This window comes from Macrotis lagotis, chromosome 5 (assembly GCF_037893015.1).
Source record: "Macrotis lagotis isolate mMagLag1 chromosome 5, bilby.v1.9.chrom.fasta, whole genome shotgun sequence".
Lineage (NCBI taxonomy): Eukaryota > Metazoa > Chordata > Mammalia > Peramelemorphia > Peramelidae > Macrotis > Macrotis lagotis.
The window spans coordinates 196,300,100-196,372,188 of record NC_133662.1 but is presented as its reverse complement, the minus strand read 5'-3'; the positions used below and the strand labels follow the sequence as shown (position 1 = coordinate 196,372,188).

The 72,089-nt window shown below is 35.3% G+C and overlaps 1 pseudogene; it reads right to left on the bottom strand.

The window, feature by feature from the left end:
- Positions 1-31,998: 31,998 nt before the first annotated feature.
- LOC141489441 (UPF0598 protein C8orf82 homolog) lies at positions 31,999-64,604 on the bottom strand (annotated as a pseudogene).
- Positions 64,605-72,089: the final 7,485 nt, after the last annotated feature.

Sequence of the window (72,089 nt, the reverse complement as noted above, 5' to 3'; positions counted from 1 at the left end):
AACAAATTCCAACCATTCCTTTCCAGGGCTCTAAGTACAACACACTTCACATCACTGTCAGCAGATCAGTATAACAGAAAAATACAGGTAGAAGTAGCTATTTATTTTATTCTGAAAAAATATCCCTCAATTGTGAAGTAAAAAATAAGTTACATAGTTACCATAAAATCATGTCAGATAACTCATCATCTATTCCATACATCATAGCATGCTAAACTGAAATTGTCAGTTTTTTTATATCAAGTCTGCCTGTCTAGTGTTGAGGCTAACACATTTCCACAAATGGATTTTACCAGTTCAGTTCCTTGAATTCTTTCATTTTAGCACAATTTGATGAGATTTTGGTCCTGTAAATAGATCTGATTTATCAGTAATTCAAATTCAAAACAGCAAGCATTCATTAAGGGTCTACTTGTGCCTGACACAGTCTTGGGTGCTGTGCATAAAAATCAACCACTCAACAAACAAACATTAATTAAGCACCTCCTATGTTTCTGGGAGGGCTGCTTGATGGCTCAGTGGATAGAATACCTGGAGGGAATAATCGGACTTGGAATGAGGAAATTGGAGTCAGGTCTGAACTCTTTATGAGTTCAAATCTGTTCTCTGACACTTAATATTTGTGTGACCCAGAGCAAGTTACTTAACCCCATTTGACTCAGTTCCCTCATCTGTAAAATGAATTGGAGAAGACAGTGGTAAACTACTCCAGTATCTTTGCCAAGAAAACCCCGAAAATGGAGTCACAAAGAGTGACTGAAAAACAATTGTGATGATTTAATGTCTAGGGACTATTTTAGGTACTAAGAATACAAAGACAAAATGAAAGAATTATTGGTCTAAAAGAATTTACATTCTAATAGTGAAGATATATTCAAAAAATAAAACATTGCATTGAAGCATTAGCAATAACCAAATGATTACTACTATCAAAAGGCTTATTTTTTAAGGAATAACTTTAGTAAATATTCATTTCTGAAAAAACAATGTTACTTTAAAGAATCTAAAAGTAGCTATTAAAACATTAATAATAATGTTTTAAGATGAATATTTGGATAAGATATAGCCTCTACACTGTCTTCCTGCATTAGGTTTTTTTTCTTCATCAACACATCCTTTATACTTCATGTAATCTTTCTAATTTACCATTATGGAAAGTAATTTGTAATTATGCCCCCAAAACTCTTAAACTGCATATTCCCTTTGAGTCAGCAATACTACTCCTCGGGTTCTACCCCAAAGATATCAAAGGAAAAGAAAAAGGAGCTATTTGAAGAAAAATATTTATTAGCAGCTCTTTTTGTGGTAGCAAAGAATTTGAAACTGAGTGAATTTGCCTATCAGTTAGGGAATGACTGAACAAATTTTGGTGTTTGAATATGATGAAAGGCCAATGTGACACAAAAAATAATGAAGGGGAAGACTCATAGGAAATGATGAAAAGTGAAATGAGCAGAACCAGAAGAAAAACTTATATAGAAACAACAGTATTGCAAAGATAATCAACTTTGAAAGATTCTGAACACCACAATAACCAGTCACAATTTGAAAGGGGTCATAATGAAACCTGTTACCTATCCAAATAGAGAACTGATGGGCTCAGAATGCAGATTAAAACCTGTTTTCTTCTATTTCTTTGACTTTTTAAAAATATGGTTAATGTGGAAATTTGTTTTGTATAACTATACATGTCTGTTTTTATTTTTCTTGCTTTCTCAAGGAGTGGGAGAGGAGGAGGATACAAGAAAGAATCTGGAACTGTAAATAAAATAAAATTGAAAAATATATTTCCTAATGTACAGAACTGACACTTTTGTACACTAGCTTAAAAAACCATTGGTTGAGCCCTATTTCCTATAGGGTAAAAGATAAGCTGTAATCTGAATTTTTATTATTATTGTTGTTATTTGCAAGTCAATTGGGGTGTGACTTCCCCAGAGTTACACAGTTAGGAGTTAAGTGCCAGAGGCTGCATTTGAGCTCAGGTCCCAAGATTGCAGGATCAGTGCTTTATCTACTGTGCCATCTAGCTGCCCCATTCAATATTTCTCCAACCAACCAACCTTTAATGGTCTTTTTTTAATACTATATCCCTTCAAAACTACATATTACAGTAAAAATAAACAGATCAGCTGGTTTCTGACCTCATTCTAAACTCATGTTTTAATACTTTCAAATGATCTCTTCATCATATTTGAAATGCACTCCCTACATATTTCTGTTCATTAGAAACCTCTTCTTCCTTCAATATCCAACCCAAGTCCATGACTTTTCCAAAGTTTCACTTGATTCTCTAACCCAAAAGGATCTATTCCTTCAGAAATACCTTTATAGCATGTCATCTATATCTCTTCCTTGCCCTCACTACATTACATTTTATTATGACTTCAGTCTATCTATCATTGAACTCATTGATATGGCTACTTCTTCCAGTGATGCAGATCAAAACTCATCCATTATCCTTCAGTTTTAACCTCATCTAAAATCACCTTGTATCTATTTGTGTAGTGTATATACCTAAGTACATGTGGTATATGCTGCTTATATACATATGGTTTCTCTGAACTTCATCACTATATCTCAATAATCTTCTCCCTTGGCCCCTAAGACCCCCTTTCCTATTGGAATTTCCCAGAATTTCCATTTTGAGAAAAGACCTAGATCCTTCATTCTTCAACACTTTTCAATAAACCACTGTGCAGATACTCTCTATATTGCGTATAGAACATTAAAGATAATATTGCAGGCCAAATCATCCAGAATGTGTCCCTCTATTGACCTTTTGTCACCTTTCCCCTTTTTTTTTCCCTTTGGAGATTGTGTGATTCTCTAATAATTCAAGCATCAAATACAAACTCCTTTGCTTGGTTTTTAAATCAGCCCCTTGTTGGTCTCTATTAACCTATACTTAACCTTGTTCCTATTTCTAATACACAACACGCCTTTCCACTGTCTCAAGTGATTCGAACACTTCTTCTCCTTCCCCCTGTCTCTTGGAGTTCTCAGCTCGTGTTACATTCTGCTGGCCTTTTCTGATCCTCCTAGATGGTAGTGCTTTCAAATCTACATCTATTTTGTTTGTATCTAGTATATATTTAAATATATTCATTTTGTTTTAGCCAGGCATTGAGGCAGCTAGATTGCCTAGTGGGAAGAGACTTGGATTTGGAGTCAGTAAGACATGCATGCAGGTCCAGCCTTAGGCACTTATTAGCTAAGTGAACCTGAACAAGTAGTAATCTCAATTTCCTCATCTGTAAAATGGGAGAAATAATAGCATCTTCTTCCCTGGGTTGTTGTGAGTATGTAATGAAAAAAATACTTTGCATGCCTTAAAGAATGATATAAACACTAGCTACCATTGTTATTATTCATATTGTTTCTTCTATTAGAATAAAACGTTTGTCCTTCATTCTAGAAGAAGACCATGACAGGGAAGTGATGCCATGACAAGCATATGAATTGGATTTGAGTGAGGGGGTGCTGTGCTAAATCACCAGTCTCACTTTTTCCTCCAGCGCCATCTGGATTCAGTGACCAGATATGAATTGAACGACTGGAGATGGCTCTGGATGTGAGGCAATCAGAGTTAAATGATTTACCCAAGGTCACACATCTAGTAAGTGGTAAGTATCTGAGGCCAGATTCAAACTTCCATCCTCCTGATTCCAAGACCAGTGCTCTATCCACAGTACCACCTAGCTGCCGTACTTGAATATAAGGTCCTCAGATGAAGGAACTTTTTCCACTTTTGTCTTGATAACAGGGATGTTTAGACTATCCAGTTCAACTTGTACTTGAAAAGATTTCTTCTATAACCTATCAGACCAGTGATCATGCATCCTCCACTTAAAAACCTCAGTGAAGTCAATATACTACCTCCTGAGGTCATCCATTTCATGTTTTTCATAGCTAACATAATTGTTTGGATGACTTCCCTCACATCAAACTTGAACTTCTTTTTGAAACTTTTCTCAGTTTTCTTCCTTCTTTCCTAAGCAGCCAAATAGAATAAGCCTAATTCCTCTTCCACATAACATAGCTTCAAATACAATCATGTCCACTCCAAGTCTTTTTTTTCTTTAGTCTAAATATCCCCTATTCCTTTAACTGTTGATGCTCATATGAGATTAACTCAAGATCTTTCATCACTCTGGTTGCTCTCTTCTGGATACATACTGCTCATTAATGTTTTTCTTAAAATATGGTGTCTTAGAATCGAGCATAATAATTCAGATCTTCATCCATGTTTTCTCTGCTATACCTAGGTGTCTCATAGAACCATCCTGTACCCTTTTCTTTTTAATTTCTATACTATTCCATATGATGATCTTATCACTATGGACTCAATTTTCATCTCTAGGCTGATGATTCTGCAGTTTACTTTTACAGACTCAACTTTTTTCTACTGATCTCCAGTCTTACATCTCCAAATGCTTTTTGAACATCTTTAAGTGGGCATCCTGGAGACATTTTAAATTCAATATATCCAAAACTATTCTTATTGTCTTTCTCCCCAAAACCCCTAATTTCTATTATTATTATTGATAGAAATACCATCTACACAGCCACGCAGACTTATTATCCAGGTGTCATTCTTACCTCTTCACTCTCTTTTATCCCCCATAAATAATATATTGCCAAGGCCTATTGATTTCATCTTTGTTACATATCTCATCTTTCTCTCCTTTGACATTGCTACCACCTTGATGCAGGTTTAAATGACTACATATCTGAGCTTCTTGCTTTTCTTGATCAAGACTATCAATTCTAGGCATTTAAAAAAAAGTTATACTCTTATTTTGCTAAATATTTTCCAAATATAGATTTGTGGTTTATGTGCTTAATTTCTTTTATCAAAAATAAATTCATTTTTAATAACAAAACTCATCAGGAAAGCAACATAAAATATGACTGCATGTGACAATATATACACTTTTATGAGGATCCAGACTCGTGATTTCATCTCTGAATGGAGTTCTTGATAAGAAAATTACCTCTCCTGAAAAGATTGCTATCTAATAATCTTTTTTAAAAAACTCTTATTATTTTTTGAATATTACAATTCTTCCCCCATCTTGCTTCCCTCCCCCACCCCCCAGAGAAGGCAGCCTGATAGTCTTTGCATTGTTTACATGCTATATATTGATCAATATTGAATGTGTTGAGAGAGAAATCATATTCTTAAGGAAAAAATAAAGTGTAAGAGATAGCAAACTTATATAATAGGATAACTTTTTTTTTAAATTAAATTCTTTCTTTGGATACAGATGGCATTCTCCATCACCGATACCCTAAAATTGTACCTGATTATTGCACTGATGAAATGAGCAAGTCCATTAAGACTGATCAGCAACCCCATGTTGCTGTTAAGATGTACAATGTTCTTCTGGTTTTGCTCATCTCACTAAGCATCAATTCATGCAAATCCTTCCAGGCTTCTCTGAATTTCCATTCCTCCTGTTTTCTAATAGAACAATAGTGTTTTATAACATATATATATGTATATAAACACCACAATTTGTTCAGTCATTCCCTAGTTGATGGACATTCACTCAATTTCTAATTCTTTGCTACCACAAACAGAGCTGTTATGAATATTTTTGTACAAATGATATTTTTACCTTTTTTAATGATCTCTTCAGGGTACAGACCCAGTAGTGTTATTGCTGGATCAAAGGGTATGCAAATTTTTATTGCCCTTTGGGCATAATTTCAGATTGCTCTCCAGAAAGGATGGATGAGTTCACAGTTTCACCAACAATGTATTAATGTCCTAGATATCCCACATCCCTTCCAACACTGATCATTGTTTTTTCTGGTCATATTGGCCAGTCTGAGAGGTGTGAGGTGGTATCTCAGAGATGCTTTAATTTGCATTTCTCTAATCAGTAATGATTTAGAGCAATTTTTCATATGACTATGATCACTTTGATTTTCTCATCTGTAAATTGCATCTGCATATCCTTTGACCATATGCCAATTGGGGAATGGCTTTTTTATTTATAAATTTGACTTAGTTCTCTATATATTTTAGAAATGAGTCCTTTGTCAGAAATACTAGTTGCAAAAATTGTTTCACAATTTGCTACATTTTTAAAATTTTGGTTACAGTGGTTTTGTTTGTGCAAAAGCTTTTTAATTTAATGTAATCAAAATTCTCTAGTTTATTTTTAATGATGCTCTCCATCTCTTCCTTGGTCATAAACTGATTCTCTTTCCATAGATCTGACAGGTAAACTATTCCTTGATCTCTTATAATATTATCTTTTATGTCTAAATCCTGTATCAATTTTGATCTTATCTTGGTATAGGGTGTGAGATGTTTGTCTAATCCAAGTTTCTGCCATACTAACTTCCAATTTTCCCAGCAGTTTTTTATGAAAGAGAGTTTTTAATTGCAGAAGCGGTACTCTTTGGATTTATCAAACAGCAGATTACTATAATCATTTCCTGCTATTGAACCTAGTCTATTCCACTGATCCACCCCCTTTTAATTCTTAGCCAATACCAGACAGTTTTGATGAGTGATGCTTTCTAATATAATTTTAGATCTGGTAGGGCTACACCACCTTCTTTTGCCCTTTTTTTCATTACATCCCTGGAAATTCTTGACTTTTTATTTCTCCATATGAACTTACTTAAAGTTATTTTCTAACTTATTAATTTTTTGGAATTTTGATTGGTAGGGCACTAAATAAGCAGCTTAATTTAGGTAGAATTGTCATTTTTATTATATTAGCTCAGCCTATCCATGAACAGTTGATATTTGCCCAGTTATTTAAATCTGATTTTATTTATGTGAGAAGTGTTTTGTAGTTGTTTTCATAAAGTTTTTGAGTCTGCCTTGGCAGGTAGATGCCCAAGTATTTTTATATTGTCTGAAGTTGCTTTGAATGGGATTTATCTTTATAGCTATTGCTGCTGTATCTTGCTAGTAATATATAGAAATGCTGAGGATTTATGAGGATTTATTTTCTATCTTGTGACTTTGCCCAATTACATTTAAAAAATATTTAACAGTTTTAAAAATTTTGATTTTTAAACACTCTCCTTCCCTCCTGGTCTTTTCCTACCCATTGAGAAGGCAAGCAAAAATCAATTATCCATGTCAAGTCATATAAAACATAATTCCATATTAGTTATGGTGAAAAAAGATATATAAAAAAGCCAGAAAAATAAAGAAAATGAAAAAAGTATGCTTCACTATGCACTCAGAGTTAATCTCCAACATCAACTCCAGTTCTCTATTCCATTTTGATTATTTACAAATTATCTTATGTATACCTTGTTTAATACAGTTTTTTGCAGGTTGTCTTCTCATTAAAATGTGAGTTCCTCAAGGGCAGAGACTCCGTTGTCTTTCTTTCTATCTCTAGTGTTTAGCACAGTGATTAATATATAATAGATACTGGATAAATGTTTGTTGATGACCCGCAGAATATAGCAAGACCAACAGCTACTTATTCTTATTTATTTTGATTCTCTTAGTATAGCCTAAAATTGTTTCATTTTACTTATTTATTTATTCTATTCCATTCTATTTATTTATTTATCCACTCATTTGTCCATTTATTTATTTATTTATTTATTTTTCAAGTGAGCTACTGTTCGGCTACATCTCTTCCTGTTTAATTCTGGAAAAATCTCTTTGTATATCTGTAGTGTTTGTCTAAGATATAAGTATCTACAGATTAATTCAAGAGGCCATCTAAATCCAATTAGCAAACATATCTTATCAATTCTCTCCTAACAACATGTCTGACATTTGTCCCTTTCTTGCCTATGACTAATTCTTTAGTTCAGGACTTTATCACATTTTACCTAGATGAGGTGTTCTCAAACTTTATGTTCTCAACGCTTCAAAAAATGGAAAGCCTTTGTTTATGTGTTATATTTATCAATATTTTCTATGTTAAAAATCCAATCTGATTATTTTAAAAAAATATTTATTTATTAGTGAATTTAAATGTCAATAATAAACCCATCCTATGACAACATAAATAAATTTTTTACAGAAAATAACAATTTTTTCCAAATAAAAATTAGTAAAAATCACATTGTTTTATGGATTTCTGTAAATCTCTTTAATATCTAGTTTAATATGTTGTTTTTATTTAAATATATGGAAGAAACACTCCATCTTCACAAGGTTATGTAGTTGGAAAAGATAGGAATATTTTAATAGGCAAGTGATATGTTATTATTATAAAACTAGTTCTGACTTTGCAGTTCTCCTTAAAGGACCTTTGAAAATTGTTGCTCTAAACATTAGAGTGGCCTCTGAATTCATTTCCCTGCTTTCAGTCTTTCTTTTCTCCAATCCATCCTCCACACAATTACTAAAATGATATTTCTAAAGCACAGGTTTGATTTTGATATAGGAAAAATGTGGAGTGAGGGAGAGTGATGAGTCAAGGATGATTCTCAGATTGTGAACATGGGTGACTGAAATCATACTGGTTGCTGATCTTGAAGAGAAATCAGTCCACATAGAAGAATTCAGAGTTCCTCTGTTCTGACTTCTTTATTTTACAGATGATGGTCTAAAGTCTGAGGTCTAAATAAGTAATGATACTTTCCTTAGGTCACACATGGAGTGCAGAAGGTAGGAAGAGGGGACAGGTTTTGGCAGGAAGATGAATTCCTTTTTAGGTAGGGTGAATTTGAATTGCCTCTATAACATTCAAGTGGAAATTTCTAGGGAGCAGTTAGTAATATTGGACTGAAATTCAGAAAAGAGATAAGATAATTTAAATTTGGGAGTCCTTTTCATTTTGGATAGGACATTTGGACCCATGATTTCACTAGTGTAGATTGCTTTGTAGTGAGGAAAAATCTCTCTGCTAATGCAGATTGACAACTGAGCAGATTATAGCACTAAAAGGATGTCAGTTGTTGAGGATAACAAAGCTATATTATTTCAGAGGAAGACTTTGAACTTGTCTTTCTGATTCTGAGGTCAGCTCTCTATCCATTATGTTACACTGATTCTCAAGATATTTCCAAAAGAGAGATTATAGAATAAGAAGCTAGAGGTTTAAGACAGAATCTTGGGGTAAATTCACATACAAGTTTTAGGATGTGGACTTTGATTCAGTAAAGGAATCCAAGAAAAATGAATTAGATAGGTAGGAAAAGAAAAAATAGAAAGAAGACTCACGAAAATCCTGGGGAGTGAGTCAGTAACAGTGTCAAATGATGTAGACAGATGCAGCAGGATAGATACCTTACTTCCTTAGTATCCATGCAATGTCAGGATCACCAAAGTTTCCAGTAAACTTGTGAAAGGTTGCCATTATGAGAAAACATGAACAAGAGTAGCACAACAGGACCTGGATATAGCTTGAGCTGTATGTTGAAGGGAGTACCTATAGTTAGGAGTACAGATCCTGAATTAAACTGATTAGAAAATTAAACTAATTAGAAAAAAAATTTAACAAATCTCTATTTTAAAACAAATGAAATCATACACTCTTCTTTCTTTCTTTTCCTAGGAAGAAAGTTTTATCTAATGTGAAAGTTTCCTTTTATATTGACATGAAGTTAAATACCCATTTGAGTTTTTCAGGGACTAGAAAGTCCACCTTCTCATATGTGAAACTATTAGGTTGCTGGGCTTTCACATAACGCATTACATATATATAGTAATAAATTGCAATGGAAACGTATGACTCAGAAATATTTTATGATTTGGTACTTTCCCAAGGAAATTTTAACTTCAATATAAAAAAGAGAAAAAGAGAAAAATAAAACTGCTTCTATAGAAATGGTAATAAATCTTGCGTCAGAAGTGAGTTGTTGGTCTTCTTGGAGATAGAAAATGAAAAAATTGTGGATAGTTTCAAATATCCAACCATCCAACCATAAATTAACTATCTCCTTTTGTTTTACATATACATATAATATATTAAATAACCATTGACTTCTCTTCATTTATAATTTGATCATTTAATTCAAGTCATTTCTATTTGTAGGGAACAGAAGTAGAAATCATATTTTCTTTTATTGTATTGCAACTACTTCATCTTTATAATTCTTGAAAAATCTGGTATTTGTCATACCTATTTTTAATTTCTTGAAAAAAATTCAAGTCTTATTTATAAGCAGCAAAATGTATTATTAGAATAGGGGTAATGGAGTCCCTTTGGTCTTTTAAGTGGGACTATTCCATAGAGCATGTGTGCAGACTGACCTATGCCTTGGCCTCTTGCTATAATAGTTACTGTCAAAACTAAAAATATTTTTCTATTTTTTTAATTATATGCAATAATTGTTACCATTTATTTAATTTTTGTAAAATTCCAAATTCTCTCTCTCCCTACTTCTCCTCCCTCCTTGAAAAGGCAATCTGTTATAGTTTATATGTATGTGCAGTCACATAGAAGATATTTCCTTATTTTTGCTATGGTTCTTATGTGCTCAAAGACTCCTACTTATTCTCTTAGTCCTTCCTTCTTGGAGAAGAGAAGGTGGGAAAGGACATTTCACTAATTTATATGAGGAATTCAAGGTGTCAATGAAAGTGTTATTTACAAAATTAGGTCATCTATGCCCTAACAACAATGTTCCAAAAAAGAGCAAATTTATAGAAATAGTACTATTCTATTGTCAAAACTAGATTAAATGTAGAGGAGATTTTGATTGACTTTGTAGTCATCTAATAATATGACTGATGCGGTGGAACCAATGAAGAGTCAAAAAAGGTTTAGTATCATTTTGAGTCTGATATAGACTCTGAGTAAGACATATCTCTTGAGTCCCATTTTCCTCATCTGTTAATTGGGGGTGAGTGGGTAGTGGATAGTAATACCTGTAGTAATCACCTTATGGTGTTCATGTAAAGATGAGATTAGATATGTAGAATACTTTGTGTTTCTAAAGCATTAGGAAAACTGGACAATGGTTTGGTATAAATGAAATTTAGACTAGCGCCTCACAGCATTACCAAGACAAATGGATACATGACAGATATAAAAAAAAGTCACAAGAGCAAGGAAGAAATTTCCTTTCAGATCTATGGAAAGGGGAAGAGTTAATAACTAATTGATAGAGAAGATCATCCATGATAAAAATGGACCATTTTGTTTATGAACAGTGAAAAAAATTCTAACAAATGGAATGTAGAATAAATTAGAAGGAAAACAAAGTAGAACAAAGTAATATACATTTATTGAGTATACTCTGTGTAGGCACTATGTTAAAGATAGGCGGTACAAATATAAGAAAAAAGATAGTTTCTGCTTACAAGTAGGTTATTCTACTGGACAAAAGGGAAATGAAAGGAGGAAGATAGCATGGTGTTAAAGTGCAGACAGAAGGAAAACTGTGAAGAGAATGAAAACTGGCTATTTTAAATCCTTCTCCAAAATAGAAGACCCAGGGAAAACTCATTAATGGGAGAAGGAAACCAGTGTAGGGGTGAGATATTCCACAGTGAAATGGTCATAAGGACTGATGGATGTTCCATGGTGTAGAGGTAAAATAAGGCATGGTGGCTACCTAAGCCTACAATGAGAAAAAAAACTTGGAAATTCAAAAACTTTCCTCTTCTAAGGTAGGACTTAGGTTCTCTTGGGCCTGTGTTTTTCTTGTAACTTATAATATGAGAGAACAGATATGAGTTTCTCTGTGGTTCTGTAGTGTGCCAGTCGTTTTGTCTATTAATAATGCCATCTTATAATGGCTCCTTCTTTCTCTGTCCCCTTTCTCAGAAAGATTTCTCTGGAGTTTCCTGTTTCTTCTTCCTTAGGAGAAACACTTTTTTGTGCTTTTTCTGATCTCCACCTGACTGGTTCCTCCATGCTCATGGAATGAATGATTCTCTTAGATAACTAGGAATAAGAACTGGGAGAAAAATTTCTGCAACAAGTGTCTTAATAAAAGTTTCATTTCCAGGATTTATGAAAAATTGATTCAAATTTACAAGATTAAGTGTCATTCTCCATTAAGTAACTAGCTAAAGGATATGAATAGGCAGATTTCAAAAACAAAAATCCTTCCCTCTCTAAGTGACTGAAATCAGGTAAAGCTGTGGGTGGTGGGTGGGGAATGAAATGAAGTTGTGAATTTACATTTGACAATGGAACAATAGGAGTCAATTTATATCATGGGCACTGATAACATTTTCTCACTAGAAAGGTGTTTCTTCTATATTTCTCCTTCTACATTCCCCACTCAGACAGAATTTAATAATGTAAAAGATTACAAAATTGCATTGCAATTGCAATGTTCCCTAGGTCCATAATTTCCTGCATCAAGTACACTTGGAGCTGTGGGAAAGTCATTCTGGAAAGCAACTTGTAGCTACAGCCAGAAACATCACCAAACTATGAACACTCTTTATCTCAACTATACCACTATGAGGATTATATCCCAGAAAATATCAAATAAAGAGGAAAAGGAACTTAAACTAAACAAATTGTAGTATAGGAATGTGATAGAATGTTAGCACAAAATATACAATTTAAAAAGAAAGTTGGGAAGATTTTTATGAACAGATGAAGAGCAAAGTATAATGTGATATATAAATTAGAACAATTTATATAGAATGATATCATTAAACAACCTTGACACACTTTAGAATTCTGATAAATGAAATGATAAATCATGAGACTAAAAGAATGAAGATGAAACATGTCATTCATTTCCTGAGTGATGCCATGGGGCCACCTGAAGACCAATAAAGAAAGATGTGGGGATGATATTTTGACAAAAATCAAAAGGGACAGTCCCCTTTGTAAGTGAACCTTACAAAAATCCATTGAGATATTTAATGATTACAAAAACTTTGAGAAGCCATGCAGTAGCCTATATTATTTATATTGACAAATTTAACATTAACAAGTTTCAATATGCCTGCTTACTTAATTAATACAGTTTTCTCCTAATTAAATAGATTTTTTAACTCATGTCCTGGACTTATGAGAATAGGATAGGGCTGAGAAAAAGTTAAAACAAAAACTTCTACAAGCAAGAGATTATAAATTAGATATCAATAGTTTTAATTCCTTTGGGATCAAGTCAGTTGAGAATGGTCAACAAAAACCCAGGAGGGGTTTGTAATTTAGGGCCATCTTTTAGTTGTACCAGCTCTGGTAATATTAATTTTAGACCCATGCCCAATTTATTTTAGGGGTATTCCTCTAAGAAAACCTACAAAAATATTAGATTTATGAGAACTGAGAAGACCTACAGAAAAGGTGGATATTTGAATTTCTGAGAAAGCAGAGAAATATGGACCCAGTAAAACAACTAATGGTTTGAAGTTAGAGCAATTGAGAACAGACAAGCTGTGATTCCAGATAAAAATATAAGCCCATCACAACTTATCAAAAAATGGGGTCTGGTACCTTCATTCTGTTGCTGAATACAAGTCTCATGCCTCCAATTGAGAATAATACCCTAAAATGAAGAGGGAGTTTTGACTTGTTGGAATAAATATGTGTTAACCTTTACAGAATTTGTCCTAATCAGAGAAGAACATTATCAGAAGTTTTGGCCATAAGAAAGATCAGAATCGAATTAGGTCAACCAACACATTTATTGATATGTCATGAACATATTTATTGATTTAAGTCTGCTGGGCCCTCCCATGGGAGGTTACTTTCATCCTTAAATAACCTTGTCACTCGGATTTGTCCAATCAAAGAAGGGTGCAGCCCGGGGGGGGGGGGGGGGGGGGGGGGGGGGCCCAAGGTGTAGAACAGGTAGAGAACCCAGGAAAAGGGGAAGGAAAGAGGTGGGGACACATTCCAATAAAGGGTGAGTCTAAAAACCTTCAAGGTAAAGTTATACCTGGAGGACCTATTGATGGGATTAGAAGGTGAACCTTTGTTTTGTTTGAATATTAAGAGAGGATTTTTAAGCACCCTTTCCAATTGCTAAATTGACTTGAGGCCAAGGCAGCTAGGTAGGGTAGTGGGTAGAGCATGGACCTTACAGTTTGGAGGATGAGAGTTTGAATCCAGCCTCAGATATTTGACACTCCCTGTATGATGGTGAGCAAGTCACTTAACCCGATTGCCCAGTATCCAGGGCCATCTCCAATTGTTCTGATCCCTAGCTGGCCACTGGTCTCAGATGGTTCTGGAGGAGAAAGTGAGGTTGGTGATTTAGCACAGTAAACCCTTACTTAAATCCAATTCATGTGCTTGTCATGGCATCATCTCTCCTGATGTCTTGGTCTTTTTTAAAAATGAAGGACTAATATCAAAGCAAGTGACCTGAGGCCTATTTTGGTATCTTGGTTAGAAGCTGGCCCTCATCCACCCCTCTGTTCTCTGATCAAAAGGAAGCTTTCTGAAATAAGAGAATTTTATAGTCATTTGTTACAGAAATATAGGTTTAAAACATACATATAATATATTTTATATATATGATTCACTGTTCACACCTAACAAAGATGAGGAAGAATAAGTCATTTATATTTGTACATGGATAATGTGAGAATTTGTTTTGTAAAATATGTAGATATTTCCTGAGGAATTTAAAAAATACATATATTTATTGGAAGCTATTGGGAGATAAGATTAATTAAAATATATAAGATAAAAATGTAGTTAAAAAGGATTTTAAGGAGTATTATGAGATTATTATTATTATTATTATTATTAGTAGTAGTAGTAGTAGTAGTAGTAGTAGTAGTAGTAGTAGTAGTAGTAATCATAGTCCTTTATTCATTTTCACTGTCTACATTAAGTGATCAAGGAAGTAGTTAAAAAGGACCAGAGGATGACAACCACCTTGAATCATTTTTCCTTGTTAGAAGGAGTTTGAAGAAATGTAAACAGTGTTCTAGATTCTTTGGAACTGGTCATATTGAGGGCATTTCTAAGTGATCTGGAAGTAGATGGGCAGTGACCTCTCCAAATGCATTGGTGACACTAAGCTTACCTGAACAGGGAAAGGCCAAGATGATAAGCATACACTAAAGTGAGTAGAAAATAGATTCATATTTCAGTGCACATGAGTTTAAGATGATATATTTATTTAAAATATTAAAAATATTTTACGAAGTTGTATACTGGATCAAATATAAAAAAATTAATACTTTATTCTAAGTTCAAGGTTCAAGTTTTCTAGAAGCAACAATTTAATTTAAAATTGATCTAATATCCAAGTCATTTCTGATAAGAGTGAGATGTCCAAGCTGGCATTATATTCTCCCATGCCATTCAAAATAACTTTTAGTTCCAAGATAATTTTTGGTAATATTTACAGAAATTCTGAATAAGGAGAAAATCCTATATGTTAAAATACAATTTGGATTTAACATTCCAAAACAATCATCACTAGTCAGTTCCTTCCAAGACTGCTACCCTAAAGGAATCAATGGAACTCCACTCAGAGATCAATATCAGAGACTCTTCAAAGTAGTGGAGCATCTCTTCTGAATAATAGAAGAGGGTGCTTACTTTTGAATGGATAGAGAGCACTTCCCTTGGGTGGGTCTTAGGCTAATTGCTTCAGGGGATAAAGAAGGCCAAAACTCATATTTCAAATTTTAGTTTCCACTCAGCTATTTCCTTATGAAAGACCTTTTGGTCCTCAATCTATCCCCTCCAAAGTGATTATTCTGGGAAGGATTTTTTTTAAGACCAGAAAAACATTATTTCTCAACATTTTCAGTTTTAAAGAATAAGGAATTTCTTTTTGTTTTTGTTTTTAGCTATACTTCTATACAAGCATTCATTTATGATGAAGGAAAGAGGTCCATGTAGACTTCTCCTTAAAGTTATTCACCCAATACACTTATACAGACAGCTTAATGGAAGTGTGATCTCATATTTTTTTAAAAATAGAACTATGATTTCATTAGCATAGGAGGTTTATAGTGAGGAACGCCCTCTGTAATGTATAAACTTGCACTTTCTCAGCAATTTATAGTCTGAGAGTCTCCTGAGATCCTGAGAAGATTATATTGTTAATTTGAGTCAAAAGAAGACTTGAAACCAGATTTTCCTGGTTTGGAGGCCAATTCCCTATCAAATACCTCATTCTATGATTCATGATTTCATTCATAAGATTATAGAAGTAGAGCTGGGAGGAATTTCAGAGATCTTCATTTTACAGATGAAGAAACTAACACCCCAGGAAGTTAGATGATTTTTCCAATGTTACCCCAGGTTGTAATCACCAGAATCTGGATCTGAACCCAAGTCTTCTATTATTTTCCATTATATTACATCTTATTTATGTTGGTATTCAATCAAACAATGAAGATTGTAATCTATCCATGCTTGGGTTCTTACTCTAGTGATCTTGATACTCTATGGATTCAGATGGAGTACATAGGCTGACTACAAGTTATCCATTTTTGTGTTTGGTTTAGTTTTTTTTTCAGTTATATAATTCTTCCTATGTTTCACTTCAACTTAACTCTTCATTTGTAAATTGTTCAAGTCTATTCACACCTGCCATGTGCTTCTTGATTTACCCTTTGTGAGATTTCCAATTTTAATGCTTCAGAGTCTGTGGCATCCTCGATTTTGTTTAAAAAGAGAGACTTAATTGTTTCAGGGAAAAGTTTAAAGTACTGTGTTCTGTTCCTTCCTTTGACTACCTGGAGGCAATAAACTGTCCATTTATGTATTATTAACCATAAATTTCTTAGATTAAAAATGAAATAACAAAAAATTTAGTTTTATCCATGAATTTTTATTCTCTAGGATCTTACTAATCCATGGGTGGATGGTACCAACCAAGAATTTAATGAAGAAACAATATTTATAGAAATCTCACAAAAGATCACAAAATTTTGGCAGCCATTCAGGTTATACATAGTACATAAAGGTATCAGTGATTACTTTATGATTCTCTAACCCAACCATAAGGTCTGTTCTATGCAGAACTGACAAAGATCCAAATTAGTATCAGTACTACCATTTCCTCTTCTGAGTTGATATTTTATGTCATCAGCTATGATATAGATATATAAAATATTGAGATTTCTCCCTTTTTAAAATGTCATAAGTATAAGAATTTATCAGTCTCTTATAGAGTTGGCCAGACCAGTTTCTTGCCTTCTCAGGATTGCCTTTACTCTGATGATTTACATAACTGTGAAAGACCAACTTGAAGATGCAATTAGAAGGAGACTAGGCCATTTACACAGACAAAACCAGATTTATAACTGGAAAGACCTTGTGGAGGGCAGAGGTAAACATTAGGATTTACAAATCTTAATTAGAGATTGATAAAGCAATTTTTGATCAGAAATACAGAATAAGACTTAATGCTGATGGAGAAGATCCATTTGGGCAATAGGATGCTCTTCATAGGATCATTGATTCAGAACAGGACCTTAGAGGCCATTAAGTCTATTTTCCAAATGAAGAAACTGAGATTGAGAGACTTAAAATGATTTTCCCAGGCTCATACAGCTAGTCATTATCTAAGGCAGTATTTGAACTAGATTTTCCTCATTTCAGTCTTAGCATTCTGATCACTGAATCACCTGGTAGTCAGATTCTTTGATTATTATCCCTGTAATAGCAAATCAGATAAGACAGTATATATATCTCCCTGTCTTTAATTCCTTGCCTGATTTTACTAATTAGAATATTATAGACCAAAGGTATTTTGGTTGCTTTTTCATGGAATGTTGCATAACACCTTTTTGGAGAATGGCTCTTATTGCCCTTCCAGATCACATTTTTTTTTAGTAGTATCAAACCAAAATACCAATAAATACAGTAGAGTCTTTCATTCTTGGTACCTTTCAGTAAAATTGTGTAATAGTAAAGATGTGATTACCATGGAGTGGAGTTTGTGAAGGCCTCCTCTTTTCACACTTTCATCAAGAATTATTTCAATGTATTTGTAGATTATTTTCCTAAAAATTTTGTAGAATGGGAAAGTAGGCATTTATAGACTACATGAATTTTTTCACTTATATTATTTTTATCCCAGTAAAATCTGAGAATTTTTCCTGAAGGCTATGATATCTGTTGTTCTTTTATATATATATATATATATAAAATGGATATCAACCTTCACTGCCTTCAGAATCATGTCATTTCTGGCACTGACCTCTTCTTTGTGTACTTGGCTTGATCCAGTTTTTCTTCCTATCTTTGTGTGTGTGTGTGTGTGTGTGTGTGTAAGCACTCTCCAGGTTATAAAGCAAAATATTCTACATATCCTAATGTTAACATAACACATTCAAATGTGGCGGCTTCCACTGTCATTGAAGGTGACCTTGTTATAAAAATCTTTAGTGAACTCTGTTTTTAATCTTTTGCCTTCTATTTTCTTTCATTGTTAAATACCCTTGAGATGATTTTACTTTTAGAAGCTTGTTTTTCCCTACATTGCTTCTTACTCTTTTATAAGGTAATCCTGCTCACTTCCTTCATCTTAATACTCTACTACAGATAAAAAATAAAAATAACTCATTTATATATTTTCTAGTTTTCCTAGGCAGGCAACATGGCTATCAATATCCTTATTTTACAACTGAAGAAACTGAAGTTCAGAAACTTAAAAAAATTTAAATGAGTTGCCTTTCAAAGTTATTAAGTAGAAGGGGCCATGACTAAAACTTAAGGTGTCCTGATTCTAAAGTCATTTCTCATTCAATTTCCCTGAAATGCCTCATTCTTTCCATTGTATAAAAAAATCATGTTATGTGAATTCATCTGAATTAAATTCAAATTAAAAAAATTATTGATAATTATGAGATAGACTAGTAAAAAGACTAGAGAATCATCTTTGCAGAAAGAACTGCATTCAAGTCCTGAACTTCTCAGTATTTCAGACAATTATCTTAGGTTTTAATTTATGGAGCAATTGTTGATTTGTATTTGAAAAGGGACTTTCCTTACTGAGAGTTTACTATACAAAAATAATTAATTATAGGTCTGTGACCTCTCCCAAATCATTCCAAGATGACTCTTATTTATATAGCACTTTAAGATTTACAGACACTTTATATACAACACTGACTTAAGTATCTATTTTGTGCAGAAAAATCTCTGTTCTAGGTACTAGTGATACTGAAAAAGGACTCTTGCCCTCAAGGAGTTAATATTCTGCTTTTATCTATACCTGGATGCAGTGCCATGCATACATTTAGTATGCTTATCCTGGAGCTACCCTCTCCCTCCATTCATGTTGATAGCTTGGGTCCTACAGGGATGATTGTTCTCATGGTCTCCAAAGTTTACTGTGGTTCTATTTTTCTATAACTCATGAGACCTCACCATTAAATGCACCTTTAAAAATCAACCATTAGTTCAAATAATTCAAAGGAAAGGCATTTCCTAGATGATCTAGAAAGAATAGCTACTGAACATTCTTATCTACCCCCAAAACTCTTTCTATCAAATATATTGAATATAGTTCAGCAGCATGTGAGTAGGAGCAAAGCAGAAGGACAGTGGGAGTGATCCAAAGGTTGAGTTTTACTAAAGTAGGGAAGAGTGAAATAAATGAAGGAGTGATTGTCTAGGAGAATATTGAAGGATAAAGAGACTGCAGATCACTATGAGGATGAAGAAATAGGGAAAGATACAGGGATGCTATATATAGTTGTTAAGGGTATTTAAAGGGTATTTAAAAATTATAGGTCATGGAAGTGGAAAAATTTATAATGTGGGGGTGGAATAGTTATCATAAAAGCTGAGAAAGCTGTTGGACTGGGAAATTAGGGTAATTGAGGCAATAACATACAAATAGAAATCCACTAAGACCAAAGGTTGAGGTGAAGAGGAAAGTTGTCAACCAAGTTCTGAATAATTTGAGATCTAATAGATAACTGTCATATGATCACATGATAAATTTGAATAGTGAACCTCAAAGGAGGGAAGATGTGTAAATTAAGGCAAGTCCCTTACCCTCTGAGGTCCTTAGTTTCCTCAACAGTAAAATGAAGAAGCTGTATCAGATGTCTGAGATCCTTCTTGTTGTAGCTCAGTCATCCTTTGATATCCAAAGGAGAGGATGCTAACTTAGTGAATTGAAGGCAATCCCTTGAAGTTTGAAAGAAGTTAATGGAGAAAGTGAAAGGAACCAGAATAGAAAATGAAATTAATGAGTCTGAATAAATTATACAGATTTTTCTCCAAGGGATCTACTAACCAAGATTCTTATTTCTTAGGTTTGTTGATTTTTTTCAAAAAAGAAAAAATAGAAAAGGGAAAAATACATACAACTTAAAGACCTAAGAATTTGCTGTGTTAGAAAGAACTAGGATCTATACATTATTTGTGAAAACATTCAAATCAAAAAGATCACAGATCTATTTTTGTTTGTTGGTTGAATTCTCCATTTTTATGAACCTTGCTTCTTGGCTTAAAGTGCCTACTTACTAATGATTAAAAGAAGAAGGGTCCTTAAAACTATCTTTACATTTTCCTTTGCAAAAAAATGAAAAATGGACTACAGAAATGGCATTGATGTCAAATTATAACAATTTAATACTGAAGTTTAGCCACTGTAAATCTACATTTTTTTACCTTTTTTGGATTTTATTTTTTTATTTTGAATTTTACAATTCCCCCCCCCCAATCTCGCTTCTCTACCCCCACTCCCCACAGAAGGCAGTCTGTTAGTATTTACATTCTTTCTGTGGTATACACTGATCTAAATTGAATATGATGAGAGAGAAATCATATCCTTAAGGAAAAAAATAAAATATAAGAGATAGAAAAATTACATAATGAGATAATGTGTGTTTTTTTTTTTATTAAAGGTAATAGTCTTTGGTCTTTGTTCAAACTCCACAATTCTTTCTCTGGATACAGATGGTATTCTCCATTGCAGATACCCTCAAATTATGCCTGATTATTCCACTGATAGATTGAGCAAGTCCATTAAGGTTGATCATCACTGCCATGTTGCTGTTAGGGTGGACAATGATCTTCTGGTTCTGCTCATCTCACTCAGCCTCAGTTCATGCAAATCCTTCCAGGCTTCCCTGAATTCCCATCCCTCCTGGTTTCTAATAGAACAATAGTCTTCCATAACATACATATACCACAATTTGTTCAGCTATTCCTTAATTGATGGACCTCCACTCAATTTCCAATTCTTTGCCACCATAAACAAGGCTGTTATGAATATTTTTGAATAAGTGATACTCTTACCCTTTATCATGATCTCTTCAGGGTGTAGACCCAATAGTGGTATTGCTGGATCAAAGGGTATGCACATTTTTGTTGCCCTTTGGGCATAATTCCAAATTGCTCTCCTGAAAGGTTGGATGAGTTCACAGCACCACCAATAATCTATTAGTGTACCAGATTTCCCACATCCCTTTCAACATTGATCATTGTCCTTTCTGGTCATATTGACCAATCTGAGAGGTGTAAAGTGGCACTTCAGAGATGCTTTAATTTTCATTTCTCTAATAAGTAGTGATTTAGAGCAATTTTTCATATTATTACAGATCACTTTGATTTCCTCATCTGTAAATTGCCTTTGCATATCCCTTGACCATTTGTCAATTGGAGAATGGCTTGTTTTTTCTAAAAATTTGACTTAGTTCTCTGCATATTTTAGAAATGAATCCTTTGTCAGAAATAGTAGTAAAAATTGTTTCCCAATTCACTACATTTCTTTTGATCTTGGTTACAGTGGTTTTGTTTGTGCAAAAACTGCTTAATTAATTAATTAGTTAGTTTGTTTATTTGTTTATTTATTTTTTGGTTTTTGCAAGGCAATGGGGTTAAGTGGTTTGCCCAAGGCCACACAGCTAGGTAATTATTATGTGTCTGAGGCCAGATTTGAATTCAGGTACTCCTGAGTCCGGGGCCGGTGCTCTATCCACTGCGCCACCTAGCTGCCCCAAGCTTTTTAATTTAATGTAATCAAAATTCTCTAGTTTATTTTTAATGATTTTCTCCATCTCTTCCTTGGTCATAAACTGATTCCCTTTCCATAGATCTGACAGGTAAACTATTCCTTGATCTTCTAGTTTACTTATAATATTGTTTTTTATGTCTAAATCCTGTATCTATTTTGATCTTATCTTGGTATAGGGTGTGAGGTGTTGGTCTAATCCAAATTTCTGCCATTTTAACTTCCAATTATTCCAATAGTTTTTATCAAAGAGAGAGAGATTTTATCCCCAAATCTGGAGTCTCTGGATTTATCAAAGAGCAGAAATCTATAATCATTTCCTGCTATTGTACCTAGTCTATTCCACTGATCCATCCCTTTAATTCTTAGCCAATACCAGACAGTTTTGATGAGTGATACTTTCTAATATAATTTTAGATCTGGTAGGGCTAAGCCACCTTCTTTTGCCCTTTTTTTAATTACATCCCTGGAAATTCTAGACTTTTTATTTTTCCATATGAATTTACTTATCATTTTTTCTAACTCATTAAAGTAATTTTTTGGAATTTTGATTGGTAGAGCACTAAATAAGTAGTTTAATTTAGATAGAATCTTTATTTTTATTATATTAGCTCTGCCTATCCATGAGTAGTTCATATTTGCCCAGTTATTTAAATCTGATTTTATTTGTGTGAGAAGTGTTTTGTAATTGTTTTCAAAGTTTCTGAGTCTGCCTTGGCAAATAGACTCCCAGATATTTTACATTTTCTGAGGTTACTTTGAATGTGATTTCTTTTTCTAGATTTTCCTGCTGTATCTTGCTACTCATATATAGAAAAGTTGAGGATATAGATGTGTGAGGGTTTATTTTATATCCAGCAACTTTGCTAAAGTTCCTATTTGTTTCCAGTAGTTTTTAAGATGATTTTTTTGGGATTCTCTAGGTATACTGTCATGTCATCTGCAAAGAGTGAGAGTTTTGTCTCTTCCTTCCCAATTCTAATTCCTTCAATTTCTTTTCCTTCTCTATTTGCTGAAGCTAACATTTCTAATACAATATTGAATAGTAGTGGTGATAATAGGCATCCTTTTTTCACCCCTGATCTTATTGGTATTGCCTGTAGCCTATCCCAATTGAATATAATTCTTGTTGATTGTTTCAGGTAGATTCTGCTTATTATTTGTTTTTTTTTCAAGGCAATGGGTTTAAGTGGCTCGCCCAAGGCCACTCGGCTAGGTAATTATTAACTGTCTGAGGTCGTATTTGAACTCAGGTACTCTTGACTCCAGGGCTGGTGCTCTATCCATTGTGCCACCTAGCCACCCCTCTGCTTATTAGTCTAAGGAACAGTGTATTTATTCCTAAACTCTCTAGTGTTTTTAGTAGGATTGAGTGCTATATTTTCTCAAAAGCTTTTCCAGTATCTATTGATATAATCATGATTTCTGATAGGTTTGTTATTAATATAATTAATTATACTAATAGTTTTCCTAATATTGAACCAACTCTGCATTCCTGGGATAAATCCTACTTGGTCATAGTGTATTATCATAGTGATAATTATGATCACAATTGTTTTGATAAGATTTTATTTAAGATTTTTGCATCTATATTCATCAGTGTGATAGGTCTATAATTGTCTTTCTCCATTTTTAACTTTTCCTGGTTTAGGTATCAGCACCATATTGGTGTCATAGAAAGAGTTAGGCAGAATTCTGTCTTCACTTATTTTTCCAAAGAGTTTATATAGAATTGGAACCAATTGTCCCTTAAATGTTTGATAGAATTTATTTGTGAATTCATCTGGTCCTGGGGATTTTTTCTTAGGGAGTTCAATAAGGGTTTGTTGACTTTCTTTTTCTGAGATAGGTTTATTTAAGTTTTTTAATTTCCTCTTCATTTAACCTGGGCAACTTATATTTCTGTAGATATTTATCCATTTCACTTAGATTATCTAATTTATTGGTATAGAGTTGGGCAAAATAATTCTGAATTATTACTTTAATTTCCTCATCATTGGTAGTGAATTCACCTTTTTCATTTATGATACTAGCAATTTGGTTTTCTTCTTTCTTTTTAATCAAATTAATCAGAGGTTTATCAATTTTATTTTTTCATAAAACAAATTCTTTGTTTTCTTTGTTAGTTCAATAGTTTCCTTGCATTTGTTTTATTAATTTCTCCTTTAATTTTTAGAATTTCTGAATTCAAAATTTAGAATTTCTATTTAATTTGGGGTTTTTAATTTGTTCTTTCTCTATTTTTCTAGTTGCATGTTTTAGTTCATTGATTTCCTCTTTCTCTATTTTACTTATGTAAACATTTAAAGATATAATATATCCCCTGACAGCTGCCCTGTGTCCCATAAGTTTTGGTATGTTGTTTCATTATTGTCATTATCTAGAATGAAATCATTAATTCTTTCTATAATTTGTTGTTTGATCCATTCATTCTTTAAAATGAGGTTATTTAGTTTCCAATTAGTTTTAGGTCTGCTTCTCCCTGGCCCATTATTGTATGTGATTTTTATTGCATTATGATCTGAGAAAAATGTATCCGCTATTTTTGCCTTTCTGCAAATGATTGTTAGGTTTTTATGCCCTAGTACATAGTCAATTTTTGTGTAGGTGCCACGTATTGAAAAAAAAATATTTTCCTTTCTATCCCTATTCAGTTTCCTCCATAGGCCTATCAAGTCTAGGATTTCCAACAATTTATTTACATCTTTAACTTACTTCTTGTTTATTTTATGGTTAGATTTATCTAAACCTGAGAGTGGGAGCTTGAGATCTCCCACTAGTAGAGTTTTCTGTCTGTGTCTTCCTGTAACTCCTTCAACTTCTCCTTTAAGAATTTGGATGCTATACCATTTGGTGCATACATATTTAATATTGAAATTACTTTATCATTTATGGTACTTTTAGGAGGGTATAATTTCCTTCCTTATCTCTTTTAATGAAATCTATTTTTGCAGTTGATTTATCTGAGATAAGGATTGCTACCCCTGCTTTTTTCACTTCAGCTGAAGCAAAATATATTTTGCTCCAACCTTTTACCTTTACTCTATATGTATTTTTCTGCTTCAAATGAGTTTCTTGTAAGCAGCATATTGTAGGATTCTGGTTTTTAATCCCCTTTGCAATTCACTTACATTTTAAGGGAGATTTCATCCCGTTCACATTCAAAGTTATAATTACTAATTCTTTTTTTGCTCTCCATGGTATCTTCCCTCTGTTTATATTATTCCACTTTTTTCACTTTATCCATATTCCCCAGTATTTCATTTCTGAATACCACCCACCTTTAGTGTATTTGCACCCCCATATTCATCCCCTTCCCTTCTTTCCCCTTTCCCTTTGCCCCTTCTTCCTTCCCTTCCTTCTGTTAGTTACCCCTTTCCTCCTCCTTCCCCATTTCCCCTTTTAGTGCTTGAAAGGTAAGATAAGTTTCTTAACTGAGTGTTTTTATGTTAACCTTAAGCAAAATCTGATGAGAGGAAGATTCAGACAGTTCATACCTCCTCCCTTCTTCCCCTCTATTGCAATAGGTCTCTAATTGTAATGAGATTTAACCTTTTCAATCTCTTCCATCCTCCCATTTCTTTACTGTCCCCCTTTATGAAGAGGTATTGTTTTTAAATCATTCCATCTGAGTCACAGAGAAGTCATGAATGTCCATCACTTCTGGCTAAGTATATTCTCTCTAATAGAGTTCTAATAGAATTCTTAAGAGTTATGAGAGTCTTTCTCCCAGGTAGGGATATAACCAGTTTCATCTTATTCGATAGTGGGGTTTTTTTCTTCATCCTTTTTTTTAACCTTTTCATGTGTCTCTTCATGTGTCTGTTTGAAGTCCAAATTTTCTATTAAGCTCTGGTCTTTTCATCAGGAAAAGTTGGAAGTCTCCTATTTCATTAAATGTCCATCTTTTCCTCCAGAAGAGAAGGCTCAGTTTTTCTGGATAGTGAATTTTTGGCTGCATTCCAAGCTCCTCTGCTTTTCGAAATATCGTATTTCAGGCCCTTAAATACCTTAATGTTGATGTAGCCAGGTCCTGTGTAATTCTTACTGTGGCTCCTTATTTTCTAAATTGTTTCTTTCTTGTTGTTTGCAGGATTTTCTCTTTTATCTGATAGTTCTGGAGTTTGACCACAATATTCCTTGGTGTTTTCATTTTGGGATTCCTTTCTGGAGGGGATTGATGTATCCTTTCAATAACTATTTGTCCTCTGGTTTCATAATGTCAGGGCAATTTTCCATCACTAAGTCCTGTAATATTAAGTCCAGGCTTTTTTTCTCTCTTCAATATTTTCAGGGAGTTCAATAATTCTTAAGTTGTTATTCCTAGTTCTATTCTCAAGGTCAGTGGTTTTGCTGATGCGATATCTTTATTTTTATTTATTTAATTTTTTATTTTTATATTTTCTTCCATTTTTTTGATTTTTTTAACAGTTTCTTGTTGCTTCATGAAGTCATTAGTTTCCACATACTCCATTTTTTTTAAGAGAAGAATTTTCTTCATTTACCTTTTGCAACTCCTTTTCCAATTGGTCAATTCTATTTTTGAAGGAGTTTTCCATTTGACCAATTGAGGTTTTGAGAGAATTGTTTTCTTTTTGCATTTGTCCAATTATATTTTACAGGAATTTGTTTTCTTGTAGCAAGGTGTTAATTTTCTTTCTCAAAGTTTCCAATTAATTTTTAAATTCTTTCTTAATTTCTTCAAGAAAGTCTTTCTGGGCTGGAGACCAAATCATATTCTCCTCAGAGGTTCTAGACCTCTCTGAGTTAGGTCTTTATGTTCTAGATCATGTTCAATGGGCCCCCCTTCTTGTGCTGGGGGAAGGGTTAGTTCATAGAGATTTGGTGTTGAGGTTCCTAGAGGTGTTCACTGGTTTTAGTAATTCCAAGTGGGTTGGCCAGTAGGGGGTGCAAGAGGCTTTGCTCACTGAGCTTGATAACTCCTATTGGGTCAGCAAGTAAGGGGTACTGATTGCTTTCTCTGGAGTTTCTATGACTTTGATTTGAGGTCCTTTCCTTTGGCCTGGAGCGTGTGGGTGGGGCTTCTGGATACTTTTATCCTTGAACAATGTGGGCTGTGCCCTGGGGCAAAGTAATTACTCTCCCTATTTCAGTTTAGGGAGCTCTGCTGCCCTTGCCTGGGGGGCGGGGTGTCACTGTGTTTGTTCTGGGAAGAACAAACACAGTGTTTAGCTAAAATGAGAGTATAGAGTCTGAGTTCCTCCAGACCAGAGGAGCCCAGCAGATCAATGTCTGCAACTCTCCATACTGGAATTCTCCCTACAGCCCTGCTGGAGTGTCCCAGACTGTCAGTCCCATGACCAGAGCCTCAATGCCCTAGTTGGTTCTTGGACTGCAGCTCCCACAGTCAATGCCTCTGTGGCTCATCCCTGGCTAGTCCAGCTCTCACCCCATTTAGGCAGGCTCTCTTCTCTCTGCCACCACGCTCACCCATAATCCCCAAAGACAGACCTTAAGGTAGATGTTCTTCTCCTAGCTTCTTTTTCTGGGTTTTGTCAATTGAATTTCTCTTAAGAGGTTTGTTTCATATTGTATATGAGGGAAGATCAGGAAACCTTAGCACAGTGTCTGTCTTCTCTTTGCCATCTTGGCTGGAAGTCTGTAAATCTATTGATAAAAGAACCAAAAGATCCCAGAAAGTGCTTTAGCCAACAGAATTTGACTTACTTGCAAAGGGGAGAGAGAGAGAGAAGCCAAAAGCAATACTTGTTTAGAATATGAATTTATTTGCAAAAACTATTAAAGATGATTGATATTGATTTTGAGAGATTTCTCATAAAGCAGGTAGAAGTTGTGGACAGTAAAATGAATTTAAAATAAGTTTGAGGAACGATACAACTATGTAAAGCCATCCTGGGAACATATGTGGTTGAAAATAAGAGAGGTACAACTAAGAAAAACAGAAATTATTTTGGTAAAGATTACCATTAAAAACTATTTTTATCATTAAAGAATGTTAAATTAAGACCCCTGAGTCCTACTGTCCTACCGCCATAGTCCCAGATATGATTGTAGGGGAAGCAAAAATGTCATTGAGAAGAAGCACAGGAAAAATAACTAGATTTGAGCAAGTATACATAGAAGAGATATGTGCCAGAGAATAAATAAATGTGACGGCCCTGTGACATTGTTATATAAGTTATAAGAAGAAGGCAAGAATGACAAAAAGTTTAGGAAATAAATCTCAAATCTCAGACCTAATACCCAAAAAAAGAGGAAGTTTAAAAAATAGTTATTACCTGAATGTCCTTACCTGTACATATCTTAGTGTGAATTATCTACATACAAATTGAAGGAATCTTTGATGAGGATGTTAGTAGGCAATAAGTCAACTTTCACAAGCAATATCCATCATATTTGCCATTTTGTAATTGACTGACAAGTGTAGAAAACATAAATTTCATTGTGTTTATTTACTGACTCTAAAAAAGATTTGATTCAGTTGGGAAAAAAAACCTCCCAACTTAATGGCTCTTTTCCAACAAAGTATCTCCTAACTATACAACAAAACAATTCCAGAATCCTTGAATAATAAGGAAGTAATTTATTCAAAAATCTCTGACCTCATAAACTTTAAGTGAGGACATAAAACAATGATGAGTATGAGCAAGGTACAGTTCTATGATGAATTGTATCTTGAGTAAAGTTCAAGGGGGATTATCTGGGACCATGTATATGCATTATGCAATGTATGTGATATTGTGCTAGGTACATGAAACTCAGAACCTTGCACAGCTTCCCAGAAAGTATAGACATTCAAAATAGTTTGACCTGATCAGCTTAAAAAGGAAGAGAAAATGGCCTGTTCATGTGGTCAGTCAGTAAACATTTATTAAGTAATTACTTTGTATCAGACATTATTCTAAACACTGGAGATACAAAGAAAAGTAAAAGATAGTTCCTCCTCTTAAGGAGCCCACAGTCTATGGGATGATTGAGGTTAAAAAGAGGCAAGCTGAATAGATGAGATGCTACAGTTGTACCTTTGCCATATCGGGAGAAAGTGAGGAAGCCTTCCAACCTGTTGATTGAATCTCTCTGGCAAACTAATGAAAGGACATAGACAATAGTTCTATAGGACTGGCTGTCATGGATGGGTTGAGATATTTATAGTTGGAAGGAGTTTCCAAAATAAAAGAGTAATAGGTTCATTTGAGTATTTGAAAGGTGGAAAGATCAGCCAGATGAGGGGTTTACTCTTCCACTGTGGACTTAGATTCATACAACTTCCTTAGGCTGTTTTCTCATTTTACAAATAAGGGCATTAGAAAGATATTCTGTAAGGTTTCTTCCTGACTAAATTCGGTGAACTATGTTTTTAAAGGTATAAGGTATAAAATTTTGGACTTGAGTCTCCTCTGAATGACAATTTCAGGAAAAATAGCTGCCATGTTCCTTTTTATCTAGTCAGCAACTCTTACCTGTATCCTGAAGGGGAGTACTCAAAGAAAGCTTATGGAACTCAGTAAAGTACTAGAGGTTGTAGGAGTAAGGAAAACTCCTTTGGGATTATCGATTAAGTGGGTTTTCATCACCTGGAGATAAGTTGATTTCTCTTCAGTGGGTACATTGTTCATACTCAAGGATATTTTTTGCATTGATAAGAGGATCTTTTGTTTCTAGTGATTAAAAGCTCAGGAACTATTGTATTATAGGAAGTCTTACTTTTTTTTTCATGCGAGTAAGGATTTTGTTACTTTTTTAACTTGAGATAAATTATCTGAAGATATCTTGAGATAAATTAATCTGGAATTCTCCAGAGATCTCTGAAGGTCACATGTTGTTAGCCTTGAACACTAACAGCTTTGACTGAATCTATCTTTGTAGGAGGAGGTGGGATAGCAAGGGAAATCTGATCTTTAGGATCATCCTCTAGATTATGGGAGTGATCACCCTCATGTGAGGCGGAGTGTGTGTGTGTGTGTGGGGGGGGAATGAATAATTGTTCTTGTTTCCTTGGGCCATAGATTACCATAGCAAAAAAAAAAACAGATGGTCCTGCTACAAAATGCACTTACTTTTAAGAATATCAAGTACAGGGGCCATGAAATCTAGAATAGAAATAGGCAACATAATCCTTACAACAGAGAAAATGTAAATGTATGTGGAATGTTGCCTAAATAGCACCCCCCCACCCAAATCTTTGCAGCAGAAGCATAAAGAAGTTGCAGTTATAAATCATCCTTCAGTGTTCTGCCATGTGTAATTAACTACTTCAGCTGCTAGGTCCATATTATGAATGTGTGGGTAGTCAATTAAATTACTCTCTTTTATGGATATTTCAGAACCTCTTTCTTTGATTATACTTTAAAAGTTCTTTCCTTTCTGATGTGTCTTTATGAGATACTTAGTGAAATATGTAAACAGACAAAGAAACTCAAGTTTGAGGATGCAAGGTAATAGTTTTTAAATGAACTAATTGAAGATAGAACTAGAAATATAGCTTCTGTTTGGTATATGAGAATAATTGAATGTATTCTATTCAGTTTAACAGCATAATCATATATAAGTTTGGGTGAACTGGCACACTGAAAAAGTAGGTCTATTGGGCTTTCTCCTGAGGGAATACTAAATGCTTACTTCTTTCATTCCCATGAGCTCTTCCTTTATGTTGGGTTGCTCTCCCTTCCCCTCTTTGCTGGTTAATTAACTATCTCTGGCCAAAATTAACAATGACATCCTCTTTCAGACTTCACAAAAAATCCTTTAAAAATTCTCTTAAGAGATTGAATATGTTCAACAACACTGGAAAAATGTAAAAATGATGGCCCTTTGTCTCTCTAAGAAACTTGGGAACTTTTGAATTTCCTGAAGGCATTCCAATATACATTCTGATAGTCAAGCTATAGAAGTTCTTCATTCAAATATATGTAATATGAGCAACAGATAGTCTTCATTCACTTTATTATTTTGGTGTGTATTATTAGGCCAAATACATTTGAATTATTATAAATTTCTTCTAGGAGGCTTTAAAAAGTCATAGAATTCATACAATCAAAACAATACTACATAAAAACTGGAACATCTGGAGGACCTTAGTTTGGGAAAAAGTGTTAAAAAAATCTGTGTTTAGGAAAAGGATCAAAAAGGAATAGTACAGTTCTGCTGTATGCATAGAACATTGTAATCATCCATGGGATGATTCACTCAACTCTTGTTTTGTTTGCAAAAAAAAAAGATATTCACATATCTACCTATCTATATATAATTATGGAATAAAAATGACTAATAGGGAATGAAATTCTAAATTAAAAAGAGATATTAAGAGTGCATCCAGTGAGAAGATTGGGTTAACAACTATATCCCATAATAATGATTTAACTGGTGTCAATGATCTTTGAAGCTTGTAGATGATAAGATACTGATTCAGGACTGGAAGAGGTTAACATTTGTTCTGATTTTTAAAATAAACGTTTTTCATTTATTCAATAGGACAGTAAGTTTGACTTGGAAAAATCTGGATTTTACAATTAAAGTGACTGTCTAGAAAAAGATGTGGTATTTACTGAGAGGCAATATAGTGTGTAGCTTTATGAAGAATACATCATGAGAGAACAATGTTATTTTCTTCTTTGGGCTTTCAGACTGTTAAATTACATTTTTTTTTATTATAAGCTCTATGAAAGCTTTTAATGTTTGCATCTTTATTTCTTAGAACAAAGTCTAGCATGTAGTGGTCACAATTATTTCTTGTATTAAACTGAATTCAGGTGTCCAAAGTGTGGAGCCTGAAACAACCACTGCCTCCACCCTAATGAAGTAGTGGAGAGGTCCAAGTTGGTTATAAGCAGACAGGCAGGGATGAAGACACTTTTCCTTTAAGTCTTGTCAATCAATCCTTCTCTTGGCCACTTGGTAGAGTGCAGCAGAAGGATTCTTCATCCTGATATCCCACAATTCCCTAAAGCCATTTCAGAATCTCAACTGCTGACAATTAACTTTTTCTAACTCTTCTTCCCTTCCCTGCCCCCTTTCCCTTGTTTATTAGTGAACTTTACCAACCTCAGTCACAAAAAGGCACTAAGCACATCACAGGAAGGACTCTCTTAATCCTTGTTAAGGAACCTTTAGCTCCAGGACCTATCTTTGCTAAGTGCTCCTTTCACGTCCTTTCCAACACTAGCAACTTCCACACCTTTAGCTGGTTCGTATCCCTGAGGGTTATAATCTACTCTACTGTGGATTACATCTTCCTGATGTCCACATCCCTGAGGCAGAGGAAGCAAAGTCAGACAGCTGAGGAAAAAGGGTAAAATGCTTCAGGGCCCCACAGGATTCAGGAAATAGAGATGCAAGGTCCATGGTTAGGGGGTATTTCTGGCCTTGCCACAAGATATGGGTGGGTAGTGTGGACTCGCCTGGTGGGTACTGGAAGCAATTGCTGAGCTCAAAGGCCAGAGAAGAGCGTATCAGTACCACACCACCAGCCAGTTTGGGAGCTGGATGATAGATATCATTGGTGGGGAGGGGCATTAGTTGAGCTGGCTCAAAGGGTACAGCTAGGGCCTCACCTCTTCCACTATAGGAGAGGTGTGCAGGACCTGAGCCATCAGCCAGCAGGTGTGTGAACAAAGTTGTATTCACGACCACAAAGAGAGACAAAAGGAAAGGCATCTTTGTATCCACCACTTTGGTTCTTCCTCAGGTGGGAGAAGAAGACAAGGAATTGCCAGTCTTTGAAGCAGGTGATGAAATTCTTCACTTTAGCATCATCCAGGAAAAGGTGGCCTTGGTGGTCGATGTAGTAGAAGTACTTGCGGATCTTCAGTTCAGGGCTTTGGCCCTGGGTGTAGCAGGGGCCCCGGCCTCCCCTGGCCACCCGGGCCCAGAGCCCGCAGGGGAAGGGCCCAGGGCGGGGGTTGTGGCTCACAGCCTGAGGCCGCCAGGGCCGTGCCACATCCTCTGCTCCCAATAAATTACATTTTAAGAAGCACATTGGTAGACTAAAGAGTGACAAGAAGAAGATTTTAAGATCCTATCATATTGGGGGGTGGAGTCAAGATGGCAGTGTGAAGGCAGCATTTCCTGGGAACTCCTTCCCCCCAAACTCCAAAAAAAAAAACCCAAATGATGACTCTAGCCACAATTTAGAGGGGCAGAACCCACAGAAAGACTGTGATATGTTTTCTTAGTCCAAGATAACTTAGAAGTTCTGCGCAGAAAGGTGTGTTTCACCAGGACCAGGGGTTGGGAAAAAAGCTGCAGCCACAGCACAGCACAGTCCAGCCCAGCCCAGAGATCACCAGCAACAGCTTGAAGGGGCAAGGAGGGAACTTTTCTATACCAGAATGAGTATGGAGTGAGGAGCACCAGCAGCAGAATCTGCAGCAAGAATCTGGAGAAAGCAGCCTACACCACCAGAGACAGTAAGGGAAGTCTGCAGAGATTTCTCTGCTCTCCCTGGGGTAGGACTCTCCTGTTTGCCTACACTCAGCTCCAAGTTGCAGTTTGGGCTTCCATACTAAGATAGCAGGATCCTTCCTTATAGCTCCAGGACAGAGGAAAGTACGGGGGCATCTACATATCAAAGCACAGGCAAGAGAGCATATGACTTTAGAGGAATAAAGGTCCCAGTGGGGTGTCCCCCCCCCAAAATCCAAAGCCTTGGAAGTGCTGTCTTGGGCTGAGGAAATGAGTAAACACCAAGAAAAAGAAGAGAGACCATAGAGAATTATTTTAGTGCCAAGGAAGATCAAAACACATACTCAGATGATGACAAAATCAAAGCTTCCATATCCAAAACCTCCAAGAGAAATAGAAAATGGGCTCAGACTATGGATGAGCTCAAAAAAGACCTCAAAAAGCAATTAAGGGGCGGCTAGGTGGCGTAGTGGATAAAGCACCGGCCCTGGAGTCAGGAGTACCTGGGTTCAAATCTGGTCTCAGACAATAATTACCTAGCTGTGTGGCCTTGGACAAGCCACTTAACCCCGTTTGCCTTGCAAAAACCTATTAAAAAAAAAGCAATTAAGGGAGATGGAAGCAAAATTGGGAGTAGAAATGAGAACAATGCAGATAAATCATGAAAGCCAAATCAAAGCTTGATGAAAGATATACAAAAAAATACCAAAGGAAATATTGTTCAAAACCAGTTTAGGCCTAACAGAAAAAGCAAAACAAAAAAGCAAATGAGGAGAGAAAAATACCTTAAAAAGCAGAATTGGCCAGATGGAAAAGGAGATTAAAAAAAGTTCTCTGAAGAAAATAACTCCTTCAAATGCAGAATGGAACTAAAGAAAGCTGATGACTTTGCAAAAAATCAGGAAGAAAGAAAACTCTTCCAAAAAAGCCAAAAATGGGAAGAAAATGTGAAATATCTCATTGGAAAAATATATGATCTCAAAAACAGATCCAGAAGAAATAATTAAAAAATTGTTGGGCTATCTTAAAGCCACAACTGGAATAGCCTAGACTTCAGTTTTCAAGAAAATAATACAGCAAAATTGCCCTGAGAGCCTAGAAGCAGAGGGTAAAATAGAAATCAAGAGAATTCACTGGTCACCTCCTGAAAGAGATCCCAAATGAAAAACTTCCAGGATTATTATAGTCAAATTCCAAAACTCCCAAATCAAAGAGAAAATTCTAAAAGCTGCTAGAAGCAAACAATTCAACTACCAAGGCTCCATAGTAAGGATTACACGGGATCTGGAAGCATCTGCATTAAGGGCTTGTAGGGATTGGAATATGATATTCCAGAAGGCAAAAGATCTTGGTTTACAGCTGCGAATCAACTACCCAGCAAACCTGAACATCCTCTTTCAGGGGAAAAGATGGACTTTCAATGAAACAGGGGACTTTCAAACTTTCCTATTGATACATCCAGGGCTGAACAGAAAGTTTGATCTCCAAGTACAGGACTCTGGTGAACCATAGAGGGAGTGGAAGAGGAGGACTAACTAAGAGTAACTTAATGATATTGAACTGTTTGTGTTCCTGCATGGCAAGAAGATATTAATAACTCAAATGAACCTTCTCATTTATAAGAGTTGTTGGAAGGAGAATATATAGACAGGGCACAGGAAGGAGTAGAATATAATGGTATAATATAGTAAAAAGAGCCAATGGGTGATAAAGGAAAGTACTGGGAGGAAGGAAAGGAGATGAAGAAGTTTAGAAATTTTACATAAGAGTCAAGAAAAAGCTTTTTCAATGGAGTGGAAAGGGGGAAGGCAAGGGGGAATGAGTGAGCCTTCATTTTCAACAGAAATGGCTCAGAGAGGAAATAACATATACACTTAATAGGGTGAGGAAATCTATCTTGCCCTGCAGAAGGATGGTAGAAAAGGGACGGGATGAGGGGGAATGGGGGGAGAGAAGGGGGGAATAGGTGATAGCATAGAGGGAAAATTGAGGGAGAGGGTACTCAGATACAACACACTTTTTTGCATAGGGACAGGATGAAAGGAGAGAGAGAATAGAATAAATGAAAGTGGGGAGAAATAGAGTAGAGGTACAGCTAGTAACAGCAACTGTGGGAAAAATATTGAAGCAACTTCTCTGGTGAACTTATGATAAAGAAAGCAACTCACCGCAGAAACAGAGCCATTGAAATCTGAACACAGACTGAAGTAAAATTTTTTTTTCTCTCGCTCTGTTCTTGAGGTTTCTCATCTTCTTGGGAGGGGGAGGGGGTTTATGTTTATTCTTATGTTTACTCTTATAACACATTCAATTTATATCAATGTAGGGCATGGAAACAATGTAGAGACTATCAGACAGCCTTTTGTGGGGGGGTGGAGAGAAGGGAGGGTGGGGGAAAATTGTAGAATTCAAAGCCTTGCAAAAAATGATGGGTACATATTACTATTGTATATAATTGGAAAACAAATAAAATGGTAAAATGTTAAAAAAAAGATCGTATCATATTCATCAGTCAAAGGAACTGGGTATGATTGATTTTGAGAAGAGAAGACTTAAGGGGCGGGATAGCACATGGTAACTTTCTTTAAATATTTTAATGGGTAACGCACTAATGAAGGATTAGATTTATTCTATTTATCCCCACATATCAGAACTAGGATCAATGACCGGAAGCTGTGAGGTGTCAGGTTCACATTGGTGTACTATAAAGAAGCATTCCTGAACAATTAGGGAAGTTGTTATTTTCCCCTTAACCTTTGTTTGGTAGGACGCATAGTTATGATCGAATGATTGTTAAGTGGTTGTCTAGAAAATGGAACAGATTAGTTAAAGGATGAAGAGAAAGGCAATACTGGAAAAGAAGAGTATTTATGGCAGAGAGATAAAGGTAATCTGGATCTAGCCATGAACCCAAGGATGAAAAGAATTGACATAAAACTTCCATTTCCAGCCTAACTACTTTCCTAGATTTTATGATCTCCAGAAATACAACATTCTACAAGATGAAAACAACTCAAAAAACTGTCATCCCCTTAACACTCTCACTCTCTGTGTTCTGCCTTCCCATGTTTTCCTATTTGCAGAGGGTGGAAAGTAGTTATTTGAAAACTCTTCCCAGATCCTCCATCATTTTAAGGAAGGCGTCCAGGGAATTCACCTCATAATTTCCAATCTACTGTTTTCCTGGATTCCTGGATCTCCAGCAATTTTTGATTTTGAAATCGACTCTGAAGCTCTCACTACTCAGATCATTCTCCACTCTGGTTTCTTGGTCATTCCATAATGAGATCTTAGAGTGAGACTTTAATAGAAGATCTTATTGTTATCTACCAATTAATTTTCCTTTAAAGTATTTTGGAAAGAGATCAAGTTGAAATGAAGCAGATACAAGCAATTCCCTGCAACACAACAAATCAATTACAGCTAAGTGAAAAAAAAAAGATAATTTACTTGTAACTCCATCCCATATTTTTCTTTGAAAGGATGATAATATATTGGGGATATTGTAGAGATGATAGTGCTAATGAAAATGGTGATGATGATGAATATATTTAATATAGAATAGAAAAGTCAAACCTGTTCTTTTTAGTACAGGTTGAAGTAAATATACCCTGAGATACCTTTCATCTGAAATTCTTTGATTCTTGCTGTCTAAATGTTCAAAATGATAACTTTTGTTTAAAAAGATATAAATTGTCATATAGAATTCATGCATATACTTATAATGGGAGACTAGCCAATAAGGTCTCAGTTCTTCAAGTATGTGCAATATTTTTTTTCCTGCTGTCACTCCATATGGGGACTTGGTAATTCTACTTGGAGAAATACATAAAGGAGGAGCCCTGCCCTATGCTTCAGAACATAAGCAGGTATTCTGCAACTGTTTCCCATTCATTTACCAACTGATGTAGAAAATCCTTTTCATTTGTTGTTGATCAGGTTCTGAGTATCCATACAAAAGGCTCAGAGGGAGGAAGTTGAGTTTCTTTCTCTCTTGTGGTGGTGAACAAGGCAATGTTTTGATGGGGAGAGAGATGATGGGAGCAGACTGTCCATACCACGTTTTTTTTTTTTTTTATCTCCTGCCTGGATGTGACCACAAAGATATGGTACTTTTATTCTTTTTCTGTTGTGTGGATTCTTTTTAGAACTTTTAAACTTTTTCCTTAGGCAAATAATTACAGAAATAGAACCACTGTATGAAATTTGAAAAATTGGGAGAGCCATCAAAGATCCAGGAATGGGATCCATGACAGAAATTGCTATAGATGCAGTAATTAAGCCTAGTAAGGCAAAGAAGTCATGTGTTTGATTCATCTCTGGAATGGATCAGTTCATCTGCCAAGATATGGACCTGCAAGCCACAGAACAACTTGTTTATTTATTGTAAAATTTGTGGGAGAAATGCTTTATAGCAATCACTTGAAGTGTGACCTGTTCTCTCTAGGTACTGAGATATAGAGAAGTCAGTATTCCTTGGTTCAGGGAAATGTTTGTATTTTAATTATTATATTATATAAACATTTTTATGCAAAAACTAATTGATAATCGATGTTAAACAATGAAATTAAAAAATAATTAATTGGCTAAATTCATGTTGGGGTACTAAATAATGATTAGATGATATGTGGTTTAAACTGGGGAATTATATTGTATGGGAACTCATGAGTAGTATTCATAAAATTCCTTCCCGGTCCCCCAATTACCTCTCTACAAAAAGTTTCTCGGTTGTAGCCCTAGAATTCTGATTGGAGATGGAGCAATAACCTTGCTCTAAGCATACAACTTGATAGGGGAGTGGGGTTAGGGAAATGAACCCTGAAGTCACATAGTCTATATTTGTTATTGCTGTTCAGTTGTTTTCAGTCATGTCTGACTCCTTGTGACCCTATTTGGGATTTTCTTGGCAAAGATACTAGGCTACAAACTCATAGATTTAAGATGCAATACTTAGAACCAGGAAAGACCTCAGAGGTCACCTGGTCCAGTCACACCATTTTATATATGTTGAAACTGAAGTTCCGGGAGGTTAAATGATGCCCAATGTTACAATACTTGAACCTCAATTCTTTGACTCTAGAATCAGTGCTCTTTCCACTATACCATGACATATACTAGCTTATATCCTGCTACACTTTACTAAATAAAATGTAGGTTAAATGTATGAAATGTAACAAGCTTATACTCATGGATTTCTTGCTGCTTTAACTCCAAGTGAGCTTTCATTATCTATAATGATTTAACTAATTATCCCATTACCAAGCATTGGGTGGCATCTCATTTAAAAGAAGCTCCAAATTGGAGCTGATTTGATTTTGCTATTCTATATTAAATATACTTATCATCATCATCATCATCATCATCATCATCATCATCATCAGCAACAACAACAACATTATCATCACCACGAGCTCTCATTGACCTCCATTTCCTCTAAACTCCTTCATCACTTATCATCTGTACTAGATAATTTTCCACTCAATTATACCCTGTCTTGTATTATTCACTGTTCCTCATGGGTTATTCTTGTTTCCTCAGCTAGACTGCAATTCTTGAAGAGAAAGAATGTTTTACTTCTTCACTCCCCACCACTACATAGTGCTGGGCATATAATAGACATTTTGTGACTATTTACTGATCTCTTAACTGTCATCTTAAATAACTGTGAAGTGTAAAGAGCTACATAGACTAAGTCATACAGATTCAGTCCCAATTCTCTAATTTTTAAAATCTAAAACAGTCACACCTATGATCCTATATATGAAATTGAATTGGATTAATCAATTTAGAGTTGGAAAGAATTTGAGAGATTCCCCTAGTCTAGATATCTCATTTTATAGAAAATAAAATTGAGATTCAGAAAATTTAAGTGATATGCTCAGGATCACACAAATAGAATGGAGTAAAGGTGGAACCTGTACCCAAGTACACTTATTCTAAATGCAGGTGCTTTCCCCATTATATCATGCTGTCATTGTCTCTTGACAATCTACATTCATAAAAAACTTATGTTAAAACATCGCCATCCTTTCTTTCATATATTTAAAACCTGAGTCATCCTTTTTATTTTCACCTTTCCCTTATTCTTATTTCTTATAAGTCACTTGATTCTACCTCGACAAAAGTCCTTGAATTCTTTTCCTTCTCTACTCCCATGACCACCATCTTAGTTATAGGTCTTGATATTTCTTACTTGTTTCATTTCAATAATCTCTAAAATGGTCTCTCAATTCTTAGATTCTCCCCTGTCCAATATAACCTTCAGAAAGTTTCCAAAGTAAGTTGTCAAAACACAGGTTATACTATCTCAGTCTCCTACTGGGGAAGCTTTAAGGGCTTCCAGTTGTTTCTGAGGTAAAATATAAATACTTCCCTTTAACATTTAAAGTGTTTCCTATTGTTTTATTAGGAAACCAGAGGGATGGGAATTCGGGGAAGCTTGGAGGGATTTGCATGAACTGATGCTGAGTGAGATGAGCAGAACCAGAAAAACATTGTACACCCTAACAGCAACATGGGGGGGGGGGATGTTCAACTTTGATGGACTTGCTCGTTCCATCAATGCAACAATCAGGGACAATTTGGGGCTGTCTGCAATGGAGAATACCATCTGTATCCAGATAAAGAGCCATGGAGCTTGAACAAAGTTCAAGGACTATTCCCTTTAATTTAGGGGGGGGAAACCAGATATCTTATTGTCTGATTTTGTTATCTCTTAGACTTTTTTGTTTCTTCCTTAAGGATATGATTTCTCTCTCATCACACTCAATTTGGATCAATGCACAACATGGAAACAAAGTCAAGAGTGACAGATTGCTTTCCGTGGGGGGTGGGGTGGGGGAGGAAAGTAAGATTGGGGGAAAAATTATAAAACAAATAAAATCTTTAATAAAAAATAAAAATAAATAAAAAACTTTTAAAGTGTTTCACAATCTTTCTCCAATCTCTTTCTTTTTTAACTACATATACATCTTTTTTATTTAAAATGCAAATTAAGAGTAATTCAACAACTCAGTAAATTATTTTAAATTGTGCCATAATATTTAATAACATTGAGACTCCCTATCTACAACCTCTTATAGAAAAATTAATTAAGATACAATTCTTTCTTCCCCTCCCACCAGATTTAGATACATCTCCCTTGGCTTTCAATATATTAGGGCAAAAGGGCTGACCAATCCATATTGTTATGCATAATGGCATACAATGAACTTTCACCATTGCAAATGGAAAGAATAGCTCCAATCTATCTTTCTAGATTTATTTCATATTGTTTCACCCCATCTCCCATTCCTACCATGCATCCTATATTCTAACCAAGTTTTCCTGTTGACTTCCTTGTGACTCTGGCTCTCCTTATGACTTAATTTCTTTGCACAAATGAACCTCATCCCTGAAATGTCCTTTTTTCTCACTTCTCTGACCTCTACAAAGGTGATTTGACCTGGTTTGCCTGTGAAATATTTCCTTAATGTAACTTTCATTTGCTTCCCAGAGTTGTAGTATCTGTATGTGTACCATTATCTCACAGTCTTCAATCTAACCCCTCTCATTCTCTTCTACTCTACTATCTTGCAAAAACTTGCTAGTCTTTTTGTTTGTTTGTTTGTTTGTCTTTTTGCAAGGAGTGACTTACTCAAGACTGCACAGCTAGGTAATTATTAAATGTCTGAGACCAGATTTGAACTGAAGTACTCCTGACTCCAGGGCCCGTGCTCTATCCACTGTGCCACCTAGCTACCCCTTGCTAGTCTTTATAAAGGCATCTGAGCCAAGGAATTTGCTTACATCAGGGAAAATTTTTCTCCTAGAAAAAGATTTATAGAACATGGTCTACTGATGGCAAACTAGCACCATAATTTTTCTTTTCAAAAATGATGCAGGGAAATGATGTGGAGAATTATGAATGTAGCAGAAACAAAAACTAATATTAAATGCTGTTAAATCTTGTTAAATGGGTGGAGGTTTCCCCACTCTTGATATGTAAACCCCCTGTTGATTGTATCCTGCCTTCCTTGACACTGTTATTTGTATTTTGTCTCCCATTTTCCCCTTCACTTAACCTTGGCGTGACAGGAAATGACATGTTGAACTTGGGGGTCGAGCACCTTGGAACAGGAAGGATCAGTACATAGCTTGCCACTGGAAGATACCTGACCCAAGGTGTAAGATCACTCCCCAAATGCCACTTTCTGTCCAACCTACCATGGAAGGGTATTTAATAGGAAGTGCCACCCCTTCGAGGGTCTCGCTTCTTCCGGACTGCCATCCAGAAGGATGGAACTTCCTCAATGTTCTTCCTTAGCCCATGTGGAGCATGGCCTCTCACTATGCGGACAGGTTAACCTAAGCCTCAGGGCTTTTCTAACCCCTTCCCTCCCTCCTTCTCCCCCCCCCCCCCCACCCCCAGACTTCATGTGGCCTGTCCTCAGGGTGACTACTGCTTTTCTTACTAATTTTGACCTGTGTACTTTGTAGCAACATTTTGCTATAATAAAATCCTGAGCAGTTTTTTTTTTTTTTAGGTTTTTGCAAGGCAAATGGGGTTAAGTGGCTTGCCCGAGGCCACCCAGCTAGGTAATTATTAAGTGTCTGAGACTGGATTTGAACCCAGGTACTCCTGACTCCAGGGCCGGTGCTTTATCCACCACACCACCTAGCTGCCCCCCCCCCCCCCCCCCAGCAGTTTTAACAACTCAGAGAGCATGGGAATTCCTTTGCTTTTCCAGTGGCCTTAAATCTTTTGTCTTCAATCTCTAAATCTTTAATAATCAACAACAAAAAGACCACATATTTTAATTCTTCCAAGGTTATATATGTTGCTGTTTCCATTTAATGAAAATAGCCTTGAATAACAATTTAAGAGACCCAGTATTTAACAATGGTGATGTGGAAGTTAACCATTATATTCAGAATGAAGTTCCTTATTTAGTCATTGTCTTATATACTTTGAAATAAATAGTAATTGCTTTATTATTATCTGAAAGATCTTCTACTAATCAATCTAAATGGTTTGGCAAAGGGAGAAGAAATGGCCTTTGAAAAACATTGTAATTATGATTGTGTTCCTTTAACAAGGGGGATGGGAATTAAAATTTGCTTTAATCACATGTGACATAGTTGTGAGACTTGATATCGTGGAAGGAGGTCTCTCTTTGTCCCATTTGCCTGGAATTCCCTAGTTTCTTTGGCTTCCTTCAAGTCTCATCTAAAATACCATCTTCTTGGAAGAAACCTTTCCTGATCTCTGACTTTGTTTGAAATCAGATTCTGTTATTTGGACAAGTTTTTTTTTAAACACTCAGCCTCAGTTTCCTTATCTGCAAAATGAAAAGATTGGATCTGATGATTTCTGGGATTCTTTTGCTTTATATATGAATGGTTATATAATCAATTTGGGGTTTCACTGCTGAAAAGAAATTATTAAATATTTCTTATGAGTCACTGCCTACTTTTATTTTTCCCATTCATTCTCAGCAATTTTTCAAAGGAATCTATACGATTAAATCAGATGAAATTGAATACGGGTGGGTGTATAAAGTGATCACAAAATGATTTGACTACAAAAGAATTTTTTAGAGTGTTTATGTACATACATAAATGTGAAAAAAAAGAACTGAGACTGGAGACAAAAATGGTGAAATGAGATTGTATAAGACCTTAATACAATGGGGAGCTCCAAATCCCTTGAAGTACCATTAGATCAAGTGTCAAAATATGCCAGAAAAATATTGTATCAGCAGATTGCATGCCCATTAATATTTTATAGAAAGAAAAAAATCTTCCAGACGCCTCTGTAAGAAGCCTTCTTGAATCCTGACCTAATTTAGTCGAGATAATTCAGGAATTTCAAATTTGATGTTTCCACCTCTGGCTAGTTTAATCCACCATCTGGCTTGTTTCAAGAATAAAGCAAGCCTAAAAGAAATAGGTCTAAAACATCAAAATTTAAATAAAAACCCCTCCCATAAATCATACAGTTGAGTGTTTTGCCATTTGATGTTCTCTGTGACAATTCTTAGAGAACAGAAGTGATATACAAAAGCCACATATCTACTGTTAATTCTTTGCAGGCAAAAAAATAATATTCTTTGTTTTAAAATGTAAAATTGATTCTTTAAAAAATTAGCCTATTAATGCACAGATCATTATATTCCTTCATTTGATGTAGTACACTTGATAATGATTTCTGATTACCAAAATGCATATTATAAATGGATTGGTTTCCCCTTTCAAACATTGATGCAAAATGCCTCCTCCCAGTTCAATCAGTGTGGGATTCCCACAGTAATTGGCCATAATTACCCTCTTCCCTTTTCTGCCATCCCAACCAAGGTTGACTAGAGGATCCTGCTTCATTTTATTACCACTGTGTCTTATCAGCTACTGAAATTCTACCCAGTTGCCTGCAATGTGGTGCCAGAGCCCAAGAATGTCCTAGAAGGGTGAAGGATTGTATTTGTTCTGTCTCTAGTTTCTGTAATAGAATAGAAAATGAATAGTGGTATTTATGAAATTTCATATTGCCATTCACTTTCTCTTACCTTGAGAAAGCATCTGATTGCCATCTCTTCAGATAATTAAATTGAGTTGGTAGAATATGTACAGTTGCATTAGAAAGCTTTTTATTTCTGTTAACTTCAGACAACCTGCAGTTCATCTGCTTTTTTTTTTAAATACTGGAATAGTATATAAATTAGATTAAATTTGAGTTATTTTTGGCAAATAACAAATCTCATCATTTTTTCAACCAAACTGGGCTAATCCTAACCAAGTGCCATGGGTCATTAAAAGAAAATCCAGAGGGTGGTATTGACTGATCTCATGAATATATATAGAATAAGAGTATTGATTGGCTATGATCAATCTAGTCAACAAACATTTACTTAAAAATAATTGTTTTTTTCTGATTGACATTAACTACATTTCTTATGTTTCCCTTCTGCTTTTCCTAGGAGCCTTCCTCTGACCCAGAACAAAAAAAGAGACAATTTCAGCAAAATTAAGCAACATAAGGGGCAAAAAAATGATACTACATGCCTAATACATATAATTTCCCCATCTCTTCATAAAGCACTTTTTCATATATATTTTTTTGTTGCCAAGGCTAGTAATTGTAATGGTTTTGATCATTTTCTTGATCAAGTATTTATGTTGTTGGAGTTAATGTGTATGTTGTTTTCCTGTTTCTCCTTACTTCACTTTATATCAGTTCATATAAGTCTTCATATGCTTATGTAATTTTTGATATTCATTATTTTTTATGTATTTTATTTGTATTCGTACCAAAATTTGTTTAACTATTTCTCATTTGAAGAGTATCTCTTTTTAAAAACATTTATTGGGCACTTATATATACAAGATGCTATGCTAAGTACAGCAGGAGATGTAGGCATGAGTTACAGGGTTTTAATCCAGAAAGGTATTTATAGTCAAAAAGCTGAAATAACTATTGGCAGAATAGGGATAAATGCTAACATAGGGTTAAGGAAATATGGATCAACAAAGATTACTTTTGAAGTATCAGTAAACATGAAAGAGTACTATTTCAACTGAATATTATGTGTGTGTATATATATATATGTATATATATATATATATATATATATATATACATAATATTTCAATTTATTCCAGTGTTTTTCCTTCAACATTTCTTAGGAGCCTCCTTTATAATCCAGAACTAAAAAGAGAAATTTTAGCAAGACTGAAAATATATGTATGTATATATATATTATATACATAGGTAAACATATTTATGTATATGCATATATTTGTGTACATATACATACTATCTATTAAAAGATCCCATCCACCTTCCCAGTCTTATTTTCCATTAATATATCTATATATTTAAATATATATATATATATATAGTTATATGGATTAATAGGAATTTATGAAATCATTTAGACATTTTTCAGTCAACTTTGATTCTTTGTCACTTCTTTTGGAAGGTTCTCTTAGCAAATATAATTGAAGTGGTTTGCTATTTCCTTCTCTAGCTCAATTGACAGAGAAAACTGAGGCAAACAGGATTGCCTAACTTGGCCAGTAGCCACACAGTTCATAAGTGTATGAGGTTAGATTTCAGCTCAGGACTTTAGTTCTGGTATTAGGTGTACTGAACCACCTAGATTTCCTTGAAAGCAATGAGGATTCTTTAAACGAATTGTTGAGTATTAGAGATAAAAGATCTGTACCTTAGGAAATATGATTCTGGCAGCAATTATGTAGGATATGGGAAAAAGTGGTGTTAAGAGTGAAGAAGGAGAGATCAATTAATAGATTATTCCCATAAACCAGGTGAGAGGTAATTAAAACTTTGGCTAGGTTAGTACCTATGGAAATAGAATTTAGGGGATGGTTGCAAGTGACTCTTGGGAGGTAAAACTGACAATATTTAATGACAGGAAATTGAAATTAAATGAGAGAAGAAGTTTAAGATGACACTAAATCTCTAGATGATTGAAAGGGCAGTATTTACCAGTAATAGAAGTAGCATGAATTAGAGGTTTGGGCTTTTTGCAGTGGTGGGATTTAACTGGTTCACATTGGTTCAGCAGAACTGATACCTAAGTTTCTATTGAGTTCAAGGAACTGGCTATTAAAATGATACTGGTAATCAGAGTTCTCTCTAAGGTGGGTGTCTGAGCAGTCACCCAATGTGGAAATCACACATTTACATTCCTCATTCTTTTTTAACATTCATCTGCTCAACAGTGTTTTCTAAGTGCCCATAGTAATGTTCATTCCATCTGTAGGTGAAAAAATTGATGGAACCATGCTTTTAATATTTTTCACTCATTTCTTAAAACTTATTTTAACTTTGATGAAATGCTATATTTTATTCCCTCATTTTTGTTACTTCAGTAAACAAACATATAACATAAAGAGAAAAAAAGAGCCAAACAACGAGGGGTTGACAAGATGGCATTGGTTTCTGCTTTGTGTTACATCTAAAATCACCTCAAGATATTATGAATGCACTGGTGTTTCCTGAACAATGAAACCAAAGGAAGTCAGGACACAATGAACCAATAGATATTTAGATTTTGAATGTTATCTTATTGTCCATTTCAGAAGCTATGGAAGTAGATGATGAGTTAGAATAGGTAGAATGAGAGGCAGCTAGGTGGCAGTGGATAAAGCACTGGCCCTGGAGTCAGGAGTACCTGGGTTCAAATCCAATCTCAAACACTTGATAATTACCTAGCTGTGTGGCCTTGGGCAAGCCACTAAACTCCAATTGCCTTGCAAAAACCTAAAAAAAAAAGAATAGGTAGAATGAGTTTTGGTTCTGCATTTGTTCCTGTATTGACTGCTTTAGCTCCCTAAGGATACATTTGCTTATTGTGAGTAATATAATACAATTTAATTTTATGTGCCTTTTTTATTGTTCTTATTTGAGTATTAAATGAATGAAATATTAAACTATCTTTTGGCATATATTTTTGAATACTTAAAGCAGTCATTAGAGCAGAAAACTGTTTATTTATTTGATTCTCACCACAGGTTTTTTGTTTTTTGTTTTTGGATATGCTGAGTTTGAGATGATGGAACAGTGACTACAGTCAGGAAGAGCTAAGTTCAAATCTGAACTCAGATCCTTCCTGTGTGACCCTGGACAAATCATATAACCTCTCCCTCAGTCTTCTCAAATATAAAATTGGGATAATTAGTGCCCACATGCCAGGGTTACTGTGAGGATCAAATGAAATACTATTTGTGAAGTGCTTAGAATAGGTCCTGATACATAATAAGCACTTTATAAATGACTATTCTCTTCTCCTGTGATGTGGCATCCAGATGAAGTCCAACAGACAGTTAAGAAATTTGTGCTTAGTGCCCTAGAGATCAGGCTTTAGATACAGATTTAGGGGTGACTGCTGAAATAGTGATCCAGGGTGAGATCTATCAGAAAGAAGAGACAAAAAAAGAAGAGAAGAGGATTAAGGAATAGGAGCAGGTAAAGGCAACAAGGCAGAAAATAGAGAAGAGACAAAAGCAACCTTTCAGGATTTGAAAAAAGGAAGGAAAAAAAAGAGTAATTCAGCAAAACTAACCAGCACATCAAACCACGGTTCATATTGGAAGGCTTAGTGAGTTTTTATGACTTGCCTAGGGTCACATGAAAATTAGGTGTCAGGCCAAAGATTTGAAACTTGGTCTTCTGAGTTGAAGTCCAAGATTCCTCTTGTCATATACATAACTTTTCTGGAGGGCTTCTATGGTGTCACAGTGGATAGAGCATTGGGAAAACCTGAGTTCAAATTCTACCTTAGTCTCTTATTGACTGTGTGAACCTGAGCACATTTCTTTACCTCTAGCCACCTCAGCTTCTTCAACTCTAAAATGGTGATGGAAATAGCACAGCTTTCAGGGTTGTTGTGAGAATCAAAGCACTTAGCTCAGTGTCTGATCTGTAGGAGACACTTGATAAATGCTTGTTCTCCCTGGCCTTCTGTGGCTAAAGCTTCTCCCAATCAATATAGCAACTGTGAAATGTATCTGCCAAAAGATAAATTGATCAAGGAATTGGCCCTGTATTTATGCTGAAATGGTTTACATATTAAAAAAAAGTCTAATATGTTTCTATGAATGAACAAACATTTTAATATGTATATGCCTATGACATGAATTCTCCTCAAAGTGGAGAACTAAAATCATTATTTGCTTCATGGAACCATATATTTGTAGAGAATCAAAGCAAATCTTTGTAGCAAACCATTCATTCCCTTCTCATCAATAGACTTAGGTCCATGCTAATTTTATCAATACAAAGCACATCAAATTCATCAAATGATAATAATGGATATTATCATCATATTAATTTAATGAGGCTTGTTAGTAGTGACAACAAATTTGTATCAGGTTCCAAGAGTGCAGTGAACAAAATGAAGAGAAACCCAATACATATCCACTGGAAAATTTTATTTTGTCATCTCACTCTCTCTAAGAAAATGATTAATATTATTTTTTGAATGACAACATGGTAAAAAAGAATGGAATAAATTCTCCACTTTCTTATTCCCTCCTCCCCCTCCCCCTAAAATATAAACTTCTTGAGGATGGGACTAGTTATTTTTTCATCTTTGTATTCCCCAGTGCTTAGCATAGAGCCTCACACATAATAGATGCTTAATGAATATTTTTTTAATTGATTTGAACTGAAAGTCAAAGAATTTAGGTTAAAAACCTGGCTTCCTCTAACTAAATCTATGTCCATAGGATAATCACTTAAATTCTTGGGGTCTGATTTTTTTCCTTCTATGAGATGAGAATATTGAACTAGGTTTTCTCCATTGCTTTTTCTCCAGAATTAATGTTCTCTATTTGCTACAACTTAGTTGAAGCCAGTGTTTCATTTTGTTCTTTAAAAAGCTACTTAATTTCTGTCACACTTCCCTGCATTCTCCTGTTCTTTACATTTTGAAAGTCTCTTGGGATTCTACCAGTGTGCTCTCTCTCTGTAAGTAGTTATCTAGTTTTACTGGATCCTTTCCTTTATTGCTGGAGTCAGCTTTTGCCCACTCTTTTGTCATCTGTCACTAGCCTCCAGACCTTCCAAACAAAACCTCTGGAACACATTACCATTCAGCAGGGTCAGGGCCAAGGTCAGGGTCAATCATCCCTAAAAGCCTATTTCCTACCAAGTAGCATTTGGTCTGCAGTTTCTCATCACTCAAAGTCCTTACTCTAAAGGATGAACACTTCACTGAGTCCTAAGGGATCCACTCAGGAAGGAAATCATTCACTTTGATAGCTCTCACATTTGGTTTCTGGCTATTCCAGAGTCTAAGTGATGCATAGAAATTAAACTAGGTTCTCAGTATTTCTAGTTTCTTAGAGACTACTCTAACTTTGGTTCAGTTCTAAGGGCTCAAGTCTATTTAAGACAGACCTGAAAATTTAGTTGAGTTCAAGAGCATTGAACCTCTGTTAGAGTTGTAATGAAAAATTCTTTCATTTGGGAAGTTATAACTGTTAGGGGAGCTTGAGGAAATAGCACAAAATAAAAATGGTGCAGGAGACATTCCAACTATAAGTAGGGCCTTTCCCTTTTGAGTAACAGAATGGCCCTTGTCTGAATGGAAATTATTGAGTCAGGGAGGGAGAGGAAAGATGGATCAAAGAGAGGGATGTCTTAGCAACAGGATTCTAGGGGGTGGGCTGGTACTGATGACTATGAAGGTTGGGCCCACAGAGTGGGCACTTCAAGGAACTATGTTAGTCCTTTTAGCTCTCTATTAGACATGATGGACCAAATTAATAATTTTTTTCTGGTTCTCTAGACTCAAAGTGGCCTAAACCACTGTGCTTGATACCCAACTCTAGGCTTGTCCTATAACTAAACAAGACCTAAACCACTGTGCTTGATACCCAACTCTAGGCTTGTCCTATAACTAAACGAGACCTAAACCACTGTGCTTGATACCCAACTCTAGGCTTGTACTATAATTTAGACTAGACCTAAACCACTGTGCTTGATACCCAACTCTAGACTTGTTCTACACCTAGAGTAGACCTAAACCACTGTGCTTGATACCCAACTCTAGGCTTGTCCTATAACTAAATGAGACCTAAACCACTGTGCTTGATACCCAACTCTAGACTTGTTCTACACCTAGATTAGACCTAAACCACTATGCTTGATACCCAACTCTAGACTTGTTCTACACCTAGATTAGACCTAAACCACTGTGCTTGATACCCAACTCTAGGCTTGTCCTATATAACTAGACTAGCTACTAGGGGAGAGAATGGAATTTATACTAGGAAGAGGGCAAAGAGCAAGCCGAAGTCCTATTTATCTAGTAATAGTTTCTTCCTTGTCAACCTATAGATGAAAAGACATTTTTGAGACAGGTGGTTTTGTATTCTTGTCATCTGGTCATGTAATGGAAGTTTCACGAATTCTATCTTCATTGCTGATGCTGATGTGCATGAGGTGAGGATGTTAAAACAAGATGAGAGCCATTATAAAAAAAAATGTGGAAATATACATAATGGGGGAAAGGTACCCTTTAAAACAGTGTGACTTCATATTTAAATACTGTGCAGGCAGTTTCATTTCCCTGTCCTAAAATATCAAGCCCAAGGACTTTTGAAAATGCAAAGCTCGCAATGGATTTCTCAGAGCTCTCACAACCATTATCATAAAACCTTCACGTTTCCTAAAATAATTAAAACAGAAGTTCTTGGAGAGATCTTGCCAAGGTCATCTGAAGATTATTCCCTGAGCTGCATTGTTTGAAAGGGGCTAGGGGTGGGGGGAAAATGGTAATGTGAATTGTAATTACTCAGAGCACTGTAGAATAAAGCTATAGTAAATTCCTTCACAGTTGAACTAAACTGTTTAACACACGGAGTGTCTAATTGACAATTCTGTACCAAAGTGTAAATTTGTCAAGGAAGGATACACAACAAGTTTTTTTTAACATCTCAGTGAGTGCTGTTGTGATTTGGATCTATTACTTCTGAATATTGCATAAAGCTGACAAGCACTTGTCATTTAAAGACCACATGGTGGCATTCAGTTTCCCATTTAGACATAATAACACATTATGCAAATCAACTTGCCAAGGAAAGCTGGAGGCTGACATGAAATAAACTGTCAAATACAAGTTGCTAATAAATGAACATTTCTTTAGAGATTGTCTTAATTTGGGGAGTTGAAAATAAATTTGGCGGTGGTGAATATGGGTGGTGGAATTTTTCATATAATATCAGTGGTTTTTCTTTCCAGTGCCAAAGAGTGGTTTAACTTTAAGGAAAATGTCCAAGTCTTAAAATTTTTAAAAAGTGATTTCTAATTCAGGAAAAAAGAAAGCAGAATGAAACTCCATTTTGATGGGATGTTTCTGCTTTGAGAGTTATTTGTGGCTGACCATTCACTGCTTTTTGCCATACTTTCCAAACAATACTCCTATATGAGTTGATCAGTTGGTACTATACTGACTCACACGTGTCAGATTTATTTAATAAAATCATTTTCCATTTATTTCATAGGTGTCCTATTTTCCCAAGTAACTTGTGTTAAACATAATTTTCTTAGGCTAAAAATGAAATGACAAAAAGTAAGTTTTATCCATGAAGTTTTATTCTGTAGGATCCTATTGAACCCATGGGTGGATAGTATAATTAAAGATACCAACTCTGAAAAATTTTGGGGGCATTTTATACAGAAAGGATGAAGAATCATAAAAGTGAGTTAGACAACCAATGAAATTTCATATAGATGACGTAGTTCTACATTATGATCATCTTCTAAGTTATAATATTTGCTATTCAATTTGCTATCAAATTCCTATAGATAAGAATCCCACTTCAGGTGGAGAGGGAATATTTACAAGCAACCATAGTATTACTCTCTCCATTTCCAAGATGTCTCTTATCATGTGATTTTGTTGACCCAGGCAAAGGAATTTTTTGATGCTATTACAAAACCGATGAGATTGAATTGACACAGGCTATGTCAACATTCAGATGTAGGAGACAGGTCTTGACATGGTAAATTGACATTTTAACACACAGAAACAACATTCAGATTTATAACTATTAGTTGGAAGCTGAGGAAACCCTTTATTTTTATTAGAAATATAGAATAAGATGGACACTTGTAATCTCCTCAAAGACTTGAAATACATTCGACAACCCTTTATTAAGCTGTGCCAGGTGTGTTAGACACTAGGAATCCAAAGACAAAAATGAAAAGTACCCCTGCCCTCTTACTAGAGTTTTAGAACATGAGCACCTAAGCAAATACAAACTACAAACAGATATGAAATAATTTTGGTAGGGTGGTGGGGAAGGGTTAATTACTAGATAATCAAAAAAGACCTGATAAAAAGTAGCACTTCACCTGATTCTTAAAGGGCATTAAGGATTTCAGGAAACAAAGATGGAAAGGGAAAATACATTAAATCATTGGGTGAAAGTCTGGGGAAAAGTATAAAAGGAGAGCGTGCAATGATGTATATGGGGAACAGCATATTGCAGTTGAACTGGAATATATAAGGTACGTATTATTGTTATTCTTTCAGTCATTCAACAAGCAATTATTATGTGTCAAAAACTCTACTAAAGTGCTGGGTGATGTTGTTGTGCCCTCTAAGAGCTTATATATATCTTAAGTATTGCAGGTATCAGATTGTAAGCTAACAGTTTCCACATTACACTTTTATTTTCTTCTCTGGATTCCTTGTAGCTATGAAGAGGTATAATGAGGTCAGACTGTTTTAATAACTTAAACTAATTTCAGTTGAAACAGCCTTTTTATTTTTGGGACATGAAGCTTTACCTTTGCCTTTTCTGGATTTTTCTATATCCTGCCTAACCATACTGTATTTCTCCTCCTCCTCCTCCAGATTTAGTAGGTAAAATACTCATATGTTTGATTTTGAAAATGGAAAAAACAAATACACAAGCATTTTAAACTTTGTGTAGAATTTGAGGAAAAAGGAGTATTCATACTTCCATTTGCATTCCTTCTGTTAAAATTCTAAACTTTTATTTTGCACAAATAAACACTTTTTGTAAAGTGTGCTGTGGGTTTGAAAGTTATGTAAATGAGAAGAAAATATTTTCAAGTCACTTATTTACTTGACTTAAACCATCTCCTGATTATATGAATGAAGCAACATGGTGGATTATACCCTCCAGGCTTCTTTCCCAATTCTCACTCTAGTGACCAGAGGGCAGCCTACTATTTCTCTTGGGGCTCTGGGATAACTCTGCAGGGTTGAAGTGTTATCTGTTATTGCCATGCCTGAGTGTCCCACCCCCCATTTTGCTCCTCATTAATTATTCAGTTGTGAGAACTATTGGTACAAAACAGTCCCCACCAAAGCTTGAGGAAAACTATCCCACAAGCACACAAGAAACCAGGGGAAAATGCACTTAAATTTAAAGGGAATGAATTTTCCAAGCAGTTGTTGGATTGTTCCTTCTAGAATCTCTCTGATATATACAGACTCAGAGGAGGTTTTTTTTTTTTTAGGTTTTTGCAAGGCAAATACAGTTAAGTGGTTTGCCCAAGGCCACACAGCTAGGTAATGATTAAGTGTCTGAGGTCCGATTGGCACTCAGGTCCTCCTGACTCCAGGTCGGGTGCTCTATTCACTGCGCCACCTAGCCGCCCCAGTGTTTTTTTTTTTATTTTAACAATTTTTTTGTTGAAAATTTTTCAACAATTTTTTTTCAACAAATCTCAATTTTTGTCATCCAGACCTTGTGTGACCCAAGAGAGTTTTCTTTCTATACTATAGTTTGATATTATTTAGTAATTTTCTTCCTTGCAGACACAAATACTTTTTGATTCCTTCTAGAAAGATAACTTAGCCCTTTCCTTAAAAAGCTACTGAGACAGAGACTCTAGGGGCTTTTTAATTATAAAATTCATTTACATATTTTACATATTTATAATTCTTTCCCCGTCAAACCAGAAAAGTTTTGCAAGCATTCATTCTTTTCCCTTTTCTTGTTCCTCCATTTTCTTTTCTTAAGAGTGTTTTATCCTTCTGATCAAATCCTTTCTTTTGGGGCATAGCTTATCCACTCTTCTTTTCCCATAGCTTTTTCCCATGTGGATTTAAAAATCTTTCATTATGGCCCACTCAGAGGTCAGGAATTACTGAGTTTTCTGCTCACATCTATCTCTTGGGCAGGTGTTTTCTGTTCTAGCCTGCCTGATTTAGAATAATTTTAAACATCACTTTGTTAAGTTAAAGGTTTTCTTTGACCTGAGTATCTCAGTTCCTGAGACCTATCCTTCAATTTATTAGTTTTTATTTTATGAACAAAGTCTCTATTTGCCATTTCTTCATTAGTTTCTTAAGAATATATGTATTCATGCAAACATATATATATATATGCATCACAATATACATATATACAATGTCTGGTAAATGCTTAATATAGTCATATATAATATCCTAATTCTTCCTTCCTTCCTTCCTTCCTTTTGCCTTCTAAAATGTCCTTTGAAAAATTTTCACTTTCCTATCCTTTTCCCTCTCCCCTCCCCTCTCATCTCTCCCCTCCCCTTCCCTCATCTCTTATGAATGGGGATATACTGACCACATAGATATGGAGGATCTCTGTGGACTTATTCCCATAGTGACCTTGAATGAAAGTAGCCCTACTGACTCATTGAATATGAGAATGCTGATTATATTCCATTAGAATATGAGCTTATTGAAGGCAGAAACATTTTGTTTTTCTCTGATTCCTTAATAGCAGCTAGGTGGTATAGGGATAGAATGCCAGGCCCGGAGTCAGGAAGACATTTTCCTGAGTTCAAATCAGGGACATAGGCTGCATGACTCTGGGCAAATCATATAATCCTGTTTCAGTTTTGTTACCTGTAAAATGAGTTGGAGAAGGAAATGGCAAACTACTCTAGTATTTTTATAAAGCAAATCCCAATAGGAGTTACAAAGGGTCACAATTGAAAAAATGACTGACTGACAATAATCTTAATGCTTAGCAGAAATAAATGGTTGTTGATGATTATATTGGTCTATATTATTCCAACATATTTCATTAATTTGTCCATTACTTGTACAAAGGAAAATAATAGTTTATCTGATAAAAAACTTATTCTTGTGCTAGCATTGCTAAATATTCTCCTTTCCTCCCTTCTTTGGTGTGCCCTGTGATATCTTATAGGTTCATTACTTCGAGCACTTTTTTTTGTATAGTATTTTCAATTCATTCATGGATTGGCATGTCTCTCTTTGTTTGTTTTTGCTATAAGAATCTTAAAAAGCAAACAAAATAAAACAAAACAAAAAGCTTTTTTAAAAATCAGTTTAGTAATATTAATGGCTTCTTTTCTCTACTCTTTAATACTTTTTAAAAATATCAGTGTCATTGCCCTTTGTTTCAATGTGTTGGTCAATTCACTTTTCTTCTATGGTACCTGCTATTGAAAAGAGCTGCCAAAGTTTTGTTCAGACAGTTATTAGAAGTTTGAGTAACTCAGCCAGAAGGTCATTGGGCCCAGGAGCACTTCCCCACTCCAACAGCTTGATCATGCTGCTCACTTCTTGAAATGTGATGTCTGCCTCTAAATTATTTATTTCTTAATCCTTTGATTGAAACCCTAGAGCTACCCTAAGACCTTATCCCTCATTCTGTTCATATTCTATGTCCTGAAAATTTTTGACAAAAAAATCCATTTCTTAGAGGTATTTTTTTAATATGGGGAGCTATCTATTTAAAAAAAAACTATATTAGATGTAGTTTTTCATTAAAAAATTTAATCTTATTATCACGAAATTAGAGTTACTTCAAATAGAACAAACTATCACTCCATATGACTACTCAAATCACTTCTTAAGCTCTATTTTGTTGAAGACGCCACCATCCTCTCCTATTGTTCTCACTAACTATATATATATATATATATATATATATATATATATATATATATTTTTTTTTTTTATATGCTACTGACAACTTCAGTATTTTGCATTCTAAGTTGAATTCTCAGTAATCTTATTTTAGGTATGGTTTGATTCAAACTTTATAGTCAATTTATGTTTTAATTATATTTTTAAATATGAAAATTTGACTTTTTTTTCTACTCTCTACCCTTCTTTCACCTCTCCTCATTGAGAAAGCAAGAAAAACAACTCTCTACTACAAATGTGTATAAACAAATAAAAGAAATTCCTACATTGGACAAGTCTAACAATTGCTTTAATATGTAGTATGAGCCAATATGTACTAAAGCTGAAGCTTAAATACTTTGGCCATGTAATGAAAAGATGAGATTCATTGGGAAAAAACCCTGATGTTTGAAAAGACTGAAAGCAAAAGGAAAGGGGATTGGCAGAGAATGATATGGATAGATAATATCATGGAAACACTGACCATGAACTCGTTCAGACTTGAGAGATAATGGAGGATAGAAGGGCCTGCCATATTATAGTCCATGGGTTACAAAGTGTTGGAGACAACAGAATAACTAAACAACAACATGAGTCAATTATTTTTCTGTTAAGAGATAGAAAGAATATTACATCATAAATCCTTTGGAATCACGGTTGGTCATTATGTTGATCATTATGCTGATATGCTCCTAATTCTTTATAAGTTTGTGTGTAGGATTTTCCTGGTTCTGCTCATTTTACTATACATTAATTCATAAAAATCTTCCCCGTTTTCCCTAAAACCATCTCCATTATCATTTCTTATGGCACAATAGTGTTTGATCACATCATTATACACATATACTACATTTTATTTAGTCATTTCCCAAATGATGGCTAGCTCTTCAGTTTCCACATCTTTTCCACTAGGGAAAAAAAGAAGCTATTCTCTCTCTATCTTGCTGTCTCTGCCTCTTTCTTTGAGGTACACCCGACCTTATATTTTCCCTTAATCATGGTATTTACAATTAAAGGTATGCTGAGTCTATAAACCAACTAATAAAAACCACAACTTTAGAAGTTTCACAAAATCCCCCAATTTACTGTCCATCCTGATATTTTAGCAGAAATTGTCCAATAAGAATTCTGATGAATAAAAATATGGTAAGGACTTGAGATTTCCCCACTTGATAAATGGTCAAAGGATCTGACAGGCAGTTTTCAGAAGAAAGCAAAGTTATCTAATGCTCTAAATCACTTTTGGATGAAAAATTAAATTCACCATCTAAATTTTGAGATACCACCTTACACCTATCATAATGGCTAATATGATAGAATAGAAAAATGAAAAATATTAGTAAAGATGTAGAAAAATCAGGATGGTGGTGAGTTTTGAACTGATGCAACTCTTTTGGAGAACATTTTGAGACTATACAATGTGCATAACCTTTGACCTAGCAATATCACTTAGTCTATGTCCCAAAGAGATCAAAGAAAAAGGGGAAAGAACCTATAGGTAATATATGTCTATAACTATATCTATCTATATCTATAGCTATATCTATATATATCTATATCTATATCTATATATATACACGTATATGTTTATAGTAGTTTTCTTTTGCGGTGGCAAATTGGAGGAATGACTATCTTTTGACTGAACAAGTTGTGATTTATGAATGTGATGGAGCACTTATGTTATAAGAAATGATGAGTAGGATAGTATCAGAAAAACCTGAAAAGTCTTATATGAACTGGATACAAAGTGAAGTGAGCAGAGCCAGATCATTATATACAATGCTAACCACCTCAAGAGAAAGAATCGGTGGAGTCTGAATACAGATTGTAGGATATTTAAAAGTTGTTTTCATTGTATTTTCTTTTGCAATATGGCAATTATAGAAACATGTTTTGTATGACCTTACATGTATAATCTATATAGAATTTCTTGCCTTTTCAGGAGGGGGAATTGGGAGGGAAGGAGGGAGAGAATTTGAAACTCAAAAATTAAAAAAAAATGAATATTAACATTTTAAAAATGTAATTAAGATATATTTAATGAAATAAATAAAAATTTATTTGGGAAAAGTAAAAAAAATTAATTGGGATCACAGTTTTTCTGCCTTGTCTAGAAGCTTATTGTACTATATTGATTTATTTGCTCATTTTTTTCAAGTTAAAAATAGCTCAACTAAATACTTAAAGCTGCCTTTTTAGAGGAATACTGCTAAATAGCCATCTTTGATACTTACTTTAAAAACTCTAGCTCTTTTATTGTTATTTTTTTGCAAGGCAAATGGGGTTAAGTGGCTTGCCCAAGGCTACACAGGTAATTATTAAGTGTCTGAAGCCAGATTTGAACTCAGGTACTCCTGAGTCCAGGGCCAGTGGTCTATCCACTGTGCCACCTAGCTGCCCCCTAGCTCTTTTATTTTTAGTAATCAGAGTTAAATGTTCATATTTCAGAGCTGTCTTTCCCACCTTTTGACAAACTATTTCTTACCTTTTTTGTTTTTTTGGTTTTTTTTTTTAATTCCAAGGCAATGGGGTTAAGTGGCTTGCCCAAGGTCACAGAGCTAGGTAATTATTAAGCGTCTGAGATCAGATTTGAGCTCAGGTACTCCTGACTCCAGGGCTGGTGCTCTATCCACTGCACCACCTAGCTGTCCCAAAACTATTTCTTTTAAAGAAAGAGTTTATTTATTTATTTATTTGTTTGTTTTGAGTTTTACAATTTCCTCCCCCATTCTTGCTTTCCTCCCCCCCCCCAAGAAGGCATTCTGTTAGTGTTTACATTGGTTCCATGTTATACATTGATCTCCGTTGAATGTGATGACAGAAATTATATCCTTAAGGAAGAAAAATAAAGTATGGGATAGTAAAATTACATAATAATATAATGCTTCCCCCCCCAATTTGACGGTAATAGTCTTTGGTCTTTGTTCAAAGTCCATAATTCTTTGTCTGGATACAGATGGAATTCTCCATTGCAGATAGCTCAAAATTGTTCCTGGTTGTTGCACTGAAGGATTGAGCAAGTCCATCAGGATTGATCATCATCCCCATGTTGCTGTTAGGGTGTACAGTGTTTTTCTGGTTCTGCTCATTTCACTCAGCATCAGTTCATGTAAATCTTTCTCTGAATTCCTATCCCTCCTGGTTTCTAATAGAACAATAGTATTCCATGACATACATATACCACAATTTGTTAAGCCATTCCCCAATTGAAGGACATTCACTTAATTTCCAGTTTTTTGCCACCACAAACAGGAAAGCTATAAATATTTTTGTACAAGTGATGTTTTTACCCTTTTCCATCATCTATTCAGGGCAAACTATTTCTTGAGAGCAAAATGATGTTAAGGGTTCCAATTCAATTGATTGAATCTCAAGTTCCTTTTCCCTGAGTTGAAATATACTGTTTTTTTCCAAAAATTAAAAAAGGCATGGGGGGGGGCAGCTAGGTGGTGTAGTGGTGAGAGCACCTGCCCTGAAGTCAGGAGTATCTGAGTTCAAATACAACCTTACTCATTTAATAATTGCCTAGCTGTGTGACCTTAGTTGTCACTTAACCCCATTGCCTTAAATATTTTTTTTAAAAGAAAGGCACACACCTTTCCAGATTTCTAACATTATTAATTATTTGGGAATGCTTCCAAATTGAGGTTTTTTTGGATGAATTTTATTTCTAAATCCAGAATATCGACTCTGGTTTGGGAATGGAGTCACAGGATTCCCTTTCATTTTTTTTTTTTGATTTATTGTTCCAAAAGCAAAGGAGACATATAGTCTGAATATTTCTTTTGTATTTTCAGATGAAAGGGTCAGACATAGGACTGAGGTCCCATTTGTATTTTTCCTTGCTACATGGGTTGCCAGGCCAAAGAATTCACTGCCAAGTACTCTACCCATTGGTATTGTGCTTCTCTAAATTCCTTGAAAGCTAGTTCTATGAGAGCATATTTAGCTTGTTGCTAAATGTTTCAAAGCTTTCAGCAATATAAATGAGAATCATTATAAAGTAGAATCTACTTGTTCTAACAATGATTTTTGGGAAAAGGATAATAGAAGTGTCTTCAAAAATCTTTCAATTTGTGACTGTCATTCCGTCTGTTTGTTTAAGAAATCTCTTTGTCATAACATACCTATCCCTCTTTTCTTCTTGCAGAGAATAGTCATTTCTTTCATTTACCTGGAGATGGATTTGAGCATTTGAACTGTAGCTGGAGAATTGAAAGGGGAGGGCAGAGGAACTTTTCTTTTACTCAATTTATATTTTTGGGGGTTACTATGAAATTAGGGACATCATCAGCACTAGAGGGAATTGGAAAAAACATTTCCCTTTTGAAGCTCTGATGGCTATCAAAGAGGCTGAGGATTTATTATGCTTCATTGCTCTGAAGGAAACCTCAGTCTGATGGTCTTGCCAAAAATTTACACATTTGTGTAATACTCCCTCCACTTTTAGTTCAAAGCCAGAATTGTCTCCTGGGATTTCACTTTAGCTAGTATTGCAGCTTCTCATTTATTTTGAAATAACAGTTCACTTCAAACTAGATAATCTTCTGATCAGAAAAAACACACCAGCTCTTTTCCTTCATAAAACAACCTTCTCTTTGAAGACACAGTTCAGTAAATCTAGTCAATTTCGGAGCAGTCTAGATTTTCATTGGTTAGTCACTATGATAAAAATATGAAAAAAATCCTTTTCAGATGCTTTTGGTACATGCATTTCTTTTCTGAGGTTTAGAAAAATGATTTCTAAACCTATATTTTTGCAGACACAAGCCCCCAAGCATTTCAGTCTTAACAGAGTAATTTCAGCTTTTGAGCTGTGTATATGGGAAAAGCACATGGGAAAGACAGAAAACTAAGGTAACTACTCTAAGCTTGATGTTTTAGTGAAATACTATAGGGCAATTCCATCAGAAAACTAATAAACAGAAAATATAAAGAAAATAATCTTCGCAGCTCAAAAAATAGTTAGATCCACTCAGGACTTCAACAATACAACTTAAAACCATTTTCATAAAATGGCTTTGCAGGCAATGGCTAACTGATGCTCTTTTCAGTGGGCTGATGTTCTGGGAGATTTCAGAGAGCAGTTGAATTGAACAATTCTATCATGCAATATTAGTAGATAAAGTAAATTAAAACTTTGGGAGGCTATAAATAATGTATTTTTTGTAGTAGTGCTTTTGGGAAGGGATAACAAACATCGGGAAACAAAAGTGTCTGAACAAATAATAGTTTATGAATGTAATGGGATACCACAGTACTTTAGGTTAGCAGTTGGGACCTCCCCTCAATTTAAAAAGAATTTTGAAAGAGGATAATCATGCCGTAGAGGATCCACCCTTTGTACGAGTTGGTGGCATAGTCCTTAGGCACTCATTTCAGATTCAGATACTACCAATGTCACAGGGCTGTTATGCGAAAAGCAGCTATATTCCTTAAGAGATCATTTAATATGAGTACTATTGTTAATATTTTTTGACAATCTAATTTTTTAAAAAAGAATATGTCATTTGTCCATTCAGACCATGAAAATGAAGAGGAGGCTTTTGGAGAACAGATGTTTTGAACTTCAGCACTTGCTGATCTTAGAAGTTTCCTGAAAATATTCATATCTCTTATTATTCTTTTTTGACAAATTTTTGGATTGGTAGCAGCCTTCAGCACATGTCTAGTAAAAGATCCAAATATACCAGCTCAAAATGTAACTGAATTCTAAATTCAATCTTCCACAAATGCTCCTTTGAATCCTTGTAAATTAAGGAAATGGAAACTAGCATTTATTGTAATAGGCCACATTATGTAATGAGCCCAGTTCTTCCCAACAAATTCTTTCCCCACCTGCTTCCTTGCCTTTCCAAAGTGGCCAGACTGATTCATATGGCATTTGTTGTTATTATCAACTGTCCTTGAACAGTGATTTGGTTCTTGTTGCACTAAGCAACCATCAAAAGAATCTTTTTAACATGCTGAAAATCAGCACAGAGAAATTAGGTCCCTATATGGTTCCTGAACATATGAAAGTCTATATTGAGTTATACCAGTTCATAAGGATCAAATATAAAGATTTGGAAGAGATTCCCATCTTGTTACAGATGAAGAAATAATCAATCAATAAACATTTATTAAACACTCACAATGGACCAGTACTGCCCTAAGTCCTGAAGACCTAGTGTGAGGTTAAATGACTTGTCCAAAGTTTTAAAGGCTTTAAATATCAGAGTCAAGATGATCCTTAGTTCTCTAACTCTAGAACCTAAGTTCTTTCCCTTATACCCATTATCTCTGGGTTCTTTCACTGATCCTGTCTCAAGGTCTAGTCACGTGTGGTGAAGGTAGCTCAAATCAAGACTGAGAAATTTATCCACTGTCCCACCTAGTTGTACACAAAGGTAGAAGATTAGAAGGGTTTATATTGGGGGCAGCAAATAGGGCACTTTGTCTAGAATGTAGGGTAAAGAGCTGGAAAATGGGAATCAGGGATGGACTGGAGCCAGGTTATAAAGTTTATTTTGTTTTAAAGAAGTTCTTTTAAAAAGAATTATTTATTTAAGGGTTAAGTGGGGTTAAGTGACTTGCCCAAGATCACACAGCCAGGCAATTATTAAGTGTCTGAGGCCTATTTGAACTCAGATACTCCTGACTCCAGGACCGATGCTCTATCCACTGTTTCACCTAGCTGCCCCTATACAGTTGATTTTTAAATTTTTGGTGTGAGCATTTATATTTTAGAAAGCAAATGCTATCAACTGAGGCTTGATTTAATTCTTTTTAAAAATTTTGCTATACTTAAAACCATAATGGAGTGATGGAATAAGTTTAAAAAGCCTGTATTGTGTAAATTTTTCTCCCCCACCCTCCAGCAGCCCTATTCTCTATTCCCTCAAAGCTACTTTAGTTGGTGATTTCATCAGTTCCTTGGATATAATTACCATCTTTAGACTGATGATTCTCAAATAGACCTATCTTGCCCGAGTCTGTCTGCTGACCTCCAATCTGGCAACTCCAATTACCTTTCAGATATATTAAACTAGAGGTCCAACAGACATCCTCAATTCAACATGTCCAAAACTGAACTTTATAAGATTATGCCAATTATCCTTCAAAGGACAGAGATTTAGCTTAGAAAGAGATTTAGCTTCGATAGCTCCAATTTATTCATAACTCTAGAATTTGAGCTGGAAGGGATTTTGAAGGTCACCAATTCTTCCTTTTGCTTAATGCAGGCATCCCTTCTCCAACATCTATAATAGACAACAATCCAGTCTCAACTTGAATACTTCAACCAATTTTCCCTCTTAGACTAATGAGCCTTCTGACTATAATCTATTGATTTCTCATCTCTCTCTCTCTCTGCCTCCCTTGCAAAATCCTACTTTTTTGTCCATACCATGACCTCCAATCTTTTGATTATCTTACCTGTACTAGGTCTTTTGTCCTTTTTTGCTATCTTGATTTTCTGGTGAACCATTCAATTCTATGTTGCCCTCCTTTCTTGAATTCCTAGCCAGTTTATCATATTGCCAATTATGCTCAAATAAGTCTTAGACTTGGATCACTCCCACTGTTTCTTTGCCTTCACTCCTCCCTTATGTGCTGCCAAACAAAAATGGAGGAAAATCACACAACTATTCTTCCTGGGGCCATTACAAATTTATGTTACACATTCTCAACTGGCACATCACTACTTCTCTTATCAACTCACTTTCCCAGTCTCCACAGCAGCTCTTCCAAATTTTTTCTTCCCTCCTCACATCTCTTACCCCCCACTCCCCACTCTCAGATGAGAACTTCATCTCATATTTTATAGAAAAAATTGTGACTATTTACCATGATCTCTCTCTCTCTTCCCCTCTTCCTCATTTCCTACCACTCAGATCTTCCTACTACTTTCTCCTCCTTCATCTCTATCTCACATGAATAAGTATCCCAACTCATTGCCAAAGCTAACCACTCTACTTGTGCAAGTGCTGCCATCCATTCTGTCTCCTCCACTGAACTGTTCTGTCAACCTCATTTTTCACTTATTTCTAATAATTTTTTTTAGGTTTTTGCAAGGCAAATGGGGTTAAGTGACTTGCCCAAGGCCACACAGCTAGGTAATTATTAAGTGTCTGAGACTGGATTTGAACCCAGGTACTCCTGACTCCAAGGCCAGTGCTTTATCCACTATGCCACCTAGCTGCCCCCTCTAATAATTTTCTACAGCCTACAAACATACCTATGTCCTCTCCATCCTGAAAAACCTTCGGTTTATCCTTCCATCCCCACTATCATTCTATATCTCTTCTGCCATTTGTAACTAAATTTCTTCAAAAGATCTCTATTGGAGTACAATTGTTTTGTAAGAAATCAAGAATGGGTGGACTTCAAAAGAGCCTGGAATGAACTGATGGTGAGTGAAGTGAGCAGAACTAGGAGAACATTGTACACATTAACATCAACATTGTGTGATGATCAGCTATGATAGACTTGACTCTTCTCAGTAGTACAATGTAAAGACAATTTTAAAAGACTTGTGATAGAAAATATCATCCACATCCAGGGAAAGAATTATGGAGTCTGAATGCAGACCAAAGCATACTATTTTCAATTTTAAAAATTTGTTTTATGTTTTATGCTTTTTTCCTCTCTCATGGTTTTTCCCTTTTATTTTGATTCTTCTTTCACAACATGATTAATATAGAAACATGTTTAACATAATTGTACATGTAAAATCTATATAAGATAGCTCACTATCAAAGGGGAAGACAAAAGGGGGAGGGAGAAAAATGAGGAACTCAAAATCCTACAAAAAATGAATGTTGAAAACTATATATGTAATTGGAAAAAATGAATAAAGAAAAATCACATAAAAAGGTCATTTCTAGTAAGTACCTCTACTTTCCTCTCACTCTCTTCTTCATCTCTGATAATATTCTTCTCCACTGCACCTGCCCTCCGTGAATTTATGAATGATCTCTTAGTTGGCAAATTCAGTGGGCTTTTCTCAATTCCCATTCTTCTTGTCCTCTCTTTATCCATTGTCACAGTTCATTCAGCTCTATCTAACTGCTCCTTTTCTGCCTCCTTTGCTGGATCTTCTTTTAGTTCATGTTCTCTAATTGTAGGTGTCCCTCAAATTTCTATCTCAGGCCCTTTTGTCTTCTCCCTCTCTACTGATTTCATCGGAATTCAATTACCAACTCTAGGCTGATGATTCTCAAATCTACTCATCTTGTCCCAATCTGTCTGCTGACCTCTATTCTCGTCATTCCAATTGCCTTTCAGATATCTCAGACTGGATATCTAGTTGACGTCTTAAACCAAACATGCTCCAAACTGAACTCATTATCTTTCACTTTAAAATGCCTCTACCTGCAATCTTCCCTATTATTAAAGAGGGCAACACTATATTCCCAGACCCTAAGGTTCCTATGAGTCTTTTTGGATTGTTCCCTCTCACCTCACCATCCTTCTCCCCCCACCATTATCCAATCTGTTGTCAAGGTCTATTGATTGCACCTGGGTAACACATAGTTCTTTCACCTTCCCTAATCTGATGTTGCCATCATCAGGGTGCAGGTCCTTATCACTTAATGCCTGCTCATGGATCAATCAGTTTCAAGTCTTTCTCCACTCCAACAGATCAAATATTCAGTCGCCAAAATAATTTTCCTAAAGCACAGGTCTGATCATGTCACTTCTCTACTCAATAAGCTCCATTGGCTTCCTGTCGTCTCGAGGTTTCTGTTTGGTGTTCAGAGTCCTTGATAATCTAGTCCACTCCTACCACTCTAGTCTTCTTTATATTGTTTTCTCTGACATATACTCTTTGATCCAGTGATACTGGCTTTCTGGATGTTCCATGAATGAGACATTCCATCTATTGATTCTGGGCATTGTCTCTGAATGTCCCCCATGTCTAGATGTTTTTCCTCCTCTGCTCTCACTATTGACTTCCTTTAAGTGTCAACAGAAACCCTATGTTTTACAGGAAGCCTTTTCTAAACTCTTATTTATGGTACTTTCTTTTGGTTGGCTATTTTCTATTTATCCTTATTATATACCTTGCTTTGTATATATTTGCTTGTATGATGTTCCCCTGAGGACAGGGATTGTTTTTTGCCTCTTTATATCTCCAGTACCTAGTATAGTATCTTGCAAATAGTAGACATTGAATAAATATTAATTGACTGATTGATTTCCTTCCTTTTGACATATGGTCTTCCTAAAACATACTGTTTTATATATATATATATATAATATTCCTAAATACAAAGTGATAGTGACTTCCTTATTCTTGAATATTGTACCTCTTAATGTAACTTAAGATCTCATTCACTTCCTTGACCGCCACATTACACTATTGACCTTGAAGTCCATCAAAACAACTGAAGTTTTTCCAGGAAAAAATGTTGTCCAGTTACATCCAGTTCCCCCTATTTTATACTTGTTCACCTTTGAAAATAGTGAAATAACTTAAAAAATAGGATAGCTTGCTGAGATCATCAGGATTGAGGGAAAGAATCCTTTGTTATAGTAGATAGAGCTGTAAAGTTCTGTGTTAAATAGCCTATGCTTATCTTAGTTTCCCTAAATGTAAAATTATGATAATGATAGCACTTTTCTCACAGGGTTTTTGTGAAGATCAAATGAAATATAACACAGATAACTCTTTATAAATGATTATTCTCTTTCATTCCTCACTTTTGAACACATTGATCTGAGGTAGCTGCAAACTATCCATGTGGCTGGAGAAGTAGACCTGGCTCTCAGAGCAAAGTCCAGGACTACAGGCAGAGATTCGAGAATCATTCACCTAGAAGTGGCAGAGAGGGTATACAAATGACTAAAGGATTGCAGAGAAAGATGACAAGATGAAAGAAAAAATATTGCAGCAAATGGCTACATTTGAGGTATAAGAGGAGAAAAACAACCTGTGAGGGAAGGATCCTAAAACTTCAGACTTCAAGTTTTCTGAGAGCATTTTAGTAGTCTGTCTTTATTTTACAACTATAGTTGACAGTTTTATAGACTTCGATGACATCTCCTATCAGCTTTTACCTTTCCAACTTGGAGCTCTCATCTTTTTAGCTAATGTGGACAGATTTATAAATTTATAGAGAAATGAAACCCCATGGACAATTTTGGAATTGTTATTTATTTGTTTGTTTATTTTATTTATTTAAGGTAATGGGGTTAAGTGACTTGCCGAAGTATACACAGCTAGGTAATTATTAAGTGTCTGAGGTAGAATTTGAACCCAGGTCCTCCTGACTCCAGGACCACTGCTCTATCCATGACACAACCTAGCTGTACCCCATTATTTGTTTTCAAGTGAATTCTGAATACACTATGTGCAGAGTATGGAGCTTCACAATCAACTTTACAAAAGACAGGAAGAATTGAGACACCCTATAGCCTTCATTCACCTTTGAGAGGACAAATAGATTTTGGAATTATATTTCCTATTTAGTTATTTGTAAATTGGCATGCCTACAAACCCTGCTAATAAAATGCAGGCAATTCCAGCCCCATCATGTAGCTGTTCAGAAAGCCATTGGTATTATTTAATTCCCGATTACTTAAAAGAATAGGAGGAATCTTCACAGAAGAACTAATGGCTATTTTTTACCTGTGACTTGAAATAATTAAACAGCATGGCCTTTTCATTTGATGCTCAGAGAAAAAATGGAACAAATGACTTCCTACTCCAGCCCCTTCCCCCATACTCCTACAAGGACATCTCCAGTAGAATGCTGTTAGGAGATTACTTCCCTCTCCTGCTCTTGAGAAAACTAGTCTTCTTGGTTGGCTGGATATTCTACTTCTTTGACATTTATTTAAACTGGCACTGTATAGACTATCACAGAGAAGGAATGAGCACTTCCCAGTAGCCTTGGGATCCAGGTAAGGTAAATAAGACCCAGATATTAATAAATAATTACTGGAGACACAGAGTAGGAGTGCATAAACAATATACAAATGTTCTTTTATTTCAGGTGGCATTTTAATAAATAAATATAAGACTGAACATGCTGCTCATTCCCAATAGTCCCATCATCTAAACAGTTCCCCCCACATCCCAAAACACGGTTACTGCACACAGATGAACACTACATGGGGAGAAATTGGTGTGGGCTTCTCTCAGCTGCCTTCATGAGGCACCTGGAATCTTGTCATCTGAAGATTTTAATGCAGATCCCTCCCAAAATCACAGTTGCCTCAGCTGCCCCAGGATTTTACACTCTTTGTGATTTCAAATACATTATTGATAAAGAATAGTTCAAAGATGTACACTCAAACACACATCCCCACATACTCCTCACCCAAATTCTTTTACATTTAACATTTATAAAATACATGGAGGGGGAAAAAGAGAAAAAAAAAACCACCCACTGTCAATATTTCTCTTGGACTAAACAATAACAAAGTGCCTCCAGGATTCATTTTAATGAGAAATACCCACAGCAGAAGTCCTGGGATAGGCAAGGCACACCAGCAAATTAATTATAGCTTGGCAGGTAGGAAAATGTATGAGGCTTATGGAGGAACTGGTAGAAAATAAATATTCTTTTAATCAGTGATCCTGGCTTATTTCCTCAAAGGTAACATGAAACCCTTAAGGGTGTAAGTCACATATATTTCAGGAAGGCTTACAGGGGATGGTAGAGGCTGATCTTGGTACCAATTGCAGGTAAGAGTTTACACAAGATAGCATCATGGTAAGGGCCAGATTGAGCCCTTAGTCTTGTAGCCATTTGGAGAACAAGGCTTTCTTTCCCGGCAGCTTTCCATCTAAGTCTCTGCTCTGATCTGGGCTGGAAGAGGCATTGCCTTTCATGATGGCTTTCCGGATCGATGATTCAGGTGGTTCTCCAGATATCTCTGCTGGGTTCTTGGATGCTGTTTGCAAGTCAAAGCTGCCTCTCCTCCCCTAGGTGGATTTTCTCTGCTCAAGGATTCACTTCTTAGCTGCCTCCAGCTAATGTAGTTGGCAGCTGACAGAGAAGGGCTGGAAATGCAACCCTGAGCCTTCAAAGCAGCAGGTGATAACAGAAGCTGGAATTTTAACAAGAGGATGAATTAATTCGTAGACTCACTGAGCACAGAAGGAAACTTGGGCACAATTTCCCAGTGCAATTAATAGAAGGCCTACATTGTTTTAAGGGATAAAAAAAGTATTAATCTGAATTCTAATCATGCACACTGGAATCTTTGAGGAAAAGCTAGTTTCAGAATATTGGACTTTGTCAGGAACCAGCTTCTGAAGGTTGGTACAAATTAAAGGGATGGATCTCAGGGACAGCCAGGCTAATTACAATATAGTATTGATAGGTTGGATTATAAGAATTAGGTGATTCTTAGTATTTTTTCTTCTTCATTTTATTTCTCTCTCAACTGTTATCCAAATCACAGCATAACTGATTGGTATCCCAAATGTATGGCAAGTCTTCAGTCTTCTTCCCTTTGTTTAAGCTAACCTTGTATAGTCCCTTGCTTTTGTGATATTTCAGTGACTGTCTTCAGAGCCACCAAATCCAACCAAATTAAGATAAATTCCAAGTCTGTTATTGGAAAGTATTCATTTGTGGACCTCTAATTGAAGGCTTGATAAACAATATAATGTCAATATGAACTCCATGACCATCGATAAGACCACATTCTTCCATATTCCAAGCAATACTTTGAAGCTATAAATTATAAGTGTTACCTACTATGAATAGATATAGGACCTTTGATGAGAAAGTTCCCTTCATAAAAAGAAATCACAGATCTAAACCATAAAAGGCTTGATATTTTCTTGGTCTTCTATTTAGAGAAGTCATTGGACAAGGAACTGCTGTTTCTAAAACTTCAGGAGGCAACATTTAAGAAGACAAACTTCATATTGGCAGCATTTTAGGCTAAATTTCTAAAAATTCATGCAATGTGAATTTCTCTAGGATAAGGACTACTTTGGTTTTGCCTTCACATCCCCTGAACAGTGCCTAGCCCATACTGCACACTTAATAAATCCTTACTGAATTGGATTGAATTGAATTTTTTTTCTATTTTTCCACCTCAAAATTTTTAAAGAAAAGCTTATGTAACATATTCATATAAAATTTTTATATTGCACCCAATATTTTATTTTCATCATTTATAAACCACCTAATATTTCATAGAACAGATATGACATTATACAAAATAATAGTTCATGATCCTCTATGCTCTTCTGTTCACATATACCTGTTTTCCTTATGTAATTAGCCACAGAAACCTGTTCTGTTCTCAGTTTAATTTGCTTCCCCCACCATGATTTTGCTTTCTTAAAACAATTTTCATTGATCTCTTTTATTTTTACAATGCCTTCATTTCTAAATATAACCACCTTTCCTCTGGTCCCTATCCAGGAAACGATCCTTTATAGCAAATAATTTTTTAAAAGAGAAAAAAACAGTTCAGTGAAAACAAACATTAACACAATCTTAGTTTCTGTCTGTCAGCACATTTAACACTTTATCCCTTTACCTGGCACTCTCTCCCTCTTCACCTTTCCCCAGTCTCAGAAAGGAATGTTCATTTTCTAAACTAGGATCAAGATTGGTAATTATATAAACCTATGTTATTTTCAACCAGGAAATGGTGACATGGCATGAATGTTTGTCATAATTTTTCCACTGAGTTGCCTGAGAACTGTATGTTATATAGTTATGCTTATGTTTATGTGACTTTCTTGAGGCATTTGCCATTGTTTCTCATTTTGAATTAAGTCAACTTGAATGTCATTTATAAAGTCTTAAGAAGTTATTTTAATAATTCCTAAAGTATTACTTTGGAAGGAAGCAGCTTGGTTATGAGAAAGAGGTTTGACTTGAGTTTCAGAAGTCTTGGAACAATGTCTCAGGTCTTTGCTGTATGACATTGGACAAGTCCACTCACTTTTCTTGCTGTGACAGGACCATTTATCTCTCTATTTTATTATTATTTTTTTTTAGGTTTTTGCAAGGCAAATGGGGTTAAGTGGCTTGCCCAAGGTCACACAGCTAGGTAATTATTAAGTGTCTGAGGCCTGATTTGAACTCAGGTACTCCTGACTCCAGGGCCGGTGCTAATTCTATCTCTAAAAGGCAAGGACAATATGATTTAGAATTGATTGTTTTAGAGGGCTAAGGTTCAATTAATCTCCTTGAAGTGACTTTTCGGTGGCCTCTGGCCACTTCTTGGTTAACTCAGTGCATAAAATCATCTACCCATGTGAATTCTATCCTAAGTCCCAGAGTTTATCAACACTCTGCCAGCCTAACTGGATAGATGTAGTGGGAGCTGTGCCTCCTTTGTTGAGTATCCTTTCTAGTCTATGGTTAGATAAACTTCCTTTTGTAAACAGTTGAATGACCTCTGGGTGTCTTGATCTTTTCCGATACTAGAACTAAATGATCAGGAGACTGGCCTGAGTTAGATCCGGCCTATTATAAATGCCTCAGTTTTCACATCCTCAAAAAGAGAGGGTTCAGTTCCTTAATCTTTAAATTCCCTTCCTCAGCTCTGGAAGTCCCATAGACATTTTCTTTTTTTCAATTGTCAAGCACTTATTTTTCTCCTTCCCAACTCCCTCTCTGGCTTTCACCAGTGAAACAAAAACAAATACAGAAGTTTTGCAATGAATAGCAAGAGTTAGCAAAGCAAATTCCTTCATTCAATATGTCTAAAGGAGGATTTTTGTTATGGGCTATATTGCCTCTTCTTCAGGTAGCAGATCATATCTATCTGGTATTCTCTGGAAATATTATGAATTTATGAAAAGTATACTTAATGATGGCAAAAGTGAGGAAGATGATGGTAAAAATGATCTTTCTCAAAGTTTCTAACTCACATAGCATTGGTGAATTTCAATGAAAACATTGAAAATACATAGTTATCATACTACTTTATCTACATAGGTGAACCAGACTAAAAATTGGAATTTTCACATAATGATGACACAAAAATAATAAAATCTTGCAGTTAGAATGCATTTGGCAAACATGTATCTTTCACTCTCTCTCTCTCTCTCTCTCACAGACACATACACACCACACATGAAGTTTCTTTGGAATCTGAGTTATAAAGAAGGGCTTTTAAAAACTGATCATAAGTTCCAAAGAGGAACTTAAATAAAGGAGAAAACTTGAAAGGTTTAAATCAAGGAAAAACTTTCTAGTATAATGAGGACTGGCATGTCAACCTACTTGGCTGAAGCAAATTCCTTACTTGGAAGAGTCTAGGGAGCCTGCTTCTGGGACTCCACTCTCTCTCTTGATCATTTGAAATTCATGAGTTTGGAAAGTCTAATCTCCTCAGCTAGAATAGAAAAGAACAAAGAGAGAGGCCAACGACAAAGGCCCATTTTACAGGGGCCCATTTCAGCAAAGGTGGAGAGAGACCTTGAGTTTTCCCTAAAGGTGTTTGTGAAGGAGTCAGAGCAAGAACAGTTGAATAGAGTGAAGTCAAAGGGGTTAAGGGTGAGGCTAATGCCTTTTTGAAGACTACTCAATTCAAACT